The sequence below is a fragment of the Carassius carassius genome, chromosome 3 (assembly GCF_963082965.1).
Source record: "Carassius carassius chromosome 3, fCarCar2.1, whole genome shotgun sequence".
Taxonomy (NCBI): domain Eukaryota; kingdom Metazoa; phylum Chordata; class Actinopteri; order Cypriniformes; family Cyprinidae; genus Carassius; species Carassius carassius.
In genome coordinates, this window is record NC_081757.1 from 44,477,040 (window position 1) to 44,547,983 (window position 70,944).

The 70,944-nt window shown below is 38.9% G+C and overlaps 11 protein-coding genes across 11 annotated transcripts; 6 read left to right on the top strand and 5 right to left on the bottom strand.

Annotated features, from left to right (window-relative positions):
* The first annotated feature begins 17,749 nt into the window (after positions 1 to 17,749).
* LOC132115419 (histone H1-like) lies at positions 17,750 to 18,449 on the top strand. The gene has a single exon (XM_059523894.1). The coding sequence runs from the start codon at positions 17,799 to 17,801 to the stop codon at positions 18,420 to 18,422; it is 624 nt and encodes a 207-aa protein (XP_059379877.1). The 5' UTR covers positions 17,750 to 17,798; the 3' UTR covers positions 18,423 to 18,449.
* A 1,832-nt stretch (positions 18,450 to 20,281) lies between these two features.
* LOC132127700 (histone H3-like) lies at positions 20,282 to 20,802 on the top strand. The gene has a single exon (XM_059539713.1). The coding sequence runs from the start codon at positions 20,302 to 20,304 to the stop codon at positions 20,710 to 20,712; it is 411 nt and encodes a 136-aa protein (XP_059395696.1). The 5' UTR covers positions 20,282 to 20,301; the 3' UTR covers positions 20,713 to 20,802.
* Positions 20,803 to 31,332: 10,530 nt separating this feature from the next.
* On the bottom strand, positions 31,333 to 31,799 carry LOC132127710 (histone H2B-like). The gene has a single exon (XM_059539756.1). It carries the CDS (start codon positions 31,752 to 31,754, stop codon positions 31,380 to 31,382), a length of 375 nt encoding a protein of 124 aa, XP_059395739.1. The 5' UTR covers positions 31,755 to 31,799; the 3' UTR covers positions 31,333 to 31,379.
* Positions 31,800 to 32,724: 925 nt separating this feature from the next.
* LOC132127723 (histone H4) lies at positions 32,725 to 33,099 on the bottom strand. Its single transcript, XM_059539779.1, has one exon. It carries the CDS (start codon positions 33,081 to 33,083, stop codon positions 32,772 to 32,774), a length of 312 nt encoding a protein of 103 aa, XP_059395762.1. The 5' UTR covers positions 33,084 to 33,099; the 3' UTR covers positions 32,725 to 32,771.
* Positions 33,100 to 39,505: 6,406 nt separating this feature from the next.
* LOC132113267 (histone H4-like) lies at positions 39,506 to 39,882 on the top strand (the record flags this gene model as incomplete). The annotated part of the gene is made up of 1 exon (XM_059521084.1): positions 39,506 to 39,882. A coding segment is annotated over one exon (330 nt), but the record flags the coding sequence as incomplete, so codon positions are not given.
* A 5,129-nt stretch (positions 39,883 to 45,011) lies between these two features.
* Positions 45,012 to 45,887, top strand: LOC132127676 (histone H1-like). Its single transcript, XM_059539661.1, has one exon. The coding sequence runs from the start codon at positions 45,033 to 45,035 to the stop codon at positions 45,654 to 45,656; it is 624 nt and encodes a 207-aa protein (XP_059395644.1). The 5' UTR covers positions 45,012 to 45,032; the 3' UTR covers positions 45,657 to 45,887.
* Positions 45,888 to 48,376: 2,489 nt separating this feature from the next.
* LOC132127701 (histone H2A-like) lies at positions 48,377 to 48,972 on the top strand. The gene has a single exon (XM_059539729.1). It carries the CDS (start codon positions 48,422 to 48,424, stop codon positions 48,806 to 48,808), a length of 387 nt encoding a protein of 128 aa, XP_059395712.1. The 5' UTR covers positions 48,377 to 48,421; the 3' UTR covers positions 48,809 to 48,972.
* Positions 48,973 to 49,798: 826 nt separating this feature from the next.
* Positions 49,799 to 50,289, top strand: LOC132127692 (histone H3-like). The gene has a single exon (XM_059539684.1). It carries the CDS (start codon positions 49,836 to 49,838, stop codon positions 50,244 to 50,246), a length of 411 nt encoding a protein of 136 aa, XP_059395667.1. The 5' UTR covers positions 49,799 to 49,835; the 3' UTR covers positions 50,247 to 50,289.
* A 6,363-nt stretch (positions 50,290 to 56,652) lies between these two features.
* On the bottom strand, positions 56,653 to 57,102 carry LOC132127696 (histone H3-like). The gene has a single exon (XM_059539698.1). The coding sequence runs from the start codon at positions 57,076 to 57,078 to the stop codon at positions 56,668 to 56,670; it is 411 nt and encodes a 136-aa protein (XP_059395681.1). The 5' UTR covers positions 57,079 to 57,102; the 3' UTR covers positions 56,653 to 56,667.
* Positions 57,103 to 57,952: 850 nt separating this feature from the next.
* On the bottom strand, positions 57,953 to 58,546 carry LOC132127703 (histone H2A-like). Its single transcript, XM_059539745.1, has one exon. The coding sequence runs from the start codon at positions 58,498 to 58,500 to the stop codon at positions 58,114 to 58,116; it is 387 nt and encodes a 128-aa protein (XP_059395728.1). The 5' UTR covers positions 58,501 to 58,546; the 3' UTR covers positions 57,953 to 58,113.
* Positions 58,547 to 62,009: 3,463 nt separating this feature from the next.
* On the bottom strand, positions 62,010 to 62,772 carry LOC132115428 (histone H1-like). The gene has a single exon (XM_059523905.1). The coding sequence runs from the start codon at positions 62,752 to 62,754 to the stop codon at positions 62,131 to 62,133; it is 624 nt and encodes a 207-aa protein (XP_059379888.1). The 5' UTR covers positions 62,755 to 62,772; the 3' UTR covers positions 62,010 to 62,130.
* Positions 62,773 to 70,944: the final 8,172 nt, after the last annotated feature.

Sequence of the window (70,944 nt, forward strand, 5' to 3'; positions counted from 1 at the left end):
CTGGTAAGAGCAGCTTCAAAATCCTCAGTACTCATCTTACTGGACCTTTCTGCAGCTTTTGACACCATTAATCATCAGATTCTTCTGTCCACCCTCAGAAAGATGGGCATCTCTGGAACCGCACTCCTGTGGTTTAAGTCATACCTCTCTGACAGATCCTTCAGTGTGTCTTGGAGGGGTGATGTTTCTAAATCACAACAACTTGCTACTGGGGTTCCTCAAGGCTCAGTACTTGGACCACTTCTCTTGTCCATCTACATGATGTCATTAGGATCTGTCATTCAGAAGCATGGCTTTTCTTATCACTGCTATGCTGATGACACCCAACTCTACTTCTCATTCCAACCAGATGACCCGATGGTAGCTGCTCGCATTTCAGCCTGTCTGAGTGACATTTCTAGCTGGATGAAGGATCATCACCTTCAGCTCAACCTTACTAAGACAGAACTGCTGGTGGTTCCAGCTAACCCATCGATTCATCACAACTTCTCTATACAGCTGGGTTCGTCAACCATTGCTCCTTCCAGGACAGCCAGGAACCTAGGAGTTGTGATGGATCATCAGTTAAGCTTCACAGAACACATTGCTACAACGACCCGGTCCTCCAGATTTGCCTTATACAACATTAGGAAGATTAGACCCTTTAAGAGCAAGCCACCCAACTTTCCTTTCTCTCCATTAGCAGTTAGAGCTCAAGTACAAGCACATAAATCCAGACTATGAAATATTGATTGCTGATCCAAATGACTTTCACCTTCAGCTGATGCCACGACATCACAGTGAAGGTCTATGGGAAGCCAAAATACGTCAAGGTAGTATTATTCAGACTTTTTTATGAGCTCCATTGTTACAGAGCAAGAACCATATGTAAAAAAGTAGTAGGTTATCAAACCTATGTTCTGTTATTATATCAATCAGATATGTGTGTTTCTTTCATGTGATTACAGCCAGAGAGTTTCTTCAGTGGGTATGTGCAATGTGCATTGCTTCATTGCGCATTACAATCAAACCGTGTGTGCGTGTGTGTGTTTCCTTTTAATTTCATGTCAGTTTGACTGTGTACTTAAAGGTTTTTTAACATTAATATGAGTTCCCCTAGCCTGCCTATGGTCCCCCAGTGGCTAGAAATGTCGATAGGTGTAAACCAAGCCCTGGTTTATAATTTAGGCATTACAAACAGACTTTTACGATATGAATTCGACAGCACCGCCACAAACAGTGAGTAACAGTGTTCATTAATGCCTGATCTGTGATCAGTGATTTCTGATGTGTAGCCAATTATTTAAGTTCACACAGAAATTAATGGTAAATATAATTTCTGAAAATAAATCAGGCTGTTTTTATACAGATTCTTCATAGTGTATTGTTGTGATTTTAAATGAAGATGAGGCAATGTTTTGTTCATCCAGGAGCTGAGTTTGTGGAGACAGAGGACAGGACACAGGACAGAGTTGATCAGAAGAGTTTATCTGGTGGAGCCCATTGCAGACGACATGAAAGATCTGATTGGAGAAGAAAAATACACAATCATTTTAAAATCAGGAACAAGTCAGTCACAAATGAGAGCACTTCTGGACTTCCTCACAACACCTAAACTGAAAGAGAAACTTTACCAAAGTCTTCTAGAACATGAGCATGCCCTTGTCGATGATTTGGAGAACCCTAGATGGAGAAGAATGAATTCATTATGGTTTATTATTATTTCACAGCAGAAATTAATAATATAATAAGGTCTGGAGTGTTGTCTATTATTACACACTTTGTGGACTATACAGTTCTGGCTGGTTTACGCACAAAGCTGTAAAGTGTTTTTTTATTTTTTATTATTATTATTCTGTTGTTTATATTTTCACACTGAATGCCATTAAGGGTTACATTTAAAACCTATGAATAACTAAACACAAATCATTTTAATCTGTACTTTGTGACTTGCTGGAAGTGATTCCTGCACCACATGGGATGTTACTAATGCCACTCACACGCTGTGATTTTTCAGTCATTTGATCACTGTTCCTTTCACAATGCAATACAGACTACATGGATATCTCTTGATTGGTTACTTTTTAAAGAAAAGCGGTACTACTTGTATTAAATGTGATGTGACTTATTTTTATATTGCACAATGTACGTATACACTTATTCACAACAAAAATAAATAACTTTATCCTTATGACCTTAGCATGTCCAGGTAGTTCACAAAAGGCAAGAAGCAGATCTGTTTGCAGCATTCAAAATCATTTATTTATTTGAACAATTCGATTTCACACAGTTTTAATTGCATTGTGTGTACAGTACACCAGTGACCACAAACCCTTCCTGAACTCTTAGTGTTTCATTAAGTCAGTGGTCCATTGTTTTAACTACATAACTGATTTTCAATCTGGTGAGCAGTGCTTCAAGGAGAATAAGAAGACCAATGCATACGCTTGGTACATCCAATGATTGCTGATGCCAGTCTAAAAATGTTCACTGAGAGTATCGATCAGAAACTCTTGAACAGTTTGGTCAAAGAAAAGGAGAATATGGACAAGGGAATGTTAGTCGTAAGACTTGAGATTCTGATGGGAAAGGAGAAGTTTTCCAGACTGATTTTTGACATCATAAGTGAAAATAATACTAACCAGTGCATTCGTTTGTTGGAGTTGGCCTCAGATTGGTTCCCCACAGACCCTTTTTATCATCAAACACTTGCATGTGTGTATTGCACTGAGGTAGAAGAATAGAAGAGGTAGTAGAAGAAATATGAGGAGGCAGGAAAATTGGCAGAAGAGGCCATCAGACGAGATCCCAAAAATTCAGATATCAGGGACACTTTGGGACAAGTTTACAAAAACCACCTGCTGAATGAAACTAAAAAGACATTATTTGACATTAATGTGTGTTTTACAATTGCACAGTCTGCCAATGAAGCATTTAAAGAAGAAGAGCCCAGCAAACATTTGGACGACTAAAGACCGTTGAAAAGACGTCCAAAGACAGTTTCTTTTTATCATGTCTTTATTAAGTTTGTCATTGACTTACACAGTTGTCTAATAAACACAAAGATATTTGGAAGAATGTTTGTAACCAAGCAGATCTCAAAACCATGGCCGTAGCTAGGCTTTGGAAATTAGTGAGGTCCAGGGGGTTTCTATAATAACCCCCTTATTATAGAATTATGCTATGATAACCCCTATAAATACAACTAAATATATACTCTAACACTTGAAAAGAGACAGAAATGCAGATGTTTTAAATCATACTCTATTTATTGCATCAGAGTTTGTTAATACTTTACTATATTTATGGGGTGGATAATTTTATCAGTTGTTTATTATTCATGCAACCATACATATTGCTGTTATAGTTTTTATTTATAACCATTATATAGCTGATAACTTTGTATAGTGCTCTTATGAATGTTTATAGCATGATTTGTGAAAGTTTAACTACTATACTGAATGACTCAGCATTGACTTCTTAATGGCTAGTGTTTGCGTATTTCATTTCATTCTGTACCATAAGTTACTTGTTCTACAGATCCCTGCACTAGTGTTAGACAGCCTTTTGATAGCGTTGATAACATTTCTGACAGGTAATATTTTTGTGGTAAGTGGCACAGAAGATAAACCGTGTGTCATCATGTGGTTGACATATCCCACAAGGACACTGATAACTCCATGCAGCCAAAACAAGCACTGCTGAGGAACACCATCGCGGCTGAGCCCTGCCCACAGAGCTCCTCACAGACAGACTGTGATGTATCAAAACAGCTACAAGACTTGGTGTTTGTTTGATTCTTTGGTAAACAGTAATAATGAATTTAATTTGTGTTGTTTTTGGAATAAACGCCAACATTTTGACTTCTTCAGCACGTCACTTCATCTTTTCACGCCTCCATGGGCCGGTACATCCAGAGCAGAGGTGCCGCTACTGCTTGAACACCTTGTAGCAGTTGGCACACCACTGTTAATGTTTATGCTTTTGTATGTTCAATTAATTGTGTTAAAAGATAATTGTGTTAAAAGATAAATTGTGTTCAATAAACTCAAGTAAACTTGCCAAATTGGTCCTGTCTGAAATCAAGCACAGATTTAGTTAAGTTAGGCCACGGAGTTGATGCGGTCAGCTGTCAAATAGCTCCAATCACTACCCTTCTCCTATTAGACACGGGGCATATATACGTGGTACTACTGCTCGTTAAGCATGCTCAAATAGTTGCAACCCACCCTCCCTCCGCATTTTAAGCATGAGCATATTACCATGCACCTTCTGGTTGTCGGCTCTTTGTTTCAGATTTCAAGTCCTGGTTGGCTTGGACCTCACTGCTGAGAGACACTCATCTTCATAACAAAGCCACAGGATAGACGTCCCACTGCCACAACACGATTACCATTGTTTGCTTTTAAAGACATTTTTAAGTGTCTTAATTGTCATGTATTTTAAAGCTGATGGTTCGGGGGGTTAATGTTTAAGCTCTTGTATGTTCAGTTAATTTGGGAGCAAGAACCCCATAAGGAACCATACCGCCAAAGATAAACTGTGTTTCAATAAACTCAAGTAAACTTGCCAAAGTGGTCCTGTCTGAAATGTATTTTATAATCAGATTAGGCTAGATGCGATAATTGTGCTTATATCATTTACATTGTATATATAGTGTATTAAAGGTATACAATTATTTACTTTGCATTTTTTTGATTTGCCATTCTCTACCATTTGAACTCTAGGAATAAAATAATAATAATAATAAATAAATAATAAACATTAAAAATGAAGCATAATGAACACATGGATTTGTTTTTATTGGCATGTCAACCCATTTTAAAGACAAACATAGAGCCCAAACTACTGCATTGCATCCTCTGTCACCATGCTAATTGTATCCACTATGAAGAATAAAAAAGCAGTTAAATGTTAAAATGTATACAGATAGATGCAATTAATTATAGTGAATTGACAACTTAAGGAAAAAAGGAAACAATTGGAATAATGTCTAATTTTCCTATGCAAAAGGTATGTGCAAAATATTTCTAGCAGTCACAAAGTTCAAATGAAAAGTATTTGTGTTTATGTATCCTTAGACTTTCACCTGAGCACTTAATGACATTGAGTGAAACAATATAGACAACAAGAGAATACAACTTTCCACAGCTCTGTATGTAAACCAATCAGGACTGTATATTCCACATTTTATTATACTCCAGGCCACATTATATTACTAATGACCTATCTACTGTAAAATAATAATACAATAAACCATAATGAATTCATTTGTCTGATGCACGGAAGAACATCTACCCACAGTCCTCCAAATCTTCAACAACTGGGAACTCATTTTGCAAAGAGACTTTGGTAAAGTTTCTCTTTCAGTTTAGGTGTTGTGAGGAAGTCCAGAAGTGCTCTCATTTGTGATTGGCTTGTTCCTGAGTTTAAGATGATTGTGTATTTCTCTTCTCCAATCAGATCTTTCATGTCGTCTGCAATGGGCTCCACCAGATAAACTCTTCTGATCAACTCTGTCCTGTGCTTCTCCACAAACTCAGCTCCTGGATGAATGGATTTTCTTCATGAAAAGCCACTGAACAGTACTTTATGAAGAATCTGCACAGAAACAGCCTGATCTATTTTCATTATAAAATAAATTATTTTTACCTTCAGCCTTTTTGCAGCTTTTTTGTTTCTGTGCTATGTCAGTCTCTGCAGACTGATGACTTGGATAAAGAAACAAAATACAATTATTACAAGTATTATGTCTGCTAGGGCTAAGACACAATATGGTGTTACATACATTTTGAAATTTAATACATAAAATTGTATTGAAATGTTGTTGTAAATCTTAATTGGTATAGTGTAATCTTTAAATGTGTATTCTAAAAATATCAACATTGTAGATAATAATAGTTTTCGGAGAAGATGAAATGCCTATAATTTATGATTTTGATAATTTTCTTAAAAATGAGTTTAAGAGTGAAATGTGAGTTTTATAATTTCATAACACTTTATTTGTGCATAGGCCTACATGCTAGCAGATACTATGTTATGTTGTAGGCCTAGTTACCCAAACTAACCAAGATTTTTTTGGTTCTTTAAAAACTTTTTAAAATCATTTTTAATATTAATGTTTATGCAAACAAAAAGTGCTGCTACTTTTATTTGTTGTTTTTTTCGACATAAAACTTATTTTTCAAAAAACTTGCATTGTGTGTATGCATAGCTGCTTTTTGCAATTTGTGACTTTTCTTACTTCATACACACACACAAAAAAGTGCAACATTTGAATTCTTGATGATTTTATATTTTATAATTGTGGTTTTATCATTTCAAAATTTAAAGCAAAAAGTGTAGACTAATTAGCCAATGAGTGTTCCTCTTCTGCCATCTACTGGTTATAGTGGCAATTTTACGTTTCTTTGTTTTTGTTCTGTTTTTAAATTGCAATTTTTCAGGAGTGTTTACTACAATGTTTATCTTGGTTATGCCTAAAACAGTAAAATTTAAACCGGATCATTTTTATAGTACTGGAAATAATTGTGTGAAATATTTGAAAGCCATTGAAATCTGCTTGAATTTCTCTCTCAAAAGGTTGTTCAAACCCTAAAAATGAATAATGTAATAACATTTGACCATTTCTGCCACAACACCATGTTTATAGCTCTTTGCTTGTGTTGCACTCAAGAGCTGATAAACCGTGCAGCTCAGACGAGTAGCTCAGTTTGGTTACATGGGCTCCTGTCATTTGTGTCCCTGGAGCACAGAAGCAGTCATCAGTAGCACAGCTATATTTGTAGCAATAGACAACAATACATTATATGGGTCAAAATTATAGATTTTCTTTAATACCAAAAAAGTAAAGATCAAGTTCCATTAAAATATTTTGTAAATTCCATACCATACATATAAATAATTTTTGAATAATAAAATGCATTGCTACTAAAACAATTCTTTTTTTTTTTTTATTGTTACTAAAACTGACTATAAGCCAACGCTCACCTGTCAGAACAGAAATGCGCCCCTGAAGAGTGCGTCTAGGCCGAAGTCTCATCAGGTCACTTCTGGAGGACAGAAGAGGCGTTTCAAAATGACTGCTCCATAACCTCTAACAGACGGTGCCAGCACTGCCAAACCAGCGCCGATCTATTAACTCAAAACACACAGAACACAACAGAACAGAATACAATAGTGTTCCTGTAGCTCAAGTGGTAGAGCGTTGCGTTAGCAAGCGCAAGGTTGGGGATTTGAATCTCAGGGAACACATGACAGTTGTTAGTCTGAATGCAATGTACGTAGCTTTGGATAAAAGCGTCTGCTAAATGCATTAATTTAATTTAATACAACAACAGCAAAAACCTCATAAAATTATTACATCATAAAGTGTAGGCTGCACTTTCATAAACTGCATATTAAAATTTAAAAAAGCAATACAGTATGCCCCACAAGTGCAATGTGTTAAAAAAAAGATAGAAGATTTGGTAAAAGTTTAATTACATATTGAGGCTAAATACACAAGACAAACTTACAGAACATGTACCAGTCACTGAATTAAATTGCCTTCTTTACTTACTTTTTCTGCCTCCAGTCAGCTGAAATGACGGTAAAATATCTGAATTATTTAACTGCCTTTAATGTCATAGTAACTGCAGAACAACAGTAAAACACTTGCTTGAATATTTGTGTTTAAAGCATGTGCGGATCTGTGCTTCATGAGAATGTACTGTCACTTACTGAAGTGTTTATGTTGAATTCTTCTGAAAGAACAAATACAAAAATTGTATATAAAAGCTAAGGATCTGCAGAGAGTTGTTCAAGTTCATGTGGGTTGTTTACCTGATTCTATATTAACTTCCCATATTGTTTGTCCCTCTTTTGTCTCTATAGAGAGTTCAAGACACTTCATTTCATCTTTAAAGTGTAAATCAAAGAAGTTGGTCTTGTTGGCTGTCAATTTTAGACTCTGGCAAGAAGCAAATTGAAATATTTTAGAAAGAGACCATATGTAGAGTCTGTGGTTTTAGTTACATAGTCTTCAAGAAGGAGAGCTCACAGGTCTGGCCTGGAGAAAATATGTTGAAATGACTGGATCTGGAGTGAGATATGGCTTACCTACACAGACGAAGTGAGGTAACTGAACTTCCTCCAGAGTGCCAGAGGTTACAGTGATGTCCATCAAAGGTCCACATGGCTTGTAGTTTTTCAAAATATCTTTACTGAGTGATTTCCAGTCAACAAACCGATACTCCAAACTGACATCAGTGTCAGATCGCCAGCGGAGGCCAGTCTCTGAACATTCATGCTGACCTTCAGAAGAGCTGACACTGAAAAACACAAATACAACTCTGATAAAGATGCTCTCAGAAGATTTAATATTATATATGCAATGTTACGAGTACTAATAAGGTTTCTCTCTGTACCTGTACTTGATATTTGCATCTGTCGTGTCCTCTGAAGGTTTTTAACTTCCCATTCATAATCATCCTGAGAGGGACAAAAATAATCGTTTATTGAATAGAGAAATTAAAAGTCACTGAAATCACTTTTCATAATTTAGACGTTCAGTTTAGAAGTATACTATTGATATCCTTGCCTTTAAAAGTATCTAAAACAAAGGAAGTGGTCTCACATATCCTTTTTTCCCACTGGATGTGTGTGTAGGTGTGATAAAGGGAGAACGCAGGCAGTGACCAAAACACTGTGAGGTAAGGGAGAAGGGACTCAAAATACTTCTTAATTTAAAGTGCATTTTGTGCCCTGTTTGTGCTAGTTTTGGTTTACTACTTACACAATTAAAATATATGTCATTAATATTATCTACAATATACAGCATGGTTTAAATGACATTTTAGGGAAATGACCCTCAGATAGATTATGTCCCTATAGTGCCTGCAATTTTCACCCACTATTCAGAGAGATAAAGTGTGTTCGACTTAAACCACTGCTACAGAAAGCGGTCGATTAAATTAGCCGAGAGCAGTCGGGGGCATAATTAAGGGTAGGCAGGCTAGAGGGAGGGTTTGGTTGTCCCAATAAGCATATATATATATATATATATATACTTGTCAATTGTATTTTAACTGTGAGGTGCCCACACTTGAAAAGGACCAGACTTGGGATTTCACTCAGAAGAATATTTATTTTTATCAGTTGATGTAGCAATGTAGTAGGATCAGATGTAACAGGTGAAAAACCTTTAAATAAATAAAAGAAAAAGAAAACACAAACATTTTAAAGAATCAACATAAATAATTTAATTTATACTTGATTTTACTGTAAGTCAAAATACAGCTACTACTACTAATAATAATTTATTAATAACTTTTTTGTAACAATGAAATAACTAACTTACATAGCTCCAATTTATAAGAAACTATGGTTGATTGCAAGATGATATTAGGCTGTTCATGTTTGTAAAATATGTTTTTAACTATGTATTTTATGCTTTTTTATGTTGAATCATATAACATTCAAACTGAGATTAATTGTTCATAATCTGATGTATTGATTCTTCTATGTATTAAAAAACAATCTTTGTAGCATATATACAAGGTCTAGGAGGTTGTCCCACCATTTAGATGTAAGAAAATATGCTTGATTTATCTGAAATAGGGAAACAAATGGTTTTAGTTAGAAACAAAAGCATACTTTTGATTATGAAATTACAAAGCCAGCATTATATTTTTGGAGAATTATTAGAATAGTACTCTCATTTACTAATTGCAGTAATTTATAACTGTCTTTATTTGCCGTCAAACGTTAAACCACAGAACAAGAGCAGACCAACAGCAAAAGACACAGACGGGGTAAAACCATGGTTCACATAGAACACCCGACCAACTGGCAACTGTTGGAAGTTATCCATTTACGATATAAATAAATACATTTAAAATTGCAGTTGGTTAAGTAATCGTTTAATGACACATCGCTATTTTAATCTTTAAAGAGTAACTAAACCCTAAACCAACTTTTTTTAGTTAATGATCTATAAGAATGGGGCTTTATTAGTGCTGTTCATTGATTCGAGTAACTTTTTTGACATTAGAGTATAAAGTGTTTTAATTCTACAATATATGGTGTAAAAGCGTGTGAGTGCTGCCCTCTTCAGGTTGAACGGTGGCTACTGCAGTTGATTTTTCCTATTGGATGTTGGGGTGGCAAGTGACGTAAGCAGTTTCCAGCTCGCCACGCCCCTTGGTACGAGCTACCACGCCCTTGGCAGCATAAAACCATCAAAATCACTGTAGTGAGTCAGGAGCTGGAATTGCGAGTATTGATAATGACCAGGATAGACTAATATACCATCTTTCAGCATAGCAATTATATAGTTATTTAGATCTTCAAGTTAGAGTAGATTTATCTGTATTTAGTACAGTTGTCAGGATGGTACGGAGGTGTGTTGCTAGTTGCGACAGCACTGCTGAACTGCATAGTTTACCAGCAGACTTTAAAATTAGGCGCCAGTGGTTGCATGCACTTGGCCTGGAAGACCGTGAGTTCCCGCCTAGAGCTGGAGTGTGCAAACTGCATTTTACACGGGATTGCTTCTCCAACGCAATGGAGGTGGAAATGGGCTTCTCCACACAGCTCGCGATGAAAAGCGACGCGGTGCGGGAGTTAAGACCGCAGTTTGAGCCAGCGGCTCGAATTGATATGAACAGACACCTAGACACCCTCCACTTCAGGTAAAAGTGGGGGAGAAAAGTCCTCTACTTCAAATGATCGCTCTGTTGCAAAGCTACTTGCGTCATTACAGTCACTCTCCATTTTAGCGTCTCTGAGCAGCTGTAAATCAATCCGTCACTGCGAGTCTCAGGATCACGCCGCTCTCGCTCAGCCCCGCCCTCAGTTCGTCCCCTCTATCTCCGCTGCGATCTGCCCACTTTTCAGCATTTTTCAAATATTGTCAGTGGGTGGAGTCAGGCTCTGAGCAGGGGTTTAGTTACGCTTTAAACAGTTAACACCTTAAACCATTTTTTCCTCTCAGATTTAACTTAAGCTATGCACGTGGCCAAAGTTCTAAGTTATGTTATTCAGGTCAGAAAATACGGAAATTAATATAACGTTAAACTAAAAAATAAATACGCTTCCCAGTTACTTTTAATTATACTGTCTAGCTGAAAAAAGTAGCTTAAGGGGAAAGTAGATAAAGTTAGCTTTTATAAGAACCATGTGCAAGTTAGTTAGCTAACGTGGAATAAATGCAAATTGATAGTCAGTGCATTGATACAGTTTAATACGATATCAACAGCAGTAATAACACACATATATATTGAAAGCAGTCAACTTTTATACGATGATTACATATGTAACTTGCCTTGCAATCATGTTGATCCAAGAAGATGATCCGATGTAAGATGGCAACAGTGTTGCCAGATTGGAAATGTCCAAGTATCGTACCAGAAGTTCAAAATTATCGTATTTGGAAGAAAATTATCGTACATGAGTCTAAAGAGTTATTTATCTATTCTAAACCAACAACATTTTGACACGACCTGCAAATTACCATAATAGATAGCCTAACAAGGCTTATTGTTGGACGGAAGCAGTGAGACAAAATACTATCCCTTTATTTTCAGTGACTGTCTGCGACGCGGCGCATATTAAAACATATTAAAATGCTTTTTAACACTTGCTTTGTCGTGTCCAGTGAAGAAGGAATTTAGCTGTTTCTGCGTGGTGCAGTTAACTCCACATCTGAGCCGCTGTCATCGGAATCCTGCGTGTTGCCAGATGTTGAAGAAGTTCTTGCTGTCATGGACCGTAACTAGTGCTCCTTGGCTTTAAAGCAGGGCACTCTCCTGCATTCTTAACACACCCTCAGGTGCACACGAATGCATTTAGAGTGTCTGTAATGAGCCGATTTCGTGTATGAGAAAAGAAGCCCTATGTCTGCAATTAACTATACCATCATTTAAATTTTCATAAAATTCTAAGATTATCGTACATTACGGGATTTTTTTCATTATTGATCGTACATCGTACAGAGGTAAAAATTATCGTACAAAATACGATAATTATCGTACGTCTGGCAACACTGGATGGTGAGGAGAACGGTGTTTTTTCAACTGCCTCTCTGCCGCGCGCTGGTTGCTGTTTTTTTTTTTCATGTATATTGCCATAGACATGTGTATGTGCAGTACCGCTCCCTACCGACTGGAGTATGGATCATTTCCGCCTTCCCATAAATTATATGCAAACCATTCTCATAAAATATAACTAATAGGATCTGGCTCGTTCCACAGCTAGATATATTTAAACCATATTCATAATTGTTAACTGATTAAATCGAATAGTTTTCACAATGAACCAATTTACATTGATTCTAAGCAATTTGACTACATACATTTTGAAAATATTATTATTTAAATAAAATCAAAAGGATGCAAATACATAATTATAAACTATGCCATGATTCATTTTTTTGAGTGTACATTCCCCATGCATTTTGACTGTTCATTTGAGCCTGTTCTGACACAGGTTCAACTTGAGTACTACAATACGAACAATAACATGTTGATAACTGTATAATAATAATAATAATAATAATAATCATAATAAACCAAGTATAATCAATGACAAAACAATTCTAGGAAACATACATTTGAATTACTGTAAATACCTTTAATATGTATTTCGCAGTCATTCCTCTGCTCCGTTCAGAACAGAATAACTTGTAACTACATTGTTCTTTGATAAAATATTTTACTCAATCCTGTCAGTATCTCCTTGGACTGTCTTACCTGCAGTCCTCACATGGAGTGTGTCAGGACTAAAAGATCTATTTTAAGATCATCTAGTTATTTATCACAAAGTGATGTGGGTCTAGGTATAGACCAGAACCCAGTGTAATCATTCAAAACATAGACCTACACTCCTTGACTAAAAACATGTTCCCTAAGTAGCAGCCTACAGCTGAAACCAGGCATTCAATTGATGCAGTTGAAAGACCACAGTGCAATAAATATTTCAGAAAATGTATATGGTAACCACTGACCTGCTTTCACTGGTGGTCTCGGTGGTTTTATTCATGGACATGATGACAGCTGCAGAGTTTCTTGACACCTGTCTGCTAAGATGGCACAGTTATGACACCGCTGTGTCTGTCATCTTATACCTGATGCATCTTCCAGAGGTACACACCTCACAAAACTCCAACAATGCACAAAAGAACATACCGGTCCGTGCACTTTTGGATTCTTTTTTTTTTTTTTTGCCCATATAGACGGTGGGCCGAGGGTCCGTATCTGCTTTACTTTTCGAAATGGATGATCCCCATGGAGGGAGAACCTGGATTTGTAAAGTTGGGACAGTTGTTTTATTATCAACGATATGAAAAGTGTTGCCACTCCCATTTGTTGCACATTTTCCCAAAAATCATAATGCACGAACCGTAAATATGCAGGCAAACGCGGTTGCCTACTATATTAGTTGAGCCAATAGCGCGGCAAGATACTGACATGGGATTATTATTAACCAATCAGATGTATCTTATTTAGAACAGCTGGTACACGGATGATTTAGATATCAGACAGGAGCAGCAGCAGCGCATCGATATCGTCAAGGACATTCTTTGTGTGATTGTAAGGATTCATTTAATTAGAATATGATATCTATATAAAATGTTTATTTTGTACACTGTGTTGTCCAAACGTGTGTAAGCATCTCGTTAGTGTCGTTTTACGTAGGGCAACTTTTCAGCTGGCGAACTAGCATTAGTCAGAGCCGTTGAGAATATCATATTTAACAGCTCTGGCAGTAGCTAGCATCATGCGATTACATATTAGATTTGGTGTAAACATTACATTCTCACAGTAACACTTCGTCCAACTCGCATAGACTGCAGCTCCACTGTATGTTGGCGGATAATTACCTCAGACCGTTTTGCAAACGTTCGACAAAAACTCAAGGCAAACATGAACACGAACCTGTATCAGTTACATCTGACATAACCTTAAATTGTCAGTAATTCTAATATTCTAACCAATATTCAAACCGGAGAGCTAAGGGCTCTAATGTTAGTTAGAACTGTATGTAATAGAAAAAATATTATAACTATCACAACATAAACTGCATGTAAAAGAAACAAGATAAGTATAACTATCAAAGAACATAGGCTATCAAACAGAGCAGAGTTATAATGTACATAAACATGTCGTGCAAATTCACTTCTGCAGGAGTAGCAAACACACCACTCCTCACATGTGTACATACACACGTGCCCTAGTCATCTTCAAGTGACCTATTGTCAGTTTACACACTGACAGAGGTTTGTACATTGCAGCTCATGCAGTTTACATGTGCGTCTACCCTTAACACAATATGTTTTTTACACGAGCAGTGCACACGTTCCAGTATGGCCTCTGAAGCTGGCGGAAGTGTCATCCAGTCCACTCCGTAGAAATCTCTTACCATCTTCCAGCCGTGATTTACAGGAGGAGGAATGTCTGGCATGCACTCAAGACTCCTCTGTGTACTGCAGCCTGATAGCCTGCACGCCGGATGTGTTATTCTTTCTTTTATCTATTCTTTTTTGTTTTCTTTCTTTCTACGTATCTATCGAAATGTATTGCCTTAACTTTTGGGCTAGGCTTTTTCAAGCCAACTTAAAAGTTTGCCTACAAATTTCATCTAGTTTTTTGTACTAATCTTATATTGTTACTGCACACATCTGTATATGTTGTTCATACTGTATATCTATTCTGCTCTTATAAATATTTTTAATTTATATTACTGTAAACCATACTAAACTATACTACTGTCCATACTGCACTGTACAGTACAGGTCAAAAGTTTGGAAACATTACTATTTTACATTCTGCTCATCAAGCCTGCATTTATTTGATCAAAAATACAGAAAAAACAGCAATATTGTGAAATATTATTACAACTTAAAATAATAGTTCTCTCTTTGAATATACTTTATAAAAATAATTTATTCCTGTGATGCAAAGCTGAATTTTCAGCATTATCCTCCATTCTTCAGTGTCACATGTAACATCAGTCGATCACATGATCATTTAGAAATCATTCTAATATTCTGATTTATTATGAGTGTTGGAAACAGTTCTGCTGTCTCATATATTTGATCAATAAAAGGTTAAAAAGAACTGCATTTATTCAAAATATATATTTTTAAAAAATATAAATCTTTATTATCAATTTGACACATCCTTGCTGAATAAAAGTATTGATTTTATTTAAAAAAAGAAAGAAAAAATTACTGACCAGTGTTGTATATTGTTGTTTACTTTTTATTCATCAAAATATCTTAAAGTATCACATGTTATGAAAAAATATTAAGCAGCAGAACTGTTTCCAACTTTGATAATGAATCATCAAATTATGATGATTTCTAAAGGATCATGTGATAATGATCCTAAAAATTCAGCTTTACATAACAGAAATAAATGATAATTTAAAGTATAATAAACTGAAAATGTAATAATATATCACAATATTACATTTTTTTCTGTATTTTTGATCAAATAAATGCAGGCTTGATGAGCAGAAGAAACTTTTTTTCAAAAACATTAAAAATAGTAATGTTTCCAAACTTTTGACCTGTACTGTATGTCTAATACTGCACCACCTGTCTATACAATATAACACCAACCTTCCTTTGCAGTTTCTTCAACTAACTCCTTTGTTTTGTTTTATCTTCGTGATATTTGTGAAAGGGCTGTGGCACTCCCTGTGGGAGCCAGTGTTGGCTGGTTTGACTAACTGGTTTGTAGGTTCCTGACTTTGTAACTTCTATGCCTGTACTACTGCCTCTTCTGCAACGATACCTTATCTGTCCTCAAGAATTTCCACAGAAACACTGATTTAATAAATTTCTCCCAACTTATGTCTGTGACGGGAATGGTGGGTCCACCACTTCCCTCAAATATATGCATACAGCACTTCATGTTTTGCCATTTCATACAAGTAAACATAGGCGGGAAAAAGAATTGTCTGTCGTTTTTTCATGACGTTGTGTTTCCACGCAATAATATTGTCAAATGTGTTAAATCAGAAGGGTGTATTAAATATTACAAAGAAATAACAGGACATCGTATGACAAAAGGTGGTTACATAAAATAAAAACAGTACAAATGGATAACGTTACCTCTACATTCTGAGGTAAATGTCTTAAATAGTACAATCTTAAATCTGGGCGCGAAGCTCGCCAGTGTGTTCACAAACGCGTCACCAGCACCGACACTTTCCACGCACGCTATTGGACGAAGGCAACAAATACGTCATGCAGGTCGGACCCCGCACGTAGCTGCTTGCTCTATTCGCCGGGAAAATAACCTGAAAAAAGTTACCGATATTATAGTAATGGACAAAGTGTGTGAGTGGAAACAATTTTTATTTGCTTTGTTAAAAAGCGTAGCGGTTACATATAAAAAACTGGGTTATCCGTCAACACAGATCGTTTGAAAACACGAAATCTCCCCTCGGCCCACCGTCTAATAAATGAAATATGGAAAATATGCTTAATGTTTCAAACACTAATTATAGAATAAGCAGACGCAAACTAATTTCCAGTATTGAAAATTTGCTGAAGATGCACAAATAACACTTTTTTTTCAGAACTGGTCAATACCGATTACTCTCAACAATGTGTATATGGAAGACAGGAGAGGTCCAAGGATTGATCCCTGAGGAACCCCGTAATCAGCTGATGTGCTTTGGATACTTCTTCCTGCAGGTAACTCTGAATGATCTACGAGAGGGACTGTTTATGAGGAGGATTCACTCGACATACTCTTTGCTTCACATAGGCACCGAGTCTGGTGTTGAAAGGGGTCTGTGATTATTTGTTAAATCTAATTAATATTTGCTGGACATTTTGATATATGCCTCTAGATTTTACAGTCTTTTATTTCCATATTTACTATAAAACAAAATGACCAGGATTACAGTCACACTTCATGTCTTCAGCATGCAGTAATGTCTGTTTCTTTTGCCTCAACACTGATCCACTTCCTAAATTACAACAAACAGTCATAGAAATATATTGGTCATATATAATGTATGACTTTATTGCAAATTAGTATTTAATATTGGGTAAGTGGTCAAAATACAGTAAGAAAATGATGATCTGCGTGGTGTATCTTAAAGGATGGAGTCTTTCCATTGTGACGGAAACGGTTTAAGAAAAATAACCTTCTTACAGCTCACTTTATACATCAGTCAATAAGATGCATTTACCGAAAGAATACATAAGTGATCTGATATACATTATTATAACAATTGTTGTTGTTGATGTAATGAAAACATCTGTCATATTAGTATTTCATGTAGTCTATCGGCTCAATAAAGGACGAGGAGCCCCGGACCTGTGTGTGCTTCAAGCTGCACAAAACTACAGCTGTATCAAACACTGCACACGACACTCACTGATGCTTCTTCAATTAAACCACTCTCGAACTGTTTCTGAAACACACAGAGGACGATTTCGCTCTTTCGTCAACCTTTAACACTTAAATAAAGCATTAGATTTACATGCGGCTCTGTTCCGTGGCTGATGCTCGCCTCGAGTTTGATCTGACCGGGGCGAAACCAACATTTCCTCGCCGCGGGTTTTAGTCCCCACAGAAGGCAAGAACCTCTGCTTGATGCTGACTTTGTTTCTACTGCGCTAAACTATTTTAACACTCGAGTTTTGCCCCTAAATGTAGGAGAAGAAAACACAAGCGCGAGCGGCTCGCGGAGGCGCGCAGACAGCGAGCGGGCGGGTTGAGTCTATAAGGTTCTCATGTGTCGTTTAAGAGCGCAGCGCTGCTCGAGCGACACTCATTGAACTCAGTGTTTGAAAGACTGTGATTCCGCTCCGAGAAATGGCAGAAACCGCTCCAGCAGCCGCCGCTCCGCCGGCCAAAGCGCCCAAGAAGAAGTCCGCCGCCAAAGCCAAGAAAGCAGGTCCCGGCGTCAGTGAGCTGATCGTCAAAGCCGTGTCCGCGTCCAAGGAGAGGAGCGGCGTGTCCCTCGCCGCCCTGAAGAAAGCTCTCGCCGCCGGCGGCTACGACGTGGAGAAGAACAACTCCCGCGTCAAGCTCGCCCTCAAGAGCCTGGTGACTAAAGGCGCCCTGCTTCAGGTCAAAGGGACCGGCGCCTCCGGCTCCTTCAAGATCAGCAAGAAGCAGACCGAGACCAAGAAGAAAGCGGCTCCTAAAGCCAAGAAGCCCGCGGCCAAGAAACCCGCTGCTGCCAAGAAGCCCAAGAGCGCAGCTGCAAAGAAGCCCGCCGCTAAGAAATCCCCCAAGAAGGCCAAGAAACCCACTGCCGCCGCTAAGAAGGCCACAAAGAGCCCCAAGAAGGCGACGAAGAGCCCCAAGAAAGCGAAGAAGCCCGCGGCGCCCAAGAAAGCAGCCAAGAGCCCCAAAAAGGCCAAGACCGCCAAACCCAAGACGGCAAAGCCTAAAGCTGCCAAGCCTAAAAAGGCAGCTCCCAAGAAGAAATAAAACTCTTCTTGTTTCTTCCCCGACGGCTCTTTTCAGAGCCACCCAAAAACTCGAAAAAAAAGAGCAAAAGAAAGATCTCCACTTACACTATTAGTGGGAAGTGATGATAATAATAACACTAAAAATAAGGCTAACGTTAGCCTTTCTAAAATTTTTGTATACTTGTCTGTTTTTTTATACAATATAACAAGAAAAATAGGCCCTTTTAACACTAGCTGGCTCTGGTTATTTTTTTTTATTTTTTTAGCGTAAAAAAAAAAAAAAACTTTCTATATGTACTGTGTTAAGATAACACGTATATCATTGCTGTTTTGTTGATTTTGATTGCTTCCATTGTCTTCTTTTATAAGTCAAATTGGATAAAAGCGTCTGCTAAATGACTAAATGTAAGAAAATTATTTTAAGACTATGAGTTTACCTCGACTGGAAATGTTTAACATGTTGACTGCATTTAGAAAAAAGTTATTTACGTTTATTAATATAAACGGCTTTAATGGATCACCAATCTAAATTTAATTAAGTTAAAAACAATATACAAATGTTTTTTTTTTTTCATATATATATATTCAACACCCCAAAACAATCCCTTTAATGTTTTCTGTCATGTGTTTAATCTGAAATGCTGCACAGTCCGCGCGCAAATGTGGAGGTGTGGCTTTGTCGGTGGATGTTGGAGGGAAGTTCAGTGATTGGTTTAAAATCTTACAAAGCTCTAAACCAATGGGCGACTGTCACGCGCTTTGAAAAGCAGAACAACGGTTATTATGAGGTTATTATTTCTCTTTTGTAAAGTTGAAGTATTTTGCAATCGAATAATTACATATATAAATATAAATAATATACATTCTCTTTCGTCCTTAATGATTGTTTTAATTGAAAGTTTATCAAACGTGAATGGTGTAAATCCATTTGCTTTAGTGTCAAAGGTTCTGGAAAGAATCATGTAAGGTGTTTATTTTGATAACAGTCAGTTTGGCTTGAAGTCCATGAAGGAAGGTGTAGAACTGTATAAAAGTCATAACTAGATTTTTCGATGCTTTTGATCGTTCGTCAAAGTTAAGTAAATTAAGACAAAGGGACGCACTGAACAGTCATTTAGAGTAATGGAGAGCAGAAGAGAGTCTACTTTCACCAGCACTTTTTAATGTCTATAAATTAATTTCTGGAAAATGTAAGTGACTGTAAGACTGGATGTATGATTGATAAAACCATAGTCAGTCACTGTATGTCTGCTGATGATCTAGTAGTGTTGGGTCTAAACAGCTGCTAAATATATGATCTGATTGTGGGATTAGATATGATGTGGAATAAAATATGAAAAAAAGATTGTTATATTGTACATCTTTTTATGCTGCTGTGCCTTGTGGCTAAGTTTAAAAGAGAGTCTATGAAAGCTTCAGGATGCCTACAATGACTGTGTGAAGATCCTACTGAAAACACAAGATGGAGCAGAGCATGTGATCTGTTGTGTAAGGATAACGTACGATGCTTTCAGGCTTTAATTATACATTTATTCTCTGTTGGATTATTCACAGAATGCTATTATGATGCTGTTGTCACCAATGAGAAAGTGTTTTTTATGTTATTGTAACTGTATTTTGTGTTTTGCTGAGAGACCTTGATTCTGAAAATAAAGTTCAATTAATATATAAATGAATGATGCTTAATGTAGTAAACAGAAACAAAGCATTTTGAGCGGGAAACACAAACAGCCCCGTTTGAAAACAGCCAAACAGACGTCACATATCAGCCAATCACAAGCCTCCGCACGCTAATGACGGCATAAGCTCGTGACTCGATAACGCTTTAAAATCAGACGCATGAGACGGAGGAACATTTTTCTACGTGTGTAGAACGGAGAGAGAAGTTAATCGCAGCGATGGCAAGAACCAAGCAGACGGCTCGTAAATCCACCGGTGGTAAAGCCCCGAGGAAGCAGCTCGCTACTAAAGCCGCCCGGAAGAGCGCCCCAGCCACCGGCGGCGTCAAGAAGCCCCACCGTTACAGGCCCGGGACCGTGGCTCTCCGAGAGATCCGTCGCTATCAGAAGTCCACCGAGCTGCTGATCCGCAAACTGCCTTTCCAGCGTCTGGTGCGAGAGATCGCTCAGGATTTCAAGACGGACCTGCGCTTCCAGAGCTCCGCTGTCATGGCCCTGCAGGAGTCCAGCGAGGCTTATCTGGTCGGTCTGTTCGAGGACACCAACCTGTGCGCCATCCACGCCAAGAGAGTCACCATCATGCCCAAAGACATCCAGCTGGCCCGCCGCATCCGCGGAGAGCGCGCTTAAACCCGCCGCTGCCAAACACCCCAAAGGCTCTTTTAAGAGCCACCGACACCGCTCTGAACGAGACCGTTTCCAATGTAATAATGAATATAACACATGGAGCGTAATCTAGTTTACATGGGGTTTTCCCTTGAGTTCCCAAAACGTATTTCCTGACTATCAATTGTAGTTTTTCGTTACTACATTAATCGTGTGTATATGTAACGGGCTGATGAAAGAGTTCGGGACTACACTTTCCATTAGTCTGTGGAGTAACTTGATTACATCTGCACCTGCTATAAAGAGATGCAAAGTTTTCATCTGTGTTCAGATGGTACACAAGCAAGCGTGCGCTAAGATCAGGTAAATTATGCTCAACTGTTTTATTAGTGATGTTGAATTTAAATAAGACGAGAGCTGTCTTTTTTTTTTTTTTTTGGAGGTTCAAAGTACTGTTGTACCCAGGGGCGAAAATCTTATCTAAATGTTGGGGGGGGGGGCAATAAACATAACATTTCTCACGAGCAAGTTTTTAAGGGGACACCAATAAAATAGGCAAAATTTTACTTAAGGATATGTGTACAGAGAGGAAAGCCTTACTGTTGCATGGAGACCGTTCAATTATCCTTCTTCTCAAAGTTTCTTTCTGGTTCAATGAAAAAGCTGACTAAATTGACCAAAACGTTCTTCAAAACATTTTTTTTTTTGCAATGTTTTTGAAGTTGTTTACACAATCAAGCCACCAAAATACAATGGAATTTGAACTTAACTTCAACTTTTATTTATTTATATAGCACATTTAATAGCAATGTTGTTGCTTCACAGTTATAATTAAAACATGCATATATAAAAACATTTGCCATGCCTAGCAAAATGAAGGCATACACACTCTTAGACATACACCCTCACACAACTGTATAGTGAGATCAGACGTGAAAGACAGGGGAAAAAACAAAAAATAATAATTTATTACGTCAATGACAGATTTTTTCAAAAAGTGGATTCACTCAGTTAGGAAACACCTCCTCAGTGTGTTTCTCAAAATTAGTGCCGTTACTGCTGTAACTTAGTTTTCAACTTCTTTCGTTGGTGAAATAGTGCTAAAACAGGCAATATGGTGCCTAAAATGCACTTAACATTAACTTCTTGTTTATTAAATTTTTATAAAAATCTGGAGAACAACTGCACTCTTAGTATGATGTTATATTAGATTAACTATATTAAATGAAATAACCCGATCAGTGGCGGCTCGTGGATTTTAAAATAGAGGAGGCAAACTAATTGTATTGGTCTGGGGATCCCTGCCGATTGTTATTATTATTATTTGCTTAACCACTTTAAAATGTCTTTTTGGTGGCTTTTAGTCAGAAACTGTAAAGAAAATATATTCAATATCGCTACTCATTATAAATATTTGGTAAATTATCAGCCCAGCCGCTCCGGGAGACGTTCAAACCATAGACTGCATATAATCAGGTTCAAACTAATAGCATCTAATTTATTTCTCTATGATGGTTGGTTGATACTCCTGAAGGGAGGCTAGCCTCCTCTATGATGTTACTTTTCTCAGCACTCCTCAGCGCTGAAAGTGTACACTCGATGCTGATTGGTTCCCCTGGCTCCCCCTCCCCTTCTATTTCACTTAGCGGTGTAATTACATCAGCAGATTCGCCACATTTGCGATAGAAAAGCGGAGCTTTTTGTTACTTCCGTGAAATTACACACAAAATTATATATATTCTGAGACATGAACTGAAATGAATAGTGTATTTTATTACCATTAAATCTTCCTCATTTTCTCCTCAAAATTTTGGGGAAAACTGTGCCTCCCCTTGCCTCACCCGACGAGCCGCCACTGACACAGACCATAGTGAACGCGGGAAAATCTAAATGTGCACCCGCGCTAATCTAACGTACAAGACTTGTATATGCGTACACTATGGGTGTGTGTAAGATGTTATTATGGAGTTCCACAACTGTTGAAACACGTTGTTTTTTTGCACCCAACCGGACTGTGTGTGTGTGTGTGTGTGTGTGTCAGTGGTGGTGAGGTAAAAGGGAGCAGGCAGTGGACCAAAGCAATGTGAGGCAAAGCAGGGGGAACTCGAGATGTTTAAAACTTTTTTTTGTTGTTGCTCCATTTAAATTTGTATTTTTTTACTACTTAAACAATTAGTTTAACTATATATAATTATGTTATTTACAATACACATATTTAAATTGTATTTTAGGGGGGGGACAACCCTCAAATAGGGGGGGTCTGGACCCCCCCGCGATTTCCGCCTATGGTTGTACCTATCTACCACACAATTCCTCAACTATACCATTATCTTGCATGTGAAATATATGAAAAGAAAAACTTAAATTATGATCTAAATTAAATATACTGTAATATGTTTCTGGATATTAATCTAGGTGTTGGGTGTAGAGTTCTGCCATCTGTCGGTTAAAGAAAAGCCTAGTTTAAGTCAGAAATGGTTTTGTCCATAGATAGAGGGCAATAGATAGATAGATAGATAGATAGATAGATAGATAGATAGATAGATAGATCTATTCATTATACTGAAGGTGGCCATCTGCTTATATCATAACTTTTGTGATGCATTTTGAGAATTTATATCAGGTTCGTAGCCAGCGTAATTTTTTTCTCCCTTTTCAAATTTCAAATCACATCAGAAAAGTATTTATTTCTAATGTAAATAAAGTAAATAATCAAAAAGTTAAGGGTATATGTAAGGAGGGATTCATTGTCCCAATAAGGTGACATCCATTAAATTAAACTCAATAAGTTATTATTGCATTCTGTTTTATAATGTACTACAATACTGAGGTGCAGATAATTACCAGTATTTGCATTAAGTAGCCTAGTATAAACAGCAGAAAATCCTGCTAACATAGTATACATAGAATCTATTGATATTTGCACTTAGTGTAAATAGCTGCTGACTTTTTTTGATTTCTGGCAGACTAATGCCGGATGAAGCAATGTTGCCAGATGTTGCTATTAAAAAAAAAAAAAAAAAAAAAATTAAAACCTGTAAATAAATAAAATATAACAAAATTATTTAAGATATTTTGGAAATTAGATAAGATAAAGTTATTGCTGACCCAAATCCGCAACTTCCTACTTTATTAACTTTCTAAAGTGTTAAATTAAGTGGAAAAACAAGTCAAAAACACTTATAATTGCTGGATCCTGCTGCGTCTTGGCCTCTCGCTGACAACTCTCACTCGTTCACTTCGGAAGCGTCTCGTAGCGATCATTTTCACACCACGGACGCTAAACATTCTGAATTATACATGCAGACATTCATATGAGGAGTTTAGCAGCAAATTAGTCAATCAGAGAACAATCTTTTTTCCTAACATGAAAGATTTACAGAGGTGACCTCATAACGTTAGCTGGCTACGGCCATGATTATAACAACAACTGTATTTAATGAAGTAAAAATATAATAAATACGTAATAGAGTTGGCCAACAGATAATTAGCTAAATATTCTCTATAGCTCTTTTTTTCTAGCCAACTAACGTGCTACATATATGGTAATTAAATGGCTATAAATGTTGTGTGACATAATTGTTCTCCAGCGGTTTTATTGACCTCTTTGCACAATGAAAAAAACTGATTGATCGATATGAGGAGGAATATACATTTCGGTAAGTAATGTATCTTTCAACATTGTTCATTCGGGTTTATTTACTATTAGCTAGAGATGATCGGTTCACGTGCCACTATACATACAGTCGGCAAATAGTCATAGTTGGGGGCGGAGTCGGCGTTGGGGAAAACACAGCGAACATCGCGTGTATTTGAATGACAAAAATGCACATATTGAGCGCTCATTCCCAGAGACGCGTAGAACAATCGTAGTCTCTTTTAACTTTAATATTCATATACACTGGTCCATATCGATATTTGATTCAATTTACAGCCCTTTAGACCCCTTAATCGCCTACGTCACTGTGACGTCACCGCTCTACGTAACATAAGGCAGAACTCACAGCAGGGGCCCGTTCTTCGCAGGCGGCAAGGAAGCCGACCGGAAGTTGAAGTCGGCCGCGTGCCGCCATCTTGTAGCAGAACTTCACTTGCGTTAGCATCCCATTGACTCCCATTCATTTTGGCATCACTTTGACAGCGAATAACTTTACATCTGAGGTGTTTAAAGACTCCGTTTGTCCATTATTTATTTCTAAAGATACACGACAATGTATAAAGGGCTCCATTACCTTCTATGTTACATTATGGCCCACAGTTTTTGTAAAAAATAGGCTAACGATTGCGTCATAACCACTCGACTCTCTGTCGCATTACCGTACAGACAGGAGGAGAAGCTCGCAGGCAATTAACTTAATATGGCGTACTGGTGTACATTTTAAAATACTATACAAAATAATTAATCAGAATACTTACTCCTGCTCACTCACGCCAAGAACTTCCCGCTCAAGCTCGCCGTCTCTGCAAGATTAACGATGGCAGTTTGCACGCACAGCCACTAGAAGATGTACATCTGTCAGACAGGTTGCTGACGTCATCAAGCTTAGTTTGAGTCTGCGCGTCAGAAACAGAAGTGCTAAACAACGCTAAAAATGGGCTTCACTTGTCTCAATTGAGTTCCAATGGGGTCGCTGTGTCCATTTCTTTTACTGTCTATGGTTCTTCGTACGTCGCTAACTCAATTAGCTGGATTTGATTGTTGACGATTTGGCGTGATCTTGGATCGTTTGGTTCTTCGAAGCTCATCCTGGAGCTGCTGTCATAGCAACAGGTCCGTAAGGGACAATAATTTAAAATAATAATCATTAAAAAAATTATTTAAAAATAATATAAAAATGCTGTGTAGTCCATAACAGCCTACTATAGACAGCCAGTTTTACTCACTGAAATATTTATTTGTCATAAAAGTATTACTTCATAATTGTGTTAGAGTCTTACACACATGCTATACAGATAATAGAGTCGTGCATTATTTTGAGTGATGACTGCTATTATAAGAGTGGCTTGATGGAGCGCAGGAGATGCAGATAACATGATATTGACCCTTAAGAAACTTTCATTAATGCTGTCACGTAACAAATTTGTCCAAATATAAAATTAAATGAATAGATAATTTCTACACTGAAATAAAAATGTAAAGACTGAACAACTATTATAAATTGCGAATCTAAATAATTGGGAATAATGAAAAAAAATCTAAAAAAATAAAAACATGTATATATTATCTGTTTCATGTATCTATTATAACATTTATGTAGTTTTGTTTGCTTGGCTGTTTCCTTATAAAAGTCCAGAAATTTGTCAGGTTTTTCGTCGGGTGTCATTTTAAATTATATGACGTCATTACATTGCCGTCTTGCCACCAGCCAATCGCTGCACTGCTGATCATGGTTTCGAGTATCGATACATATCCCCTTTTAAGGCAACACATGAACGCGCAATTATCTCAGATAACTCAATCCAGCGATACTAATCATACACAACAGGTGTGTTCGAAGAACCCAATTAGCCGGATCATGATTAGCACGATGATATCATCTTGGATGTGTCATTTGATCTTGGATGTAATAAGCGACGTATGAAGAACGGGCCCCAGGTGCGCTAAAAGTTTGAGGTTTTGACTTTAAAATGTCTTCTTGTTGGGTTTTTGGCTGCCAGAAAAAATGGAACAGCACTTTTGTTTCAAAACTAAAGTTTTACCGGATCCCGGCAAACATTCCTTCACAGAAATCAAGAAGACAATTGTGGTTGAATGCAATACGGCGTACAGACTGGACGAAGATGATCATAAATAATGCTCGTGTTTGCAGCGTACACTTCATATCAGGAAAAATAATCTATACATATGCACTGGTGTGTTGGTTTATCTAGTAAATCAGCAAGTTTCTGTTTTATTGGTGAAAAGTAACCAACCTTCAGCGCATTAGCTAGTTTAAATGTTAAACAAACATACAACGATAGATGTATGTGCCATCCTTTGAATGGTCTCTTAAAATAATGCACATTGCTAATCATAGTTAGCCCAGCGATAGGTTACATTAGAAAATAAGCCTTGACAAAATACCCCATACCACCCAAAAGTAATTCATATGGCCGTATGGCATATGGGTCAGGTAGCCTCCTTCCATCCGCGAGAGTTAATAAAAAAAAAAAAAGCTGTCACGGTCGCGCAGAATCAGTGACCGTATACATATTCGGACAGTTCCTAACCTTCTTCTGCATCCATGTTTAATAAATCCCTCCTAAAACGTGCTAGCTTACACTTGTCAACATTGTGTCCGCGCCTCTTTTTGCCTCCTGCTAAGCCCCGCCCACCCTGAGACGTTGGAATGTTTACAAACTTTTAAGGGGTCTATTGTAGATGTATTCATTCCAAAATAGCCAAATTCCGTGACGTTCTGCTTTATATAGCCAGTTCCATTTGTGACTGGATTCCGCGATTCAATCGCTTCGCAAACACAGACGGGGTGAATTTATAAATGAAAGTGTAAAAGTTCAGACACAAAACCTTGTTGTTACGTATCCTCACGCTTTTTTAAGTGGGTATATGGTAGGGCTGGGACAACGCGTCGAGGTCATCGATGACGTCGACGCAAAAAATACGTAGACGCAAAATATGCGCATCGATTCGTCGACCTGTTTTTATTTCTCTAAAAATCGTTTGTAAAACGTTTACCTTATGTGCGCTGAATATACGCGATGGCCGGATCAACATTCTGTCCAACGTTATATAACCAATCCAGGGGTTTTTCTGCATTTATCTTTTTTTTGGCGGCTGTCAAAGCCTTATTTGATCGGTGAGTGATGTAGAATAGAATGACCGTGCTGCGCCTGACAGGGCGCGTACGAGAGAGAGCCCCTGTGCTCCCAGTCTTCAAACAACACGAGCGCTTCTTGCTCTCTCTCCTTCGTGCATATTAATCAAAATCATTAAACACGATAGAAAAAGGGCGAAAGACCCAAGTTTCACGCGCGCTCGCGCACTCACAGTCTTCAAACTACACGAGCGCTGTCTTGCTCTCTCTCTCTCTCTCTCTCTCTCTCTCTCTCTCTCTCTCTCTCTCTCTCTCTCCCTCGTGAATATTAACCAAAATCATTAGACACGATAGAAAAAGGGCGGAACGCCAAAGTTTCACGTGGAGCATTCTGAGATTTTTTTTTCTCCATGACAGGCTGCTGGCTCCCACTGTTAATTTTTATTTTTTATTTTTTGTAAAAGCACTCTCTGTATTAGCTTAAAGCCCTAAAGTTTACATTGGTTACTGTATTCTTTCAATTGCTCTAAATAAGTATTTTGGGTGACCTTTTTTATTGAATGCTAGACATCAAGTTGTTGTTATTTTCATCTGAAAGAAGAACTTTTTTTCAGTAAGCTAGGCCCTATGTGTTCAGTAAGCTTGTTTCAGTAAGCTATGTGTTTTCAAGGCTTTAAGGTTTTATTGAATGCTATCTCTATACAAGTGCAAAGTAATGCATTCTTAGTCAGTCATTTATTGTATAATTTTAAGAGGAATAAACATATATTGCAATGTTAAGGAATTCATGTTTTTTTCATTCAGATATGTAAATCAACATGTATAAATTGTTAGTATTCAATTAATGGGGAGATAATCGAAATCGAATCGGTCTGAAAAAAATTAATCGTTAGATTAGTCGATGCATCGAAAAAAAAAAAAAAAAATAATCGCTAGATTAATCGTTTACAAAATAATCGTTTATCCCAGCCTTAGTATATGGAAATCCTTGGCCTTTTCTAGTGGGTATACGGCGTATCATGTAGACTACACCTCTTAGCTGACGCGTTTTCATGCGAGGTTCGACACTAGGCTAACATTACATAGTTTTACTTCAGGTAGAATGATAAGGCTAATTATATATGCATGCCACTTTCTGAAACAACCTTACACAGTTTTGATAACGTTAATAGTGTTCCTGTAGCTCAATTGGTAGAGCACTGTGCTATAAAGCGCAAGTTTGGGGGTTCAATTCCCTGGGAACACATGATATGTAAAAATTGATAGCCTGAATGCACTGCATAAGTCACTTTGGATAAAAGCGTCTGCTGAATGCATAAATTTAATTTAATTTAATAATGAACACAATGTTAACGTAGCCAGCTGTGATGAAATGCCGACTGCACACATACACATTAGTCTTGGGATTCCACAACTTCCCTTAATCATTCTCACAACTTATTGCTTGTAGCCATTTTGTCCTCCTTTCCAGTTCTGTATGTTTATTAGGAAGGGTGTAGAACTTCAATTCATAATTTGTTATTATTTTTTATATTTTGTCTGTCCTCTTTGCTTTGCGATTTTACTGTGCTTGAGAAAATGGATGTGTGGCGTAAGAGCGTGTGGAAAGTGTCAGTTGCGTGTGTCTCACAGTGAATGCGTAAGAGTTGGCAAGCATCGTAAATCAATAAATCGTTCCAGATAATTTGCCTCCAGTGGACTGTTTTGAAGTTCTCAGAGTAATAAGAAGCGCAAGGAAGGAGAAGCTTTTCCATTGGCTCCAGTCTGCCGGTATTGGCCAATCAAAAAAGTCGATATTGCACAACCAATTTCCCACTATGTTTTATTATTATAATTATGCTACGTTTATATGGCTATTATATTGTAGACTATTGAGTGGGCAAAATATAGAAATCCTTTTAAATACCCCCCCCCCCCCCCATCATCATTCAGAGGGGATGCTTCTTCACCGTTGCTTTGAAAAGTGAAAAGCGAGAAGAGCTCTCTGAAGAACTCCCTCTGAACTGCACGCTTCACACACACACACACACACACGTCCAGCTACAGCAATCATATTTATTTAAAACAGTAACCATATTTGTCACAAGTATTGATTAAAATAATGATGACAATAATCACATGAATAAATGCTCTGCCTACAGGTATGTATATAAATATTATAAAAGACATGTTAAAAATAAATATTATTTCTAAAAGTAGAATTTTGGTAGAATATGATGCATTTTGAAATGTCTGTTTTTACAAAATACCACAAAAATTTGATGAGAAAATGCCACATAAGAAACACCTAAAGGACAAGATTTAGAGTCAGATTGTAGTTGCATGTTGTTTATTTTTAATGAACCAAATGTGAAAAAAATGATAATAATTGACTTTAGAATTTAGAAGAAAATAAATCATTAGAACCAACAGCAAATTGGTTTTAAAAACCGTTCAAAACAAAGTTTACCTTCTCAGAAAAAAAAAACAAAGTAAACTTTCTCAAAGTGCAAAGTGTGAGTGTACATGTCTCTGTGTGTGTGTGAGAGAGTGTGTGTTTGTGTGTGTGTGTGAGAGAGAGTGAGTGTGTGTGTGTGTGTACATGTGTCTGTGTGTGTGTGAAAAAAAAAAAAACATTTTTTCCAATTTCCCATTCATTTTCAATGTTTCCAAAGGTCATGAGTGGGACTTATTTTTTTACACACCTATAGAGCAAGATTTTGTGTGTGGTATTTTTTGTAAAGGTCACAAAATTGTATTCCACTGAGATGAATGGAACCATTTATTTTAACTAAAGAAAACTCACTTGGGGTCATATAGACCCCAAAGAATATAAGAGGATTAAAAAAACTCCAATCCACTGACTCATATTTCTCGTTCACTGAAGTTCCTCCCTCCACAGCAGTGCGGCGCTATAAGCAGCGCATGCGCAGCTCGGTGAACCGGGTAACTGAACTGTTTCATCATGGTTTCATCCTGTCAAAGAGTTACTCAACCTCGAGCCATTAGCCTTCGAGTATGAGATGTGACAGGACATGTGATTTGTTGAATGTAGTGAGCGAATACGCCCTTCAATGAACGAGTTTCAGATGAGTCTGAACGAGATCAAGAGATCTTATCGTTCGTGAATGAAATGAACTGGTACATCGCTTATCTCGTTCGTGAACGAAATGAGAGTAAACCGGGTTAGTCTGCCATTTAGCATGTCAATCTCGGAAAATGCAAAGCCTGTTACAGGTACTGTGCACATACGCTTGTTTTGATATTTACAGAACTCCACGTTTAATCCCCGATTTATGAATGTGAATATATAATATACAAACTGTCTGACCAAACAATTAAAATGCTAATTAGGCAAGAAAACCTCGTGCTTTGTTCATCTGAACAAGTTAATTCGACTTTATATATTGAATGCGATTATGCACACATCTTAATAAAGCCAGATCAGTTTTTGTAACAAGTGAATATGTTCATTGACTTAAGACATAACACATAATACTCTTTTTCACCACCTGCTGGCTTATTTTGTGTAATACAAAGAAATGGGAACTGAACGAATCAATGAACGGTTCTGAACGAATCATTTTGGTGAACGAACTGAAAATGAGCGAATCTCTTGAAAGAATCATAATTTCCACCACTAGTAACAAGTGAATACGTTCGTTGATTTGAGACACATAACACACTCTTTTTTTGACATCTGCTGGCATATGTTGTGTAATACGAAGAAATAATCACTGAACGAATCAGTGAACGACTCTGAACAAATCATTTTGGTGGAAAAGAACAATCTCCTGAAAGAAACAATTTCCATAATTTCCACCACTAATATAAATGTGTCACCGTCTACTTAATTTGTTAACTACATATTGAACAAAGATAGCACTCGCTCTTTTAAAAGAGAAGCTGGGTGGCTCTTAAAAGAGCCTTTGGGGTGTGTCTCGGTGTCGGACTGCTCTACTTGGAGCTGGTGTACTTGGTGACGGCCTTGGTGCCCTCAGACACGGCGTGTTTGGCCAGCTCCCCGGGCAGCAGCAGACGCACGGCGGTCTGGATCTCTCGGGAAGTGATGGTGGAGCGCTTGTTGTAGTGAGCGAGACGAGACGCTTCACCGGCGATGCGCTCGAAGATGTCGTTGACGAAAGAGTTCATGATGCCCATCGCCTTCGAAGAGATCCCGGTGTCAGGATGAACCTGCTTCAGCACTTTGTACACGTAGATGGCGTAGCTCTCCTTCCTGGACTTTCTGCGCTTCTTTCCTCCTTTCGCGGCGCTCTTAGTGACAGCCTTCTTGGAGCCTTTCTTCGGCGCGGACTTCGCTGGTTCAGGCATGATAATGCTTCCGATTCAAACTCTCAGATATCAGTAGCGGGCTAAACTCATAAAGGGCTATTTATTCACTCGCCTATGCTAATTATGTGGGACCTCGTGATTCCGTGTTGTCATTGGTCAAACCAATAAACTTGTATTTAATTGGATCATTCAAGACGTTATTAAACTGGAACTAGAGCCAATCACAGGCGCTTAACTCCACCCACCACTCCATGTTTGAACGACACCCACCCGACTGGGTTTCCTTTGTTTCATTTCCCGCCTTTTTTTTTGTAATATTTTGAGAAAATAAAGTTTTAGATAAATATCACGCACAAATGTTTAGCTTTAAACTATTATAAATCCATTAAGGAAATTACAAAGGGAAAATACCTAAAAAGCATCGAGTGTTTAACATTGTTTACTATTGTTATTTTTCATTATTAACACAATTTTCATATTTAATACTGTAAACCTGCTTTGACACAATCTTTATCGTCAAAAGCGCTATATAAAGATAGATTGACCTGGAGCTCTGTTGTTAGTTTAGAGAAATTGTAAATAAAAGCCCCTTCGTGGAAAATAGTATATTTCCTGTAGCTGAAAAGTTTGGGTGTTCGGTTCCCCGGGAACACATATGTTAAAACTGATAGCCTGACTGTACTAAGTCGCTTTGTATAAAAGCATCTGCTAAATGCATAAATTTTACTTAAATTTACATTCTACACCATTCTGCTGTAATTAACTTTTTTAACTGAAACAGAAATAAAAATCCTCAATACTGTGATACCTTTGTTATTCCTAATAATGAAAATAAACCGCTTTAAAATTTTTAATATAGTAACGATCCTTTTACATTTCGCATCTCTAAAACACCGACTCAATCTAGAACCAACAGTAAACTACTTAATTGTAACGAGTGTATGAACACACTTATAGTTGTCATGTTCAGCACACAACAGCAGCTCGAGCTCTTTAAGTGAGAGTGTGGGTGGCTCTTAAAAGAGCCGTTGGGTTTGTTCTCTGATCTGAAGCGGTTTATCCTCCGAAGCCGTACAAGGTGCGTCCCTGTCGTTTGAGCGCGTACACAACGTCCATGGCGGTGACGGTCTTTCTCTTGGCGTGCTCGGTGTAGGTGACGGCGTCGCGGATCACGTTCTCCAGGAACACCTTAAGCACACCGCGTGTCTCCTCGTAGATCAGACCGGAGATGCGCTTGACTCCGCCGCGGCGAGCTAGACGACGAATGGCGGGTTTTGTGATTCCCTGGATGTTATCGCGCAGCACTTTACGGTGACGCTTAGCGCCTCCTTTCCCGAGTCCTTTACCGCCTTTGCCTCTTCCAGACATGATGAGATCGTCTCTGTTTCAGTCAAACAACGAGTACAAATATAAAGCAAGTGCTGCAGGGAGCCGTTTTACAGTTGTTTACAGGACCTTACTGAAACCAGCTGAGCGTCACATGACTCACCCCTCCCCCTCTAGTTCGAGCAGGAAACGATGTGGGTTAACGCTAATCCTGATCTAACGATGACTCTCCTTTGTTTCTTCTTCTGCTTTCTGTTCACAGGCGTTCCGCACATGGGTGATAAATCTGTATTGATATCACAAACAGAAAGGAAAACAAACAAATAAATTAATAAAAATAAACGAAATAAATATTTTTCACTAGTACACTATGATCTCGTGGAAATTATTCTTATTTAAATACTCTGACGTATATTATAAACCTTTCTCACACCAGAGTGAATATTAGTTAATATTTTTACCATCAAGGCAATAATGAAAAATTTCCAATCAACAGAAAATATCACAAATCTGCCTGGAAGAGGACGTGTGTATTTTTGTCCTAAAGCAAGGAGAGACCAAAGAAAGTCTCGCCAACGATCACTTCTGTAGAACTGGAGAAAACAGTTGAGTCTGAGTAGAACTCTCATGCAGAGAAAGAGCACACTTTGTAGCTGTTTTCAGTGTTTTTTTGTTTTTTTTTGCGCTGTGAGAATATTGAGCAAAATAGCTCACTTGTTACTTAACTATATCATGTTATGAATCAACTAAACACTCTGAATTTTTACCTCAGTGTGTTTCTTAAATATAAAGAAAAGCAAAGGCTATAAAGACCCAACTCAGATGAGCTGTCTTAAAAATAAATAATTGTATTTCTTTACACTTTTAACACAGATGTTTAAACAAATTTATATTCGCTTCTCAACTTAACTTGAGCTCTTTACTGTCACATATCCATTTTCATGAAGAAGAAGAAGAAGAAGAAGAAGAAGAAGAAAAAGAAGAAGAAATCAAACAATTGCCGTTAATTCAGACAACTGGAAATCATGAAGGAGATGCCACATGGACCAGTGATTGCAATCTGACCTTGTACCTGCCAGTAGTACTTATGGGTCTCTTTAGGTTTGGCTAATCCTCTTTGAATTTTCACAAATGGAAACCTGAGCAATGTTGTCAGCAGATGTGCTTTTAACTGCACTTATCTGCCTTGTGCCCTTAATGATTCTTGCAGCCAGCGACTGACTAGGCAAGGCAAGGCAAGTTTATTTATATAGCACATTTCGTACACAATGGTACTTCAAAGTGCTTTACATAAAAGAAAGTAAAATAGTAATGAAGAAAAATAATAACAAGAATAAAACAAGCAATTTTAAAACTTTTAAAATTATTAAAACTGTACTTATTTAAAATGAATTTAAAACAGTTAGAAAATGATTTTACATAAAATAAAATAAAATAAAAACAGTGAAAATATATATTGCAATCAGTTCGGACATTGCAGTGCTCATTCAATAAATGCACAGCTAAACAGATGAGTTTTAAGTCTAGATTTAAATGTGACTAGTGTTTTAGCACATCTGATCTCTTCTGGAAGCTGATTCCAACTACGGGAGGCATAGTAACTAAAGGAGGACTCCCCTTGTTTTGTGTGAACCATTGGTATTTCTGACTCGATCCTAATGATCTGAGTGCTCTGTGAGGCATATATTCAGTGAACATATCTGCAATATATTTCGGTCCTAGGTCATTTAGTGACTTATATACAAGTAAAAGTACTTTAAAATCAATCCTAAATGTAACTGGAAGCCAGTGTAAGGACCTGAGGACTGGTGTGATATGCTCAGATTTTCTGGTTCTAGTCAGAATCCTGGCAGCAGCGTTCTGGATGAGCTGCAGCTGTCTAATGGTCTTTTTGGGAAGGCCGGTGAGGAGCCCATTACAATAGTCCACCCTGCTGGTGATGAAGGCATGAACAAGTTTCTCCAAGTCTTGGCTGGAAACAAAAGATCTAATTCTTGCAATGTTTTTTAGATGAAAGTATGCTGATTTAGTTACTGCTTTGACATGACTATTGAAACTAAGGTCTGTCTCCAGAATCACACCAAGATTCCTGACTTGATTTTTAGTTGTTTGACCCCTAGAGTCAAGGTATGCATTCACCTTGAACACTTCATCTTTGTTTCCAAATGCAATGACTTCAGTTTTTTCCTTGTTTAACTGAAGAAAGTTCTGGCACATCCAACTATTAATTTCATCAATGCATTAGCAGAGGGAGTCAATTGGGCTGTAGTCATTTGGAGATAAGGCTAGGTAAATCTGGGTATCATCAGCATAGCTGTGATAGGCAATTTTATTCTTTCTCATTATTTGACTTAGGGGAAGCATATACAGGCTAAACAAGAGCGGTGCAAGAATTGACCCCTGTGGGACTCCGCATGTCATGGACGTCCACTTAGACTTATGCTCTCCTAGACTCACAAAATAACCTCTCCCTTCTAAGTATGACCTGTCTCTCTAGTAGTATGTTATGATCGACAGTGTCAAACGCAGCTCTGAGATCTAGCAATACCAGCACCGATATTTTGCCAGAGTCAAAATTTAAGCGAATATCATTTATTATCTTAATGAGTGCTGTCTCTGTGCTGTGATGAGGTCGAAAACCAGATTGGAAATTGTCCAGGTATCCATTTGAGTGTAAGTATTTGTTCAGCTGATTAAAAACGACCTTTTCTATAATTTTACCTATAAAAGGAAGATTAGATATTGGTCTAAAATTGCTCAAAATGGTGTTATCAAGATTGCTCTTTTTCAGGAGGGGCTTAACAACTGCATTTTTTAAGGAGTTTGGAAATGTCCCAGAAAGAAGTGAGGCGTTCACCACTTCTAAAAGATCTACTTTTAAGCAGTTAAACACATTTTTGAAAAAAGATGTGGGAAGTGTGTCAAGATAGCAGGTTGACGATTTTAGGTGCTGCACTGTCTTCCAGAATGTTGCTATCAATTGCTTCAAAAATAGACATAGTATCTTTTTTATATTGTGGCCTAATCTGTCTGACCTCTGCATTACTTGAGGATGTGCTAATCGCCTTCCTGATATTGATGATCTTCTCAGAAAAGAAGGATGCAAACTCATTGCATTTACTGTCTGAGAGCACTTCACTGGGAATCTGACTTGGGGGGTTTGTCAGTCTCTCAACAGTGACAAAAAGAGTACGAGTGTTATTTAAGTTACTGTTTATAAGGTTTGAGAAGAAATTCTGTCTAGCTGTGGCTAGTTTCACATTAAAAGCATGAAGGCTGTCTTTATAGATGCTATAGTGAATTTCAAGTTTTGTCTTCCGCCACATCCGCTCGGCTTTTCTGCATTGTCTTTTCATAGTCTGAACTGCTGTTGATCTTCTCCAAACTGATTTCTGTCTGTTTGTTTTCTTACTGACTATTATTGGAGCAATATCATCAATAACATTCTTAACTTTTTAGTTGAATGAATCAAGGAGAGTATCAACAGAGTCTGCAGAAATGCTTGGTGTTAAAGATATAGCCTCCATAAATAGTACACTTGTGTTCTCGTTAATACATCTCCTTCTGACAGAGACCGATCTAGATTCAGTTGTAGCAGACAACAACATTTCAAAGAAAATACAGAAGTGATCAGATAGTGCTATGTCCTTAATAACAATGGATGAAATGTTTAGACCCCTACTGATGATTAAGTCTAGAGTGAGTCCACCTTTGTGTGTGGGTCCATGCACATGCTGAGTCAAGTCAAAAGTGTTTAGAACCGTTATCATTTCTTTTGTAGTTTTGTTTTCTGCATTATCTATGTGAATATTAAAATCCTATTAAAAACCTTTCAGCACAATCCCTAGATATTCAAAAGACAAGTACTGACCAAATGACACTTGCTTGCATTGATAAACATCTTTAAATAGAGCAGCTACACCCCCACCTCTCCTAACAGTCCTGCAGACACTCATGTAAGTGAAGTTAGGAGGGGCTGCTTCATTAAGGACTGTTGCATTGCAGCTGTCTTCCAGCCATGTTTCGTTTAGAAACATAAAATCCAGATTGTTTGTGGTTATAAAGTCATTGATTAGAAATTATTTATTTTTTAGTGAGCGAATGTTTAAAGATGCTAACTTGATGGCAGTTCTTTGTGTCTTTACATCAATTTTAGTTTGATGCATAATAGGCCGCAGATTAGATGAGTTTGCCCTTCGGCTTGAGATGGCCTTAGACTTTCTATCACGTGATAAAACTGAAATAGAGAAAGCTACAGGCACACTGGGTTCCCGCTTGTTCAGTAGGCATTTGTGAATGTTGCTGTTATTATAGCGGTGACCCGACACATATCACTGAGAGCTGCTATCAGTTGTTTTTGGTTTACCTTCAGCAGATAGAGGGTTTGGGTCCTGGCGTTGTGGCAGCGGTTGGAGAGCTCTCACAGGAGCAGGGACCACAGGCTTTGGTCCCTGCTCTAGCTGAATCCCCAACCATCGGACAAACCTCCTGGGACCTGCTCGCAGTAACTATTGATTGCTGAATCTGTCCCAAGCAGTGCATTTTGACTGTAGTCTTGTGGCCTCTTCCGTCTGGCAAACTGAACTGGGTGACCTTTATAGACTCCAGATGAAGTGCTTGATGGTGTGTGGGCACACATTTAAAATTACAGCCAAACCAAGCAAAGTTTAATTAACATCAGGAACACCTGCAGCTATCGGGGGACATTGGTGTGAGTGGACCGCCATGAGGACCGAATTGTGAGGGGACCAACTCCTCAAGAATGTGTGCCAGCAAAGACTTGAGATTTATCTGACTTAGTTTTGCACCAGAAGCCAAAACATCAGCATCTGGAAGGGGACCTAAAGAAATGAACAGTCAAGTATGTCTGTTCATATGATGTCTGTGTTTTCTGAGCCCAAGACTCAACTGTTTTCTCCAGTTCTACAGAAGTGATCGTTGGCGAGACTTTCTTTGGTCTCTCCTTGCTTTAGGACAAAAATACACACGTCCTCTTCCAGGCAGATTTGTGATATTTTCTGTTGATTGGAAATTTTTCATTATTGCCTTGATGGTAAAAAAAATATTAACTAATATTCACTCTGATGTGAAAAGGATATATAATATACGTCAGAGTATTTAAATAAGAATAATTTCCATGAGAACATAGTGTACAAGGGCAAAACAAATATTTCATAATGTGTGTTTTTTCTTTTTTATGGGCCCTGGTTACACCTTTTTTATTTTTATTTATTTGTTTGTTTGTTTTCCTTTCTGTTTGTGATATCAATACAGATTTATCACCCATGTGCGGAAGGCCATTGAACAGAAAGCAGAAGAAGAAACAAAGGAGAGTCATCGTTAGATCAGGATTAGCGTTAACCCACATTCTTCTTCTTCTTCTTCTTATTTTATTGGCGGTTGGCAACTATTTCTTGTGCATTTCCGCCACCACTGGACTGGAGTAAGGAACGGGAGTTATAACTATTCTGTACTATTAAAAAAACAAAACAAAAAAAAAAAACAAGTCGTTTATATCCTTTTAAAAAGGCATGTACTTTTCAAAAAAGAAAGTAAGAAACCAAAAATTTCTTCTGAACTTCTTTTCAATAAGATCTTAGTATATAGAGACACTTTCTTTGCTTCCAGCTTAGGAACAAGCCTTTGCCTGGCCTGATTGTACTTTTGACAGTGAATTATTACATGCTCTACTGTTTCTGGTGCATGGCTCTGGCAATACTCACAATTTCCATCACCATGCTTTCTCATTAAGAACAGTGTGCTATTCAGCTTTGTATGACCCAACCTCATCCTAGTCAGCACCATTTCTTCCTGTCTAGATCTGGTTGTGTGTGTGTCTTTTCCCACTTTCCCTTGTATTCTATATAGATGTCTTCCTGTGCTCCCATTGTCCCAGATATATTGCCACTTTGAATGGTTTTAGCCTTAACTATACTTTTTATCTCTGATTTACTATATTTCACATCTATATCTATATTAATTTTCTCTGTTGCTCTCTTTGCATATTCATCGGCCAGTTCATTGCCCTCCACTCCTATATGGGCTGGATTCCATAAGAATGTCACCCTCCTTCCTGATGCTTGCAGACCATTTGCTAGCTGTACAATTTCAATTAAAATATCTTCCCTTGATTCAGACTGAAAGTTCTGAACACTAATCAGTGCTGAACTAGAATCCGAGGCAATCACTGTAAACTATTATTAGACTCTATCCACAACAGCGCTAGCCATATGGCTACCAGTTCAGCAGTATACACTGCTAAATTATCATTTAACCTTTTAGTCTTTACTATACCCTCCTCAGGGATTACATAAACTAGCGTTAACCCACATCATTTCCTGCTCGAACTAGAGGGGGAGGGGTGAGTCATGTGACGCTCAGCTGGTTTCAGTAAGGTCCTGTAAACAATTGTAAAACGGCTCCCTGCAGCCCTTACTCTATATTTGTATCCGTCGTTAGACTGAAACAGAGATCAACTCATCATGTCTGGAAGAGGCAAAGGAGGTAAAGGACTCGGGAAAGGTGGCGCTAAGCGTCACCGTAAAGTGCTGCGCGATAACATCCAGGGAATCACCAAACCCGCCATTCGTCGTCTAGCTCGCCGCGGCGGAGTCAAGCGCATCTCCGGTCTGATCTACGAGGAGACACGCGGTGTGCTTAAGGTGTTCCTGGAGAACGTGATCCGCGACGCCGTCACCTACACCGAGCACGCCAAGAGAAAGACCGTCACCGCCATGGACGTTGTGTACGCGCTCAAACGACAGGGACGCACCTTGTACGGCTTCGGAGGATAAACCGCTTCAGATCAGAGAACAAACCCAACGGCTCTTTTAAGAGCCACCCACACTCTCACTTAAAGGGCTCGAGCTGCTGTTGTGTGCTGAACATGAGAACTACGTTTACACCGTCGTTACAAATAATAAATTTATTGTTGATTACAGATAGTGTTTTAGAGATACTTTACGTTATTATTACGATAAAGAAGCCTTAAAGCAGCCGTACACTGGGTAATTTTAATTGAAACAAAAAATAAAAGCAGATATTATAGCATGGTTATTAAATCGGTTTAAGTTAAAAGATGGTATCTGGTTTAAGCCTCAAAAATGTAATGCTAGACGTTGAAGAATTCGAGCAGAATGGTGCAGAAGATAAAGGCGAATGTTATTTCTGTTAACTGTATAGCAACAGAGCTCCAGGTTATCAAATCATGTCACCTTTATTTATATAGCGTTTCTTACAAGACCAGTTGTGTCAAAGCTGCTTTAATTACAGTATTAAATATGAAAATTGTCAATAATGCAAAAGAACAAAAGTAAACGCTCAATGTTCAGTTAAACAATCGATGCTTTATGGGATTAGTGATGGGATTTATGGCTCTTTGAGGGGATCCGGATCTTCGCGATCCGTTCCTTTCATCTTTTGAACGGCTCTTTTGGCTCTTTTTAAATATTTAGTCAGTTTTAAGAAGCCAGCTTGGGGGCATCTCAGTTTATCCTGGAAATAATCACTGGGAAGAATGATGAGGTGAGATTTGTAGTCAAATAATTAAAACTCAGATATCAATACTAACACCAATATCTGAGTTTGAATTATTCTGAAATATTGATTATTACCTCATTTGTCATGTGTGGACTATATTCCATAGGGTGGCACAAATCCCTCTGCTTAGACAGTGACATCACTATTTTGGATTTACCTTTAGTACAAAGTGTGTGTGTGTGTGTGTGTGTGTGTGTGTGTGTGTAAAGCTACGTTGACTTATGTTATTCATACAATACCTACTCACGAATAAACATCAAAAAGAAAGCCGGCTGCAATGAATTTATGTGCAAAACAGCTTTTACTACAAGAACATTATCACACAAGAACATTTTGATAGAAAACTAAAAATATTTAAAGTTAGAATAAATGAAATGGAAATGTCTACATACTACATACAATTACTACTGTAAACTTTGCAAACATCAGCCCCTTCAAGTCAATGAACAATAACAAAGTGGGCTGCAATAAATGTCTGTGCAAAACAGCTTTTTTTTCAACGCTCCCACCCAATGACAGAGGCATGCAGGGTTTTTTTTCCACTAGAGTAGTCACGTGAAGGATGCGTGCACAACTAATAACTAATATCATCACGCTATAAAGGGTTTGCCTGCGCTGGGTGCGCCCCTCCCCTATAACTGTTCTGTCTCGCGGAGGAGCTCATTTGTGTGCATCTGTGTGAAACGCATAGGAAAAAAGACAGAAAGAACGGCTCCCCTCCAGCCGCGACTCGGCTCCCATCGTTCATGTTTATGAGCCGTTCAAAAGAATCGGTTCGTTCGCGAACGTCACAACTCTAGTCCAGTTCTAAAATAAAGGTTTACCCACTTGTCGCTGGAATTCACCATACAATTGCCAGTAGCCACTGAGTTTACCACTGATAGACCGGCGGTGCTTCAGTATACACACTCACCTCACTTTCCTCAGCTGGCGACTCACTTTCCTCACGCAGTGGACCACTGACTCTCTCTTCATGTAGAGACCGAATATTACAATTAAAGTGACTTCAATAGTGCATCCAAAAGAATATTTAGATATTATATTGAAATATTCAGAAAGGTGTACAGTGTATTTTTTACTTCTATTAAAATATTTCAGTAAAATTATAAATAATTGCCTATTACAAATTTATGAATGCATGGTTAACTTTTTTCTGCAATCACTATAGGCTATATGTATTGAGACGTTTTAAAATCTATATTTTGTAAAAAATAAACCTGAATTATAATCTAAACATCTGTATTTTCATATATATATATATATATATATATATATATATATATATATATATACATACATACATACATACAACCCATATATATATATATATATATATATATATATATATATATATATATATATATATATATATATATATATATATATATATATATAAAACATAAATAAGTAGGCTAATAAATATATAATGTTTAAAACATATGATAAACTATTTGTTCTCCACCACATGCTGTGCGTGTGTGTGTGTGTGTGTGTGTGTGTGTGTGTGTGTGAAAGATATTGCTTTCTGCATTGAGGATATTCTGTAGTCTCAGACCTTCGTTTGGGGAAATCTTTACTGGATTGTCTGTACCCAATCCTTATCTTCAAGAATCGGCTTAAAACACATCTCTTCCAAATGTATTTGACCTTCTAACTTTAACACTCACTATTCTTAAAAAAAGAATAATATTAAGCTTTCTATTATTTTGGATTCTATCGGTTTTCTTTTATTATACAATTAACAAAGGCAAAAAAGACCTCTAACTCTAGCTTGCTCTATTCTTTTTCTATTCTATCTGTTATCAGTATTTCTTTATTATATTATTTAAAAACCTTTGTTACGTGTAAGCTAACTGAGACTTGTTATAGCACTTGTATATTTGTTGTTTTTTATTGCTTCCATTGTCCTCATACGCTGTTTGTGACAGATTGAGAGAGGATAGAGCTGACGGACCGCCTTGTGGACAGAAATCTGTGCATCCTCTGTTTGCGTATCCTGTGCGCTTTTGTCATTGGCGGAGCAGTCGGTGAATCCCACCTTTCCAGTAAATACGACTTGTGATTGGACTGTACGTTTGTTGGGAAGTCGTGGCCTTATGGTTAGAGAGTCGGACTCCCAATCGAAAGGTTGTGAGTTCGAGTCCTGGGCCGACAGGAATTGTGGGTGGGGGGAGTGCATGTACACCAAAATAACCTGCAATACCACGGTGCCCTTGAGCAAGGCACTGAACCCCCAACTGCTCCCCGGGCGCCGCAGCATAAATGGCTGCCCACTGCTCCGGGTGTGTGTTCACAGTGTGTGTGTGTGTTCACTGCTCTGTGTGTGTGCATTTTCGGATGGGTTAAATGCAGAGCACAAATTCTGAGTATGGGTCACCATACTTGGCTGAATGTCACTTAACTTTCACTTTCAGACAGCAAAGCATTGGCCAAGAGCAGAAGGCCCTCCCTCCAGGCTTTTTTTTATTTGCGAGGTTGCGAAGCTTCATTTTCGCTCAGTCTGAGTTTCAGAGTTTCAGAGCAGAGCTGCATGACAACACTGCCACAAATCACGTGAGTCGCGAGCTCGCAACTGTGTGTGCGTATCTCCGCAAAGTGGGTGTTGTAAACTCAGCTCTGAAAAAATAGTCTGCAATAGGAGTGCAAATGTAATGTAATGTAATAAGTTTCGCCCTTTCGAACCTCAGTTTTCAGAGTTTCAAAACTTGTTTTCACCTATTCGCACACCAGTTTTCAGATCACTATTTACAAGGTTTCAAATCTTGAAAACAAACTATACACTGGGAGAACAGAGGCAATTTCGAAACTCTGAAAAAATGATTGCACAACACCATTAAAAAGGGTGTTGCACTTCTGAAGAGGGAAAACTCAAAAACAAAATTACGTTTGAAGAGATGTAATTTTTTTTACCACTTTGCAAGCCTGCAAAGCTCTGTTTTCAGAGTTTAATTTTTGTTTTTCACACATTCGCACACCAGTTTTCAGATCACCATTTACAAGGTTTCAAACTTGGAAAACAATCTAATACAGTGGGAGAACACTGACAAATTTGAAACTCTGAAAAATTATTTGCGCAACATCGTAAAAAAATGTTGCAGTTCTGAAGAAGGAAATCTCAAAAACAACATAATGTTTGCAGAGATATTTTAATTTTTTTTTACATTTTGCAAGCTTGCAAATCTTATTTTTCGATCTTGCAAAACTTTTTTTTGTAAGATTTTGAGTCTTCGAACACTTAGTTTCAACCTTTCAGACCTGTATTTTCAGTTTTGAATCGTGGCAGCATTTAAATCCCAGTGACCCAGTGGTTGGGTTATAGAACAACCCAAGTTGTGTTATTTTTAACCCATCATTTTTCATCTGTTGTATACAGTATGTTTCCAAAATAAAACTGCTGTTTTAAAATGTTGAGCATGTGATAGTTTATTGAGTTGGTTGTAAAACTATTGCTGCCAGTCATTTGATTTTTAGCGTTTATCATGTACAGTGTTGATCCAAATGCAAACTAGGCTCTAATTGAACTACAGTTGTGTATTTATACACGGTGCACGGTACGACGGTGAATCAACACCGATTTACTTTGCAAAATCAACACATCATTCAACGTTAATCCTATGTCTTCAGGACGGCCATAATTCACCCGAGATGAAGGTAAGACGGTGAAACAACGTGAAAATATCAACGTTGATCCAGTTTGCTAAATCGAAAGGTAATTCTACGTTGATTCAACCCTGGTATCTGACGTTGTTTCAACGTTGAAGTTACGACCGGGGAGTCTTTCTTACAGCTCACTTTATACATCAGCCACGAAGATGTTTTTACCGAAAGAATACTTAAGTGATCAGATATACATTACTATAACTATTGTTGTTGTTAATTCAATTAAAACATCTGTCATATTAGTATTTCATGTAGTCTATCGGCTCAATAAAGGACGAGGAGCCCCGGACCTGTGTGTGCTTCCAGCTGCACAAAACTACAGCTGTATCAAACACTGCACACGACACTCACTGATGCTTCTTCAATTAAACCACTCTCGAACTGTTTCTGAAACACACAGAGGACGATTTCAGTCTTTCGTCAACCTTTAACACTTAAATAAAGCATTAGATTTACACGCGGCTCTGTTCCGTGGCTGATGCTCGCCTCGAGTTTGATCTGACCGGGGCGAAACCAACATTTCCTCGCCGCGGGTTTTAGTCTCCACAGAAAGCCAAGAATCTCTGCTTGATGCTGACTTTGTTTCTACTGCGCTTAACTATTTTAACACTCGAGTTTTGTCCCTAAATGTAGGAGAAGAAAACACAAGCGCGAGCGGCTCGCGGAGGCGCGCAGACAGCGAGCGGGCGGGTTGAGTCTATAAGGTTCTCATGTGTTGTTTAAGAGCGCAGCGCTGCTCGAGCGACACTCATTGAACTCAGTGTTTGAAAGACTGTGATTCCGCTCCGAGAAATGGCAGAAACCGCTCCAGCAGCCGCCGCTCCGCCGGCCAAAGCGCCCAAGAAGAAGTCCGCCGCCAAAGCCAAGAAAGCAGGTCCCGGCGTCAGTGAGCTGATCGTCAAAGCCGTGTCCGCGTCCAAGGAGAGGAGCGGCGTGTCCCTCGCCGCCCTGAAGAAAGCTCTCGCCGCCGGCGGCTACGACGTGGAGAAGAACAACTCCCGCGTCAAGCTCGCCCTCAAGAGCCTGGTGACTAAAGGCGCCCTGCTTCAGGTCAAAGGGACCGGCGCCTCCGGCTCCTTCAAGATCAGCAAGAAGCAGACCGAGACCAAGAAGAAAGCGGCTCCTAAAGCCAAGAAGCCCGCGGCCAAGAAACCCGCTGCTGCCAAGAAGCCCAAGAGCGCAGCTGCAAAGAAGCCCGCCGCTAAGAAATCCCCCAAGAAGGCCAAGAAACCCACTGCCGCCGCTAAGAAGGCCACAAAGAGCCCCAAGAAGGCGACGAAGAGCCCCAAGAAAGCGAAGAAGCCCGCGGCGCCCAAGAAAGCAGCCAAGAGCCCCAAAAAGGCCAAGACCGCCAAACCCAAGACGGCAAAGCCTAAAGCTGCCAAGCCTAAAAAGGCAGCTCCCAAGAAGAAATAAAACTCTTTTGTTTTCTTCCCCAACGGCTCTTTTCAGAGCCACCCACAAACTCGAAAAAAAAAGAGCAAAAAAAGACCTCCACTTACACGATTAGTGGAAGTGATAATAATAAATAACGTTTACGGTAGCTTTTCTAAAGTTTTGTATATTATCCGTTCTTATTTATATTATATAATATAACAAGCAAAAGAGGGCCTCTTAACACCACCTGAACATATTATTTATTTATTTTGTATTATTATTATATAACGTTAATGCAAAAAAAAGAAAGAAACTTTCTACATGTACTGCGTTAAACTGAGACTTGTTATAACACTTGTATATCATTGCTGTTTTGTTGATTAACACCGCCTTGGTCTATTATGTTTATTTTTTTTATTATTATTAAATAATAATAAAAAATAGTTCAGATTGGCAAAATTTTAGGCACCTGAGAAACAAATGTGTCTCTCAAATACTTAAAGCAAAATCAGATTTTGATGTAAATGAAATATGTGATAGCTCAGCTAATCCCTCAAAATTTTGGAAAGTTATAAAATCTTCATCTTCTGAAGCTAGGGATACTGTTATGCCAGATATATTGAAGCTAAACGATAAAATATTACAGACAAGAAAAGTATGTTAGATTCCCTGAATCAGCACTTTATATCTTCTGGGTTGTTGTTTGACCATTCAACAAAACATCAGAGACAAGAGGATGACTCTTTGTCAAGGGAAAATGTACCTATTGATTTTGATCTTGTTTGTATTGGAACAAAGGAGGTGTATGATGCTCTAATAGGGTTAAATAATAAGAAATCTGCTGGTCCAGATGGGTTGGATCCATACTTTTTAAATATTGCTGCTGAACATATTGCAGAAGCTTTGACACACATTTTCAACTTGACCATTGAAACTGGATTAATACCAAGTGTTTTGAAGTCAGCATATGTCACTCCTTTATTAAAGGGTGGTGACCGATCAAACAAATAATTATAGGCCTATATCTAAGCTATCTGCTCTAGCCAAGGTTTTAGAAGGGCTTATAAGTGACCAGTTAAAAGACTTATTATTAACAAAAAATATTTTACATGATTCGCAATCGGGTTTTCGTAAGAATCATAGCACTGTCACTGCCACTATGAAAGTGTTAAATGATTTTATAAGTGCTATTGATTCTAAAGATAATTGTGCTGCACTGTTTTTAGATATTTCGAAAGCATTTGACACAGTTGACCACTATGTTCTGTCTCAGAGATTGGTGGATATTGGAACGTCTCCAAAAGCTGTCAAATGGTTTGAGTATGGCAACTATTTGAGTGGTGTGTCCTAAAACTCATTATTTATACAAAATGGTGTTCCCCAGGGGTCCATTTTGGGTCCCATTTTATTTACTATTTATATAAATGACTTAACAAATGCTAAATATCATTTTTATGCGGATGATACTGTTCTGTATTGTTCTGCTCCAGCCTTGACAAGTGCTATAGAGGATCTGCAATCTGCCTTTATAATTATTCAGAAGAATCTACAGAAATTGAGACTTGTACTAAACTCTGATAAAACTAAAATGATGTGCTTTTCTAAATCAAGGAAAACAGACGATGCTAGTCACATTGCTACACTAGATGCGAAAGTAATTGAACGAGTATCAGTCTATAAATATCTTAGTTTCCTTTTAGAAGAAAATTTGTCTTTCAGACAGCATATAGAGGGTCTAACAAAAAAACTAAGAGTAAAGTTGGGTTTCTACTATAGAAACAAATGATGTTTCTCTTTTAGTACAAGAAAAAACACTTATACAAACAACATTTATGTCAATGCTGGATTATGGTGATATTTTATATATGCATGCAAACAAGGCTTCTTTGAAAATGCTGGATTCAATATATCATGCAGCAATAAGATTTGTGACTTATTCCAGTTTTCGTACTCATCATTGCAGCTTGTATGAGAGTTGGTTGGCCATCTCTGCACAATCGCAGGCTGGAACACTGGTATATTTTTCTTTTTAAGGCCATACTTGGTAAACTGCCTCCTTACTTATGTTCTCTTCTGACTCCAAAAGTCACTACCAGGAAGTGTAATCTTAGATCATATGGCCAAATCATGTATGATATCCCACGAACGCGAACTGTCTTAGGTGAAAGTGCTTTTAAAGTTTTTGCACCTTTTTCCTGGTATAAATTGCAGAATAAGCTAAAACTTGACTATTTACCGACAATGACACAATTTTAAAATGAGGATAAATAACTATTTGAGTACTAAATGCACATGTGCTGTTACTGAGTGCTGCTGGTGAATATGTTGAGATGATGTTTAAATTGCCAAAATGTCTTTTTCTGTTAAATGTTTGTATATGTATTTTTAAAATGGAACTATTATTCTGCTGTCTAGGCCAGGATTCCCTTGAAAAAGAGATTCTGAATCTCAATGGGATTATTTCCTGGTAAAATAAAGTTAAATAAATAACGTTAATGCAAAAAAACAAACAAACAAACAAAAAAAAAACCTTTCTACATGTACTGCATTAAACTGAGACTTTTTTATAACACTTGTATATATTGCTTCCATTGTCCTCATTTGTAATTTGAAATGCTGCTCAGTCCGCGCGCAGATGTGGAGGCGTGGCTTTGGCGGGTGTTGGAGGGAAGTTCAGTGATTGGTTTAAAATCTTACAATGTCTAAACCAATGGGCGACTGTCACGCTCTTTTAAAAGCATCTCGCCGGAGCTCAGGAATATATTAGTTCTCTTTTCTAAAGTTGAAGCATTTTATCACTGAAGATGAGCGGAAGAGGCAAAACCGGGGGCAAAGCGAGAGCGAAGGCCAAGACTCGCTCCTCCAGAGCAGGGCTGCAGTTCCCCGTCGGTCGTGTTCACAGACTTCTCCGCAAAGGGAACTACGCCGAGCGCGTCGGTGCCGGAGCTCCCGTCTATCTGGCGGCTGTGCTCGAGTATCTGACCGCTGAGATCCTAGAGTTGGCTGGAAACGCCGCGAGAGACAACAAGAAAACCCGCATCATTCCCCGTCACCTGCAGCTGGCGGTGCGCAATGATGAGGAGCTCAACAAACTCCTGGGTCGAGTGACCATCGCTCAGGGCGGCGTGCTGCCCAACATCCAGGCCGTGCTGCTGCCCAAGAAGAGCGAGAAACCCGCCAAAGCCAAGTAAACCGAGTCCGCTCTGCTTCTCCAACACAAAGGCTCTTTTAAGAGCCACACACTTCATCTGACAGAGAGCGATTTACTTTCGTTTTCATTCATAATACAACATGCATACGATTGAAGGAGAAAATGAACTAAATTAACGCACTATTATTAAAGATTGATTATTATGAACCTGCTTTATAGTTTCAGTGTAACAAATATGAACAACTATAATGCCAACTGCTTCATTATTGTGTCAAAGGTTCTGGAAAGAATCATATCAGGTGTTTATCTTGATAACAGTCAGTTTGGCTTGAAGTCCATGAAGGAAGGTGTAGAACTGTATAAAAGCCAAAACTGATTTATTGATGTTTTTGATAGTTAGTCAAAGTTATGTACTCAACAGAGTCATTTAGAGTAATGGAGAGCAGATGAGAGTCTACCTTCACCAGCACTTTTTAATCTGTGTATGAATTAATTTCTGGAAAATGTAAGTGACTGTAAGACTGGATGTATGATTGATAAAACCATAGTCAGTCACTGTATGTCTGCTGATGATCGAGTAGTGTTGGTTTTAAACAGATGCTAAATATATGATCTGATTGTGGGATTAGATATGATGTGGAATAAAATATGAGAAAGATTGTTGTCATGAAAGAATTTCAAGATCTTAATAGCCCAGATTTATTTATTTATCAGGGCAGACATTAAATTTGTATGGTTAAAATAATAAATAAATTAATTAATATTATACTGTGCTGTGTTTTGCTAACAGACCTTGATTCTGAGAATGAATGAATTAAACGATGCGTAAAAAACTAAACAGAACAAAGCATTTTGAGCGGGAAACACAAACAGCCCCGTTTGACAACAGAAACTGCGCAGTCATTGGCTAGCAGTAATGTGCAGACGTCACATATCAGCCAATCACAAGCCTCTGCACCCTAATGACGGCATAAGCTCGTGACTGTATGACGCTTTAAAAGCAGACGCATGAGACGGAGAGGCATTTTTCTACGTGCGCAGAACGGAGAGAGAAGTTAATCGCAGCGATGGCAAGAACCAAGCAGACAGCTCGTAAATCCACCGGTGGTAAAGCCCCGAGGAAGCAGCTCGCTACTAAAGCCGCCCGGAAGAGCGCCCCAGCCACCGGCGGCGTCAAGAAGCCCCACCGTTACAGGCCCGGGACCGTGGCTCTCCGAGAGATCCGCCGCTATCAGAAGTCCACCGAGCTGCTGATCCGCAAACTGCCTTTCCAGCGTCTGGTGCGAGAGATCGCTCAGGATTTCAAGACGGACCTGCGCTTCCAGAGCTCCGCTGTCATGGCCCTGCAGGAGTCCAGCGAGGCTTATCTGGTCGGTCTGTTCGAGGACACCAACCTGTGCGCCATCCACGCCAAGAGAGTCACCATCATGCCCAAAGACATCCAGCTGGCCCGCCGCATCCGCGGAGAGCGCGCTTAAACCCGCCGCTGCCAAACACCCCAAAGGCTCTTTTAAGAGCCACCGACACCGCACTGAACGAGACCGTTTCCACTGAAATAATGAATCTAACAAAAAGATGTAGTTTCTAGTTAGTATAGAAATCGTGTGTGTGAATCGTCAAATGCTGTTGTAGAAATACTAGTATACGGAGTTAAACAATCCTAACAAGTATAGTCTGTTCACTACAGACATGGAAAATATGATTTTCAGTAGCTACCATTATGTACCATGCAAGTTACAAAAAAAAGTGTAAATAAACATTTTACTACTTTATCATTTGTGATCCTCATCCCACATAATGTTTGAATGGAAATGTCACTTGATCGGTTTCTTACTATGCTCAAAATTGAAAAGCAACAATATTTAATGCTTAAGAAAAGTACAGTTATACTGGAATCAGTATGCATGACACACAGGTCACTTTTTATTAGTCCTGTTACTGAAAAGGGAAATTACATAATGCATGTGATCCACTTCTCTTAATCGATTTAAACAAAACTTGAAACTTGTCCAAGATTACCACCTTCTCAGTTAGGTCTGTGTCAATAAATTCATTAAAATCAGCGTTAAATTTTAAAATGCAGTGGTACTCTGCAGCACAGGGGAGGAGACATTTGGAAGCATCAATTATTTCTGTTGTACTCTTTAGATGCTAATTTTTTCGCGTATCTCCTTTTGATGAAGTAGAACAGCCACCAGTGTTTTTGGAGCGTCCTCCACTTGAAGCTGCAAATTTATGAAATTAATATTTATAATGTTAAATACACTGATTAAGCATAATATTCACATTCATAATGTAAAAGAGTAGTTAACAAGCAGTGTTAGAATGAACACTATCTATTTATTTGTGAAAACATCAGTCTAGCATAATAAACTTCTGAAACAAACCTAAAGCAATCTTTTGATCTCCGAAAACCTGTCGTCTATTTTCAATGAAGAGTCTTTCTGAAGTTGGTACTTTATATTATATTTATATTTATAATGATGACTTCTGATGAATATTGTGGAAAACTAATTGATACATTTAGATAAATGTATTTAATACATTATAGCATATTATAATACAACTTATTAAGCCTATATAATTTTTAATTTCATAAAAAAAAATAAAAACCTGGCTATGCGTTCTATACTAGACTAATTGAGACTTGTCATGGCACTTGTATACTGTTGTTGTTCTCTTGTTGACCTGACTGCTTCTATTGTTCTCATTTGTAAGTCGCTTTGGATAAAAGTATCTGCTAAATGATTAAATGTAAATGTAATGAAAATATATTTATAGAATAGCAAAGTAGGCCTAATCGATATACAAGACTGAACCACATAGACGTGAAATATAAAGGCTATCGTGATCATTTTGCCAACAATGAACCATGGATTTGTTTAATTTATAATACGTTTTATTTTTAACTTAAATACAACATATAACATTCAAAACTCATTGGCTTAGACTGCATTTGAAGAAAAAAAAACAAGTTTTCTGTCGGCTTGTGCAAACTTATTCAACAGAATTAGACTTCTAGAATGTAAAACAATAATATTTGTAATTTAATTAGACAACATTTTAAGGAAGTGTAGTGCAAATATCTTTATATAATTATACTTCCATTATAGTTAACTTTCTTTCCAGTGCAAAACAATAATACATAAAAAAGCTATTATTAGTCAAATACCAGTAATAATTATATCCCTGCTCCGGATACCTTATTAAGAAACCCATTAGAAATGATTGACACGTTCTGAGGAAGCGGGAGACAGGAACACAACAAGGGGAACACTGGGGAGATGTATATGGAATTAGGCTAAACCTGTACTATCTCTTTATAATATAACCACTTTCTTATCAACTATATTTGAGTTTTAAAAATCCAGATGATTACACAGCCTACCATATCACCTCTGGAGTCGTCTGACGGAGAAGGACCCTTGACCTCGTGCTCCTCTTGTGTTTACCGTCTGATGCGTGCTGCTTAAAGGCAGGGTAGGTAATACATGTATAAACAACTTTCTTCCAAATTTGTTTAAACTTTCTATATAAATCAATGCATAATTAAAATGTAAGTACTCTGATAAAAAGAGTATAAAAATCGAGTGACTCTAGACCGTTTAATCTGTATTAAACACAGCTCATTGTTTCCATTTCGGGACGAAACATAGGATTGGCTTAGGCGACTGTCACTCTCTCACAACCTTTTGCCACACATGACCTGCCCACTTGCGAAGTTGCGCGTGCACGTTTGATTTGAGGAATTCAACAGGCACGGATCCTAGGAATACCAAAACAATGGCAGAGAAACAGCAAGCAAATTTCACAGTACCGGCCTATGCAGTTAGTGAAGGCAAACCAGGCAAAAAAAGGAAGACAGTAACAGTACAAGAAAAGGCAATGAACAAAAAGTCTCTGGATAAACAAAGAAATAAAACGCGAGTTAATATCGGCGTGGCTTTCCAGCGATGGCGAGAACTGAGGGAACTCAAGGGACTGAAAAGTGACTCCTTGATGGCTTTATTTCTGCTGGACAGGTAAATCTTTCTTTTTGTATTTTGATCATACATATTTTTTTCATGAAGCATGTGTCATTAGCACACGTAGCTGCGTAATATAGCTAACATAACATTACTTAGCGAGCCGTAGTAGAGGCTTTGGAAGGAGCCCAGAAGGGAGGGGGTGGAGTGAATGGAAATAATGAGCTGACTTTAAAACAGTCGTGAGAGGTCTACAGTCACTCGATTTTTATACTTTCTTTTTCAGAGTACTTACATTTTAATTGTGTATTGATATATAAATAAAGTTTAAACAAATTTGGAAAAAAAGTTTTTTATACATTTTTTTTTTACCTACCCTGCCTTTAATATCACACACTCCGCTGTGACAAACAGAAAAAATGCCACGCCATATGGTACAATTGGCCTTATTCATTGTTCCTCACGCATTCCAGCCACGGGTAGTTATTTTCCCATTCAATACTATATTGTTGTGCTCTTTCCTTTTCGCCAGCTGCTAGGAGGTAGTCATTTTACATTTCCCGCATTCTCTGATGATGTTCCAAGATGTTAAAAAAGCTATTATATGATATGATCGTCCACCATAGAATGCTTCATATAAACGATTTAAATCATTTCATATAAACACAAAAAAAAACTAAAAAAAACAAAAAAACAACAACAACAAAAAACGTAGGCTAGGCTATTATAGTTTGGATTACTTTTCATAATATCCCACGTTTGCTAATACATAATACATGCAATTTCCACTATTTCTGAAGTGATTATTTTATTTTATGCGCGTGCATGAGAGAATAATGTTCCAGCCGTCGATATCAACAGATTCAGCACCGTATTGTTCGAGGAACACGGCTAGAAATGGTATACCTTTTTAGTTAAGTTAACGTGACAAGCGGGGGGGGGGTGTCCGAGAGCAGTGGGAGGCCGGTGGAGAAGGAGATCATGAGATCCTTCACGGGAAGGATACGAAAGAGGAGTTACGACAGTGAAGGACGAGAGAGGACAAGGCCTGGACTTTATTTTGTGTGCTGTTTTTTTTTTTTTTTATATATATATATTATTAAAGTTTTTATTTAAATGTCCGCCGGTTCTCTTCTCCTTCCTCATTGTTACCGTTACGGCGAGCGTGATTTCACCAAGTACAACATGTTCCTGGATCAACATTCCAATCAACCAATCAGAATTGAGATATTACTTTTCAGAAAATATCTGTTTCAGGCTTATTACCAGAGTTAGGCGCTTCTACACCATTGTTAATCAGCTATCATTTCCCACTGGTTTTAGGAATAAATTATGGGTAAAGTCATCATAGCGCGCTAAGAGACAACGTTTTGAGAAACCCAGACCAAGACTCTGCTGCTCTTGTGTAATATCAGGGCTGCGTTTCTCGATAACGTTGTCTCTTAGAGTCGCTACAAAGACTCCTAACGTATAACTTAACTAAAGGTATACCATTTCTAGGCGTGTATAAAGATACTATATAAAGACACTATATAAAGATAGCTTGACCTGGAGCTCTGTTGTTAGTTTAGAGAAATTGTAAATAAAAAGCCCATTTGTGGAAAATATAGAATATTTCCTGGGAATACATGATATGTAAGAATTGATAGCCTGAATGCACTGTAAGTCGCTTTGTATAAAAGTGTCTGCTAAATGCTTAAATTTAAAATTGCTCGATTTCTTTAACGTCTATAACGTTATATTTTTTTTAACTGAAACCGAAATAAAAACTCTCAATGCTGTGACAGAAAGGGGGGACAGTTATCCATTACGGTGGAAACCACATTAAATATAAATTTAATTATATAATATAGAGCTAACAGTAACAACTCTGCTCTGTTCTTAGGTTAACCTATATTACCAACTGTATTGAGCCAAACAATGCGCTCATTAAACGTGACTGTCCTATCTACAATTTATTTCAATATTTATTAATTAACTAAAAATAGTGCCGATGTTTATCTTAACCATAGACTGTTACATTATGTCACATTAACGCCAGCCCATGACTGTATTTATATAGAGACGTCAGCGGAGGTCAGAGGTCAGAGCGGGACAACAAAGCTAGCAGGCAGGGGTGTTTTGAGTAGGCTAACATTCAAGATGCTTTCGGGTGCGGCAAAGCGTAAAAAGTAAAAAAAAATGAAGAGGAACAAAAGAAGAGACAGCGGGGGGCTGTACAGAAGTTTCTGTCGGGCAGCCGTCCGACGGCTGTGAACCTGCTCGAGTCAGCAGAGCCAGAGGCCGAGCCACTCCCGGAGACACGGCCGGAGACGCGGTGGAAGATGCCTTTAAACATGCTTCAGTCCATTCAAATTCCTCTATTTCTTCTTGAATGTCTTTCCTCCATGCGTATAATTTGTCTACAGCAGACTCTTTAGAGATAGACATTATTAATAGTGATGGGATTTATGGCTCTTTGAGAACGGCCAAAAGAGAACGGCTCTTTTGGCTCTTTTTAAATATTTAGTCAGTTTTAAGAAGCCAGCTTGGGGGCATCTCAGTTTATCCTGGAAATAATCACTGGGAAGAATGATGAGGTGAGATTTGTAGCCAAATAATTAAAACTCAGATATCACACACCAATATCTGAGTTTGAATTATTCTGAAATATTGATTATTACCTCATTTGTCATGTGTGGACTATATTCCATAGGGTGGCACAAATCCCTCTGCTTAGACAGTGACATCACTATTTTGGATTTACCTTTAGTACAAAGTGTGTGTGTGTGTGTGTGTGTGTGTGTGTGTGTGTGTGTGTGTGTGTAAAGCTACGTTGACTTATGTTATTCATACAATACCTACTCACAAATAAACATAAAAAACAAAGCCAGCTGCAATGAATTTCTGTGCAAAACAGCTTTTACTACAAACACTTCCACACAAGAACATTGTTATCACACAAGAACATTTTGATAGAAAACTAAAAATATTTAAAGTAGATAAAATTCTAATAAATAAAATGGAAATGTCTACATTCTACTGTAAACTTTGCAAATAGGACATCAGCCCCTTCAAGTCAATGAACAATAACAAAGTGGGCTGCAATGAATGTCTGTGACGGCTGACAATGACAGAGGCACGCAGGGTTTTTTTTCCACTGGAGTCCTACTCACGTGAAGGATGCGTGCACAACTAATAACTAATATCATCACGCTATAAAGGGTTGGCCTGCGCTGGGTGCGCCCCTCCCCCATAACTGTTCTGTCTCGCGGAGGAGCTCATTTGTGTGCATCTGTGTGAAAAAAGAACGGCTCCCCTCCAGCCGCGACTCGGCTCCCATCGTTCATGTTCATGAGCCGTTCAAAAGAATCGGTTCGTTCGCGAACGTCACAACTCTAATTATTAAATTATTCATTTTGCGTCACCGGAACTTACGGTCTAGAATCGTTTAGAATGTTTGCATGAATAATAAACAGCTGATAACATTATCCACCCCATAAATATAGTATTAACAAACTTTAATGCAAAAGGGTATGATTTGAAAATGAGCGTCCCTCCAATCTACATTTCTGTCTCTTTTCAAGAAATATATAATTAGTTATTTATAGAGGTTATAATAGCACAATTCTATAATAAGGGGGTTATTATAGAAACCCCCCGGGACCTCACTAATTTTCAAAGACGGCTACGGCCATGGTTATAATAAAAAAATGCAATATATTTCAGTATTTGAACCTCATAATTAAAAAAAAAAAAGGAGAAAAACTGCAAAAATGTCCACTTTTTCTGAAAAAATAAGTCAGGAAATGAGTTTTGGGAACTCAAGGGAAAACCCCATGTAAACTAGATTACGCTCCATGTGTTATATTCATTATTACATTGGAAACGGTCTCGTTCAGAGCGGTGTCGGTGGCTCTTAAAAGAGCCTTTGGGGTTTTTGACAGCGGCGGGTTTAAGCGCGCTCTCCGCGGATGCGGCGGGCCAGCTGGATGTCTTTGGGCATGATGGTGACTCTCTTGGCGTGGATGGCGCACAGATTGGTGTCCTCGAACAGACCGACCAGATAAGCCTCGCTGGACTCCTGCAGGGCCATGACAGCGGAGCTCTGGAAGCGCAGGTCCGTCTTGAAATCCTGAGCGATCTCTCGCACCAGACGCTGGAAAGGCAGTTTGCGGATCAGCAGCTCGGTGGACTTCTGATAGCGGCGGATCTCTCGGAGAGCCACGGTCCCGGGCCTGTAACGGTGGGGCTTCTTGACGCCGCCGGTGGCTGGGGCGCTCTTCCGGGCGGCTTTAGTAGCGAGCTGCTTCCTCGGGGCTTTACCACCGGTGGATTTACGAGCCGTCTGCTTGGTTCTTGCCATCGCTGCGATTAACTTCTCTCTCCGTTCTGCACACGTAGAAAAATGTTCCACTGTCTCGTGCGTCTGCCTTTAAAGCGTCATACGGTCACGAGTTTATGCCGTCATTAGCGTGCGGAGGCTTGTGATTGGCTGATATGTGACGTCTGCACATTACTGCTAGCCAATGACTGCACAGCTTCTGTTTTCAAACGGGGCTGTTTGTGTTTCCCGCTCAAAATGCTTTGTTCTGTTTAGTTCTTTACGCATCGTTCATTCATTCATTCTCAGAATCAAGGTCTGTTAGCAAAACACAGAACGGTATAATAACATTAATGTATTAATGAATTATTTTCACCACACAAATGTAATGTCTGCCCTGATAAATAAATACATCTGGGCTATTAAGATCTTGAAGTTCTTTCATGACAACAATCTTTCTCATATTTTATTCCACATCATATCTAATCCCACAATCAGATCATATATTTAGCAGCTGTTTAAAACCAACACTACTCGATCATCAGCAGACATACAGTGACTGACTATGGTTTTCTCAATCATACATCCAGTCTTACAGTCACTTACATTTTCCAGAAATTAATTCATACACAGATTAAAAAGTGCTGGTGAAGGTAGACTCTCTTCTGCTCTCCATTACTCTAAATGACTCTGTTGAGAACATAACTTTGAATAACTATCAAAAACATCAATAAATCAGTTTTGGCTTTTATACAGTTCTACACCTTCCTTCATGGACTTCAAGCCAAACTGACTGTTATCAAGATAAAGATAAACACCTGATATGATTATTTCCAGAACCTTTGACACAACACTAAAGCAATTGGCATTATAGTTATTCATATTTGTTACACTGAAATTATAAAGCAGGTTCAAAATAATCAATCTTTAATAATAGTGCCTTAATTTAGTTAATTTTCTCCTTCAATAGTATGTATGGTGTATCATGAATGAAAAGGAAAGTAAATCGCTCTCTGTCAGATGAAGTGTGTGGCTCTTAAAAGAACCTTTGTGTTGGAGATGCAGAGCGGACTCGGTTTACTTGGCTTTGGCGGGTTTCTCGCTCTTCTTGGGCAGCAGCACGGCCTGGATGTTGGGCAGCACGCCGCCCTGAGCGATGGTCACTCGACCCAGGAGTTTGTTGAGCTCCTCATCATTGCGCACCGCCAGCTGCAGGTGACGGGGAATGATGCGGGTTTTCTTGTTGTCTCTCGCGGCGTTTCCAGCCAACTCCAGGATCTCAGCGGTCAGATACTCGAGCACAGCCGCCAGATAGACGGGAGCTCCGGCACCGACGCGCTCTGCGTAGTTCCCTTTGCGGAGAAGTCTGTGAACACGACCGACGGGGAACTGCAGTCCAGCTCTGGAGGAGCGAGTCTTGGCCTTCGCTCTCGCTTTGCCCCCGGTTTTGCCTCTTCCGCTCATCTTCAGTGATAAAATGCTTCAACTTCAGAAAAGAGAAAATAATATCTTTCTGAGCTCCGGTGAGCTGCTTTTACAAGAGCGTGACAGTCGCCCATTGGTTTAGACATTGTAAGATTTTAAACCAATCACTGAACTTCCCTCCAACACCCGCCAAAGCCACGCCTCCACATCTGCGCGCGGACTGAGCAGCATTTCAAATTACAAATGAGGACAATGGAAGCAATATATACAAGTGTTATAAAAAAGTATAAGTTTAATGCAGTACATATTGAAAGTTTATTTTTGTTTGTTTGTTTGTTTTTTTCATTAACGTTATTTATTTACCTTTATTTTACCAGGAAATAATCCCATTGAGATTCAGAATCTCTTTTTCAAGGGAATCTTGGCCAAGACAGCAGAATAATAGTTCCATTTTAAAAATACATATACAAACATTTAACAGAAAAAGACATTGTTACATGATTTGGCCATATGATCTAAGATTACACTTCCTGGTAGTGACTTTTGGAGTCAGAAGAGAACATAAGTAAGGAGGCAGTTTACCAAGTATGGCCTTAAAAAGAAAAATATACCAGTGTTCCAGCCTGCGATTGTGCAGAGATGGCCAACCAACTCTCATACAAGCTGCAATGATGAGTACGAAAACTGGAATTAGTCACAAATCTTAGTGCTGCATGATATATTGAATCCAGCATTTTCAAAGAAGCCTTGTTTGCATGCATATATAAAATATCACCATAATCCAGCATTGACATAAATGTTGTTTGTATAAGTGTTTTTTCTTGTACTAAAAGAGAAACATCATTTGTTTCTATAATAGAAACCCAACTTTACTCTTAGTTTTTTTGTTAGACCCTCTATATGCTGTCTGAAAGACAAATTTGATTCTAAAAGGAAACCAAGATATTTATAGACTGATACTCGTTCAATTACTTTCGCATCTAGTGTAGCAATTTGACTATCATCGTCTGTTTTCCTTGATTTAGAAAAGCACATCATTTTAGTTTTATCAGAGTTTAGTACAAGTCTCAATTTCTGTAGATTCTTCTGAATAATTATAAAGGCAGATTGCAGATCCTCTATAGCACTTGTCAAGGCTGGAGCAGAACAATACAGAACAGTATCATCCGCATAAAAATGATATTTAGCATTTGTTAAGTCATTTATATAAATAGTAAATAAAATGGGACCCAAAATGGACCCCTGGGGAACACCATTTTGTATAAATAATGAGTTTGAGGACACACCATCAACATGAACACTTTGTGTTCTTCCACTCAAATAGTTGCCATACTCAAACCATTTGACAGCTTTTGGAGACGTTCCAATATCCACCAATCTCTGAGACAGAACATAGTGGTCAACTGTGTCAAATGCTTTCGAAATATCTAAAAACAGTGCAGCACAATAATCTTTAGAATCGATAGCACTTATAAAATCATTTAACACTTTCATAGTGGCAGTGACAGTGCTATGATTCTTACGAAAACCCGATTGCGAATCATGTAAAATATTTTTTGTTAATAATAAGTCTTTTAACTGGTCACTTATAAGCCCTTCTAAAACCTTGGCTAGAGCAGATAGCTTAGATATAGGCCTATAATTATTTGTTTGATCGGTCACCACCCTTTAATAAAGGAGTGACATATGCTGACTTCAAAACACTTGGTATTAATCCAGTTTCAATGGTCAAGTTGAAAATGTGTCAAAGCTTCTGCAATATGTTCAGCAGCAATATTTAAAAAGTATGGATCCAACCCATCTGGACCAGCAGATTTCTTATTATTTAACCCTATTAGAGCATCATACACCTCCTTTGTTCCAATACAAACAAGATCAAAATCAATAGGTACATTTTCCCTAGACAAAGAGTCATCCTCTTGTCTCTGATGTTTTGTTGAATGGTCAAACAACAACCCAGAAGATATAAAGTGCTGATTCAGGGAATCTAACATACTTTTCTTGTCTGTAATATTTTATCGTTTAGCTTCAATATATCTGGCATAACAGTATCCCTAGCTTCAGAAGATGAATATTTTATAACTTTCCAAAATTTTGAGGGATTAGCTGAGCTATCACATATTTCATTTACATCAAAATCTGATTTTGCTTTTTGTATTTGAGAGACACATTTGTTTCTCAAGTGCCTAAAATTTTGCCTAAAATTTTGCCAATCGGAACTATTTATTTTATTATTTAATAATAAAAAAAATAAAATAAACATAATAAACCAAGCCGGTGTTAATCAACAAAACAGCAATGATATACAAGTGTTATAACAAGTCTCAGTTTAACGCAGTACATGTAGAAAGGTTTTTTTTTTTTTGCATTAACGTTATATAATAATAATACAAAATAAATAAATAATATATGTTCAGGTGGTGTTAAGAGGCCCTCTTTTGCTTGTTATATTATATCATATAAGTAAAAACGGATAATATACAAAACTGTAGAAAAGCTACCGTAAACTAGTGATGGGATTTATGGCTCTTTGAGGGGATCCGGATCTTCGCGATCCGTTCCTTTCAAAGAGCCGTTCAAAAGAACTTTTGGCTCTTTTTAAATATTTAGTCAGTTTTAAGAAGCCAGCTTGGAGGCATCTCAGTTTATCCTGGAAATAATCACTGGGAAGAATGATGAGGTGAGATTTGTAGTCAAATAATTAAAACTCAGATATCACACACCAATATCTGAGTTTGAATTATTCTGAAATATTGATTATTACCTCATTTGTCATGTGTGGACTATATTCCATAGGGTTGCACAAATCCCTCTGCTTAGACAGTGACATCACTATTTTGGATTTACCTTTAGTACAAAATGTGTGTGTGTGTGTGTGTGTGTGTGTGTGTGTGTGTGTGTGTGTGTGTGTGTGTGTGTGTGTGTGTAAAGCTACGTTGACTTATGTTATTCATACAATACCTACTCACGAATAAACATCAAAAACAAAGCCAGCTGCAATGAATTTCTGTGCAAAACAGCTTTTACTACAAACACTTCCACACAAGAACATTATCACACAAGAACATTTTGATAGAAAACAAAAAATATTTAAAGTAGATAAAATTAGAATAAATAAAATGGAAATGTCTACATACTATTACTACTGTAAACTTTGCAAATAGGACATCAGCCACTTCAAGTCAATGAACAATAACAAAGTGGGCTGCAATGAATGTCTGTGCAAAACAGCTTTTTTTCAACGCTCCTACCCAATGACAGAGGCATGCAGGGTTTTTTTTCCACTGGAGTAGTCACGTGAAGGATGCGTGCACAACTAATAACTAATATCATCACGCTATAAAGGGTTTGCCTGCGCTGGGTGCGCCCCTCCCCTATAACTGTTCTGTCTCGCGGAGGAGCTCATTTGTGTGCATCTGTGTGAAACGCATAGGAAAAAAGAACGACAGAAAGAACGGCTCCCCTCCAGCCGCGACTCGGCTCCCATCGTTCATGTTTATGAGCCGTTCAAAAGAATCGGTTCGTTCGCGAACGTCACAACTCTACCGTAAACGTTATTTATTATTATCACTTCCACTAATAGTGTGAGTGCAGGCCTTTCTTTTGCTCTTTCTTTCGAGTTTGTGGGTGGCTCTGAAAAGAGCCGTTGGGGAAGAAAACAGAAGAGTTTTATTTCTTCTTGGGAGCTGCCTTTTTAGGCTTGGACGCTTTAGGCTTTGCCGTCTTGGGTTTGGCGGTCTTGGCCTTTTTGGGGCTCTTGGCTGCTTTCTTGGGCGCCGCGGGCTTCTTCGCTTTCTTGGGGCTCTTCGTCGCCTTCTTGGGGCTCTTTGTGGCCTTCTTAGCGGCGGCAGTGGGTTTCTTGGCCTTCTTGGGGGATTTCTTAGCGGCGGGCTTCTTTGCAGCTGCGCTCTTGGGCTTCTTGGCAGCAGCGGGTTTCTTGGCCACGGGCTTCTTAGCTTTAGGAGCCGCTTTCTTCTTGGTCTCGGTCTGCTTCTTGCTGATCTTGAAGGAGCCGGAGGCGCCGGTCCCTTTGACCTGAAGCAGGGCGCCTTTAGTCACCAGGCTCTTGAGGGCGAGCTTGACGCGGGAGTTGTTCTTCTCCACGTCGTAGCCGCCGGCGGCGAGAGCTTTTTTCAGGGCGGCGAGGGACACGCCGCTCCTCTCCTTGGACGCGGACACGGCTTTGACGATCAGCTCACTGACGCCGGGACCTGCTTTCTTGGCTTTGGCGGCGGACTTCTTCTTGGGCGCTTTGGCCGGCGGAGCGGCGGCTGCTGGAGCGGTTTCTGCCATTTCTCGGAGCGGAATCACAGTCTTTCAAACACTGAGTTCAATGAGTGTCGCTCGAGCAGCGCTGCGCTCTTAAACAACACATGAGAACCTTATAGACTCAACCCGCCCGCTCGCTGTCTGCGAGCCGCTCGCGCTTGTGTTTTCTTCTCCTACATTTAGGGGCAAAACTCGAGTGTTAAAATAGTTAAGCGCAGTAGAAACAAAGTCAGCATCAAGCAGAGATTCTTGGCTTTCTGTGGAGACTAAAACCCGCGGCGAGGACATGTTGGTTTCGCCCCGGTCAGATCAAACTCGAGGCGAGCATCAGCCACGGAACAGAGCCGCGTGTAAATCTAATGCTTTATTTAAGTGTTAAAGGTTGACGAAAGACTGAAATCGTCCTCTGTGTGTTTCAGAAACAGTTCGAGAGTGGTTTAATTGAAGAAGCATCAGTGAGTGTCGTGTGCAGTGTTTGATACAGCTGTAGTTTTGTGCAGCTTGAAGCACACACAGGTCCGGGGCTCCTCGTCCTTTATTGAGCCGATAGACTACATGAAATACTAATATGACAGATGTTTTAATTGAATTAACAACAACAATAGTTATAATAATGTATATCTGATCACTTAAGTATTCTTTCGGTAAAAACATCTTCGTGGCTGATGTATAAAGTGAGCTGTAAGAAAGACTCCCCGGTCGTAACTTCAACGTTGAAACAACGTCAGATACCAGGGTTGAATCAACGTAGAATTACCTTTCGATTTAGCAAACTGGATCAACGTTGATATTTTCAAGTTGTTTCACCGTCTTACCTTCATCTCGGGTGAATTATGGCCGTTCTGGAGACCTAGGATTAACGTTGAATGATGTGTTGATTTTGCAAAGTAAATCGATGTTGATTCATCGTCGTACCGTGCACCGTGTATAAATACACAACTGTAGTTCAATTAGAGCCTGGTTTGCATTTGGATCAACACTGTACATGATAAGCGCTAAAAATCAAATGACTGGCAGCAATAGTTTTACAACCAACTCAATAAACTATCACATGCTTAACATTTTAAAACAGCAGTTTTATTTTGGAAACATACTGTATACAACAGATGAAAATAATCCCAAACTTTATTTTGCAGAGTATTCATGGATGTATTGTTAAAAACATGTCGAATAACAAAGGCTTTTGTGAAATAATTTTGCATATAAATGTATATTTTGTGCTGCACTTGCAAGAGAAACCCTTGAAACTTTATGACTGAAACCAGCTGATCTTTTAAAAAGTGAAAGTGACGTGACATTCAGCCAAGTATGGTGACCCATACTCAGAATTTGTGCTCTGCATTTAACCCATCCAAAGTGCACACACACAGAGCAGTGAACACACACACACACACACACACACACTGTGAACACACACCCGGAGCAGTGGGCAGCCATTTATGCTGCGGCGCCCGGGGAGCAGTTGGGGGTTCAGTGCCTTGCTCAAGGGCACCGTGGTATTGCAGGTTATTTTGGTGTACATGCACTCCCCCCACCCACAATTCCTGCCGGCCCGGGACTCGAACTCACAACCTTTCGATTGGGAGTCCGACTCTCTAACCAAAAGACAGAAAGAGTTTTGTTTTGGTACACTACAAATTTGCATCATAGTAGGTATTTTTCAAAATGTTACATTTCCCACCTGATGGAAAGGTACCTGCTGTTATTGAACTTTTGACTATTGGTTCCTTTAAATGACATCCTCTTACAAGGCTACATATTTGACATTGAATCTGTCTATTACAGACAGTACTTTGTATTGCGGTGAATCTCCACTGTGGTCACTCAGTTCTTTTAGATTATCCATATTTTAAGAAAATGGCAACATCTCCACTAGCGCATACCACAATGACAATTTAAAGGGATAGTTCACCAAAAATTTGTCATTGTTTACTCCCCTTCAAGTTGTTCCAAACCTGGATGAGTTTCTTTCTTCTGTTGAACACAAAAGAAGATATTTTAAAGAACGTTGGTATCCAGAGGTTGAAGCACCCATTGACTACCATTATAGTAAAAAAAATACAATGGAAGTCAATGGGTGCTTCAACTGTTTGATTACCTGCATTCTTTAAAATATCTTCTTTTGTGTTCAGCAGAAGAAAGAAACTCATCCAGGTTTGGAACAACTTGAAAGTGAGTTAACAATGACAAAATTGTCATTTTTGGGTGAACTATCCCTTTAAGTTATAATGTCTGTGGCCAAAAAATGGACATTCGTATTTTCCATTAAAATATGGATACATATCTAACTAGGTTTAAGCATTATGCCTTTTAATATTATTAAAATGTGCCGGTGCGTTGACTCGGCTGCATATTTAGTCTGTCTGTTCAATGAATTGTGTAAACTTGGTATTCAAGTTATTATTTAGGCCCTTGTAAATAGAGGGCTAGAAAATCAGTATTGCTTGATCAACTTGGCCCCAGTTTTTTTTTTTTTTTTTATTCCTGTGAGTCATACCGATCTCTCTTGTCTCTCTCCCTTACTCAGTGTGGGAAGCTGATGGACATGAAGTCCAGGCAGACGGCCCGTATGAAAGGGTTCCGGACCAGAGCAAATGATTGGGCTCAAAAAGTCCCGCAATCAGGCAAAGATTTTTGACAACAGTGCCCTGCTGGTAATTGAAATTGTGTCTTTCTCTTTGGTCAGGCATTTCAGGTTCCTGTCAACATTACAGAAATATAGAATTGTATTTACATTGTGCAAGGAAGCAGCAACTATGGTAATTTAATGCAGTTATATTGTCATGATGTCATCAACCCAACTGCATTTTCAATATTTCAGATAATAATGAGCTAGTCCATATATAAATATTAAAACAATACACATAATTTAGCCCTGCCTACAACTCGTATTCATTCAGCCCCAGTATCCAAGGCCACTTTACACTAAGAGGTTTTTCTTTTGGTTCACTGCACTGTAAAATGAAAATATTGGTTAAAGATCGTTAAAAAAGAAATGGTCAATGACTGGCAGATGCGTTTGCAAAACAAAGACTGTAAAATTAAGGTCAAATATCTTAATTCATAAGTGTTTTACAAAAAACAGTTATTTTACAGGTAGTTTCAAGATGATTATTGTGAAACATTCTCTATAAAATGTACATCTCTTGCAGTTAACAATTAGCTAGCAACAGCACACATGAATGAGCGGATATAACTATCATTCCATCAGCAACTACAGGACAAATCAGTTATTTCCTGTAAAATTTGGATTTTTTTTTACAGTGTGGTCATGCAGTAGAGTAGGTTAAGTCACTTGTTGATGCAGGGGCAGTACAGAATCTTTTAGAGCGAAAGTTTGATTTCTTACAGGAAAAGATACATTTGCATATGCCTCAGTTACTCCAGAAAGGACATTCACCCTTTTAAAAACTAGGGGTGTAACAATATATATCGTGTCACAATATATTGCAATACAAAAATGCAACAATATGTATCGTGGATGGATAGTGACAATATGTATTGTGTATAGTTAGTGTTAGTCAGAACTTCACGAAACTACTATATAATGTTGAATATAATGTATAGTGATGCAATGGGGGAATATGTGTGGGTCCTGATAATGCCAAATGTCTGATGTTACCAGTAAAAAGTGGCCAACATTTTATATCTAGTCAGTAACAGAGTGCAAGCATATTCGTCTAAAATGATTCTGTGTTTTCAGCTTCAGAATCATGAATATTTTTTGTACCGTGCATCAGCACCAAGCCTATTAATTTACACCCACAATGTAACATTAAATTTAGCATTTTAATCAACAGCACATTTTTTGTTAACCTTGTACATGTCTTGAAGTATCACAATAGTATCGTATCGTGAGTTCAGTATTGTGATATGTATGAGGGTATCGTTACACCCCTAATAAAAACCCATACTAACTTTTTTAAAGACAGCTTGTATGTGTATAATAATAATAACGTCTTTCTTGCCTTTGTAACCCTGTCTTAGAAATCTGTGTGTTTGCTTATTATTTTTCTGTTAAGGTGGAGAAACTGAAGGCCCTTGGGTACTTTCCCCTCCTGCTGTGGGGAAAGTACAGACCACAAAACAAAAAGTGGATAGCCCAGCTCCAGTTCCCCTTTGAGGTGCCAGTGGTAGCGCATGCAGTCCTGGAGAAGATATTGTGCCTATTTGAAGGTTTGTTAGAAGGTAGGTCACATCACAACATCAGTACATTCATGACTCTCTATTAAGATTGATCCTGTATTGTGTACCTATCCAGTTGGATCAGTTTTAAATGTCAGTACAGAGAATTTTTCACACAATCAGAATTGCTGGTGGTGGGTAATTTTGTTCTACTTATCTTTTGTCTTAAACGTTTTATATTTATTTGGTTACTCACATTTTGAACCACATACTGCATCTTAAATGTCTTGTTTTGTTTTATTTCTTTTATCACAGCATGTGATCTTGAAAGAGAGGAGGTGGGGCAGCAAGAGAGGACAGGAGAAGAAGATGAGTCAGAAAGAGAAATAGATGATGAAGACCAGAGAGGACATGGGGGGCAACGTGAAATAGGAGAGACTGAGAGGAGGGACATGCAGGAGATGGAGATAGAGGCACAGGAAGACAGAGTAGAGAGTGAGAGAGTGAAGAGAGGAGAGATAGAGGTACAGGAAGAGAGAGTAGAGAGTGAGAGAGGAGAGATAGAGGTACAGGAAGAGAGAGTAGAGAGTGAGAGAGGAGAGATAGAGGTACAGCAAGAAAGAGTAGAGAGTGAGAGAGGAGAGATAGAGGTACAGGAAGAGAGAGTAGAGAGTGAGAAAGGAGAGATAGAGGTACAGGAAGAGAGAGTAGAGAATGAGAGAGGAGAGATAGAGGTACAGGAAGAGAGAGTAGAGAGTGAGAGAGGAGAGATAGAGGCACAGGAAGAGAGAGTAGAGAGTGAGAGAGGAGAGATAGAGGTACAGGAAGAGAGAGTAGAGAGTGAGAGAGGAGAGATAGAGGTACAGGAAGAGAGAGTAGAGAGTGAGAGAGGAGAGATAGAGGTACAGGAAGAGAGAGTAGAGAGTGAGAGAGGAGAGATAGAGGTACAGCAAGAAAGAGTAGAGAGTGAGAGAGGAGAGATAGAGGCACAGGAAGACAGAGTAGAGAGTGAGAGAGTGAAGAGAGGAGAGATAGAGGCACAGGAAGACAGAGTAGAGAGTGAGAGAGTGAAGAGAGGAGAGATAGAGGTACAGGAAGAGAGAGTAGAGAGTGAGAGAGGAGAGATAGAGGTACAGGAAGAGAGAGTAGAGAGTGAGAGAGGAGAGATAGAGGTACAGGAAGAGAGAGTAGAGAGTGAGAGAGGAGAGATAGAGGCACAGGAAGACAGAGTAGAGAGTGAGAGAGTGAAGAGAGGAGAGATAGAGGTACAGGAAGAGAGAGTAGAGAATGAGAGAGGAGAGATAGAGGTACAGGAAGAGAGAGTAGAGAGTGAGAGAGGAGAGATAGAGGTACAGGAAGAGAGAGTAGAGAGTGAGAGAGGAGAGATAGAGGTACAGGAAGAGAGAGTAGAGAGTGAGAGAGGAGAGATAGAGGTACAGCAAGAAAGAGTAGAGAGTGAGAGAGGAGAGATAGAGGCACAGGAAGACAGAGTAGAGAGTGAGAGAGTGAAGAGAGGAGAGATAGAGGCACAGGAAGACAGAGTAGAGAGTGAGAGAGGAGAGATAGAGGTACAGGAAGAGAGAGTAGAGAGTGAGAGAGGAGAGATAGAGGTACAGGAAGAGAGAGTAGAGAGTGAGAGAGGAGAGATAGAGGTACAGGAAGAGAGAGTAGAGAGTGAGAGAGGAGAGATAGAGGTACAGGAAGAGAGAGTAGAGAGTGAGAGAGGAGAGATAGAGGTACAGGAAGAGAGAGTAGAGAGTGAGAGAGGAGAGATAGAGGTACAGGAAGAGAGAGTAGAGAGTGAGAGAGTGAAGAGAGGAGAGATAGAGGTACAGGAAGAGAGTAGAGAGTGAAGAGAGGAGAGATAGAGGTACAGGAAGAGAGAGTAGAGAGTGAGAGAGGAGAGATAGAGGTACAGGAAGAGAGAGTAGAGAGTGAGAGAGGAGAGATAGAGGTACAGGAAGAGAGAGTAGAGAGTGAGAGAGGAGAGATAGAGGCACAGGAAGAGAGAGTAGAGAGTGAGAGAGGAGAGATAGAGGTACAGGAAGAGAGAGTAGAGAGAGAGAGTGAAGAGAGGAGAGATAGAGGTACAGGAAGAGAGAGTAGAGAGTGAGAGAGGAGAGATAGAGGTACAACAAGAAAGAGTAGAGAGTGAGAGAGGAGAGATAGAGGCACATGAAGACAGAGTAGAGAGTGAGAGAGTGAAGAGAGGAGAGATAGAGGTACAGGAAGAGAGAGTAGAGAGTGAGAGAGTGAAGAGAGGAGAGATAGAGGTACAGGAAGAGAGAGTAGAGAGTGAGAGAGGAGAGATAGAGGTACAGGAAGAGAGAGTAGAGAGTGAGAGAGGAGAGATAGAGGTACAGGAAGAGAGAGTAGAGAGTGAGAGAGGAGAGATAGAGGTACAGGAAGAGAGAGTAGAGAGTGAGAGAGGAGAGATAGAGGCACAGGAAGACAGAGTAGAGAGTGAGAGAGTGAAGAGAGGAGAGATAGAGGTACAGGAAGAGAGAGTAGAGAGTGAGAGAGGAGAGATAGAGGCACAGGAAGAGAGAGTAGAGAGTGAGAGAGGAGAGATAGAGGCACAGGAAGAGAGAGTAGAGAGTGAGAGAGGAGAGATAGAGGTACAGGAAGAGAGAGTAGAGAGTTAGAGAGGAGAGATAGAGGTACAGGAAGAGAGAGTAGAGAGTGAGAGAGGAGAGATAGAGGCACAGGAAGACAGAGTAGAGAGTGAGAGAGTGAAGAGAGGAGAGATAGAGGTACAGGAAGAGAGAGTAGAGAGTGAGAGAGGAGAGATAGAGGTACAGGAAGAGAGAGTAGAGAGTGAGAGAGTGAAGAGAGGAGAGATAGAGGTACAGGAAGAGAGAGTGAGAGAGTGAAGAGAGGAGAGATAGAGGTACAGGAAGAGAGAGTAGAGAGTGAAGAGAGGAGAGATAGTGGTACAGGAAGAGAGAGTAGAGAGTGAGAGAGGAGAGATAGAGGTACAGGAAGAGAGAGTAGAGAGTGAGAGAGGAGAGATAGAGGCACAGGAAGAGAGAGTAGAGAGTGAGGGAGGAGAGATAGAGGTACAGGAAGAGAGAGTAGAGAGTGAGAGAGGAGAGATAGAGGTACAGGAAGAGAGAGTAGAGAGTGAGAGAGTGAAGAGAGGAGAGATAGAGGTACAGGAAGAGAGAGTAGAGAGTGAGAGAGTGAAGAGAGGAGAGATAGAGGTACAGGAAGAGAGAGTAGAGAGTGAGAGAGGAGAGATAGAGGTACAGGAAGAGAGAGTAGAGAGTGAGAGAGGAGAGATAGAGGTACAGGAAGAGAGAGTAGAGAGTGAGAGAGGAGAGATAGAGGTACAGGAAGAGAGAGTAGAGAGTGAGAGAGGAGAGATAGAGGTACAGGAAGAGAGAGTAGAGAGTGAGAGAGGAGAGATAGAGGTACAGGAAGAGAGAGTAGAGAGTGAGAGAGGAGAGATAGAGGCACAGGAAGAGAGAGTAGAGAGTGAGAGAGTGAAGAGAGGAGAGATAGAGGTACAGGAAGAGAGAGTAGAGAGTGAGAGGAGAGATAGAGGTACAGGAAGAGAGAGTAGAGAGTGAGAGAGGAGAGATAGAGGTACAGGAAGAGAGAGTAGAGAGTGAGAGAGGAGAGATAGAGGTACAGGAAGAGAGAGTAGAGAGTGAGAGAGGAGAGATAGAGGCACAGGAAGACAGAGTAGAGAGTGAGAGAGTGAAGAGAGGAGAGATAGAGGTACATGAAGAGAGAGTAGAGAGTGAGAGAGGAGAGATAGAGGTACAGGAAGAGAGAGTAGAGAGTGAGAGAGGAGAGATAGAGGTACAGGAAGAGAGAGTAGAGAGTGAGAGAGGAGAGATAGAGGTACAGGAAGAGAGAGTAGAGAGTGAGAGAGGAGAGATAGAGGTACAGGAAGAGAGAGTAGAGAGTGAGAGAGGAGAGATAGAGGCACAGGAAGACAGAGTAGAGAGTGAGAGAGTGAAGAGAGGAGAGATAGAGGTACAGGAAGAGAGAGTAGAGAGTGAGAGAGTGAAGAGAGGAGAGATAGAGGCACAGGAAGGGAGAGTAGAGAGTGAGAGAGGAGAGATAGAGGTACAGGAAGAG

What these genes read in the sequence shown, in the direction of transcription:
- LOC132127700 (XM_059539713.1), top strand. Translation starts at nt 20,302, where the DNA reads ATGGCAAGAACCAAGCAGACGGCTCGTAAATCCACCGGTGGTAAAGCC.
- LOC132115428 (XM_059523905.1), bottom strand. Translation starts at nt 62,754, where the DNA reads ATGGCAGAAACCGCTCCAGCAGCCGCCGCTCCGCCGGCCAAAGCGCCC.
- LOC132115419 (XM_059523894.1), top strand. Translation starts at nt 17,799, where the DNA reads ATGGCAGAAACCGCTCCAGCAGCCGCCGCTCCGCCGGCCAAAGCGCCC.
- LOC132127723 (XM_059539779.1), bottom strand. Translation starts at nt 33,083, where the DNA reads ATGTCTGGAAGAGGCAAAGGCGGTAAAGGACTCGGGAAAGGAGGCGCT.
- LOC132127676 (XM_059539661.1), top strand. Translation starts at nt 45,033, where the DNA reads ATGGCAGAAACCGCTCCAGCAGCCGCCGCTCCGCCGGCCAAAGCGCCC.
- LOC132127701 (XM_059539729.1), top strand. Translation starts at nt 48,422, where the DNA reads ATGAGCGGAAGAGGCAAAACCGGGGGCAAAGCGAGAGCGAAGGCCAAG.
- LOC132127696 (XM_059539698.1), bottom strand. Translation starts at nt 57,078, where the DNA reads ATGGCAAGAACCAAGCAGACGGCTCGTAAATCCACCGGTGGTAAAGCC.
- LOC132127692 (XM_059539684.1), top strand. Translation starts at nt 49,836, where the DNA reads ATGGCAAGAACCAAGCAGACAGCTCGTAAATCCACCGGTGGTAAAGCC.
- LOC132127710 (XM_059539756.1), bottom strand. Translation starts at nt 31,754, where the DNA reads ATGCCTGAACCAGCGAAGTCCGCGCCGAAGAAAGGCTCCAAGAAGGCT.
- LOC132127703 (XM_059539745.1), bottom strand. Translation starts at nt 58,500, where the DNA reads ATGAGCGGAAGAGGCAAAACCGGGGGCAAAGCGAGAGCGAAGGCCAAG.